Source organism: Lolium rigidum, chromosome 4, assembly GCF_022539505.1.
Source record: "Lolium rigidum isolate FL_2022 chromosome 4, APGP_CSIRO_Lrig_0.1, whole genome shotgun sequence".
Taxonomy (NCBI): domain Eukaryota; kingdom Viridiplantae; phylum Streptophyta; class Magnoliopsida; order Poales; family Poaceae; genus Lolium; species Lolium rigidum.
In genome coordinates this window covers 102,184,035-102,252,955 of record NC_061511.1, presented here as the reverse complement: position 1 = coordinate 102,252,955, position 68,921 = coordinate 102,184,035, and the positions used below count along the sequence as shown (strand labels likewise).

Here is a 68,921-nt window from a genome sequence, read left to right as displayed (position 1 = left end):
AGCTCCAAGTAGGTTGTTGGTTCTCCCATAACAGCAGTTTTTAATTTTTTTGTTTTTCAAATTTTTATGGATTTTTGGGTATATGAGACAAATAAAACAAGACAAAAATAAACTAGACAAAAGTAAACTAAGCAAACTAATACTAGACAGAAATAAACTAAGCACAAATAAACTAGACAAAAGTAAACTAAGCAAAACAAAACAAAATAAAACAGAGAGAGATGTAGAGTGTACTCCCCAGGTGAACTTATGAGTAGAGCTATGCCTCCCGGCAACGGCGCCGGAAAATAGTCTTGATGACCCACAAGTATAGGGGATCGCAACGAGTCTTCGAGGGAAGTAAAACCCAAATTTATTGATTCGACACAAGGGAAGGTAAGGAATACTTATAAGCCTTAACAAGCTGAGTTGTCAATTCAGCTGCACACTGGAAAAGCACTAGCAACGGGGGTGATGTGAAAGTAGCGAGTGGTATGAGAGCAATAGTAACGAGTAACACGACAGACAGTAATAGTAATATTAGAGCAATGGCACCGTGAAAACGAGTTGACATGTAGAACGAGTATATGATGATGAAAGATGGACCGGGGTTCCCGACTATCTACACTAGTGGCAACTCTCCAATAACAAGTGTTGGGTGAACAAATTACAGTCGGGCAATTGATAGGATTGAAATAGCATTAAGACGGAATATCAAGATCATTAATCATGTAGGCATGTTTTCCAATAATAGTCGTACGTGCTCGCAATGAGAAACTTGCACAACATCTTTTGTCCTACCAGCCGGTGGCAGCCGGGCCTCAAGGGAAACTACTCGGATATTAAGGTACTCCTTTTAATAGAGCACCGGAGCAAAGCATTAACACTCCGTGAAAACATGTGTCCCTCACATCACCGCCATCCCCTCCGGTTGTCCCGATTTCGTCACTTCGGGGCCTTTGGTTCCGGACAGATGACATGTGCATACAACTTGTAGATACAATCTAAGCAATAATATAAAGCTCAAATCTAACATCATGCCACTCGGGCCCTAGTGACAAGCATTAAGCATAACAAGATTGCAGCAACAATAACTTCATAAACTTTGTAGATAGACAATCATAATGTAACAATCCATCGGATCCCGACAAACACAACACCGATTACATCGAGATGAATCTCAATCATGTAAGGCAGCTCATGAGATCATTGTATTGAAGTACATAGGGGAGAGAATACCAACTAGCTACGGCTAGAACCCGTAGTCCATGGGGGAACTACTCACGGAGCATGATGGAGGCGATGGCGTTGATGGAGATGGCTTCCGGGGGCACTTCCCCGTCCCGGCGAGGTGCCGGGACAGAGACTTCGTCCCCCGAGTTGGAGTTTCGCGATGGTGGCGGCGCCCCGGAGTCTTTCTCGGAGTTTCGTCAAGTGGTACGGTGTTTTTAGGTCGAAAGGGATTTTATAGGCGAAGAGGCGGCGCGCAGGGGGCACTCGGGGCGCCACACCACGAGCCGGCGCGGGCCCGGGTCGGGCCGCGCCGCCTTATGGTGTGGTGGCCCTCCGGCCCCTCTCCGACTCTTCTTCGGTGTTCCGGACGCTTCGGGAAAAATAGGAGGTTTGGTCTTCGTTTCGTCGAATTCCGAGAATATTGCCCGAACAGCCTTTCCGGAACCAAAAACGGTAGAAAACAGGAACCGGCACCGTGGCATCTTGTTAATAGGTTAGTTCCGGAAAATGCATGAAATCATCATAAAGTGCAAGCAAAACATGTAAGTATTGTCATAAAACAAGCATGGAACGACAGAAATTATGGATACGTCGGGGACGTATCAGGTATAAATACCCCCCTTCTTCTACCTTGGTTGCTTGCTCAATCATTACACAAGAAATCTGCCAAGCCACCTCCATTAGAGCCACCTCAAGAAACTCAAGATTTGCAAGATCTCCTCCCTCCCCCAACCAAAGCTCTTGATCTTTGGAGATTCGAAGGAGAAGACACCGATCTACATCCTCACCGAAGCGTTCTTCATTTCCCCCTATCTTGTTTGAGGGATCTCATGCTAGTGTTCCTATTTGGTTCCCTAGTTGATTTGTTGTTGATGTGTTGTTGTTGATTGTTGTATTGTTACTGATTTGGGAGCCTCCAATTTGGTTGTGGATGTGTGCCCCAAGAACTTTGTAAAGGCCCGGTTTCCGCCTCGAGGAAATCCCTTAGTGGAAGTGGGCTAGGCCTTCGTGGCGTTGCTCACGGGAGATCCGAGTGAAGCCTTCGTGGCTGTTGGTTTGGCTTGCGTAGGAACCACACTCCTCCAAACGTAGACGTACCTTCTTGCAAAGGAAGGGAACTACGTGAATCATCTCCGTGTCATCGCGTGCTCCACTTTCGGTTACCTCTATCCCACTCTATCTCCTATTGCGTAGCTATACCTTGCTTAGTTGATATCCTTGTCATATAGGTAAATTCACTTAGTTGCATATCTAGAGAATTTACCTTTTGTGTCAAGCCTAAATTGAAAAAGAACTAAAAATTGGTTAGCACCTATTCACCCCCCCTCTAGGTGCGGCATACGATCCTTTCACCGCCCCAAAGTGATGGACATAAAGGTACCTCCAGCAGCTGAATCCAATAGGTTCCGCGAAGAAAAATTCAATCCTGCATAAAAGGTTTGGATGATCATCCAAGTAGTTAGTCCATGGGTAGGGAAATTCTTCACCAAAGATTTCATTCTCTCCCATGCTTGAGCAACATGTTCATTATCTAATTGCTTAAAATTCATTATGCTACTTCTCAAAGATATAATTTTAGCGGGAGGATAATATCTACCAATAAAAGCATCCTTACATTTAGTCCATGAATCAATACTATTTCTAGGCGAGAGATAGCAACCAATCTTTAGCTCTTCCTCTTAAGGAGAAAGGAAACAATTTTAATTTTATAATGTCACCATCTACATCCTTATACTTTTGCATTTCACATAGTTCAACAAAATTATTAAGATGAGCAGACAACATCATCGGAACTAACACCGAGAAAATTGCTCTCTCATAACAAGATTCAAGTAAAGCAGGTTTAATTTCAAAGAATTCTCGTCAGTAGCAGAGTGGAGCAATAGGTGTGCATAAGAAATCATTATTATTTGTGCTAGTGAAGTCACACAACTTAGTATTCTCAACAACACCCATTTTAGCAGTAGTAAATAAAGCAAACTAAATAAAGTAAATGCAAGTAACTAATTTTTTTTGTATTTTTAATATGGAGAACAAGACAGTAAATAAAGTAAAGCTAGCAACTAATTTTTTTGTGTTTTTGATATAAGAGCAAACAAAGCAGTAAATAAAATAAAGTAAAGCAAGACAAAAACAAAGTAAAGAGATTGGATGTGGGAGACTCCCCTTGCGGCGTGTCTTGATCTCCCCGGCAACGGCGCCGTGAAAAGAGCTTGATGCGTGCGATTGACACACGTCCGTTGGGAACCCCAAGAGGAAGGTGTGATGCGTACGGTAGCAAGTTTTCCCTCGAAAAGAAACCAAGGTTTATCGAACCGATAGGGAGCCAAGAAGCACGTTGACGGTTGATGGCGGCGGAGTGTAGTGCGGCGCAACACCGGGGATTCGGCGCCAACGTGGAACTCGCACAACACAATCAAAGTACTTTGCCCCAACGTAACGAGTGAGGTTGTCAATCTCACCGGCTTGCTCGTAAACAAAGGATTGAACGTATTGTGTGGAATATGATGATTGTTTGCGAAGAACAAGTAAAGAACAATTGCGAGTACATTGTATTTCAGATGTAAAGAATTGGACCGGGGTCCACGGTTCACTAGTGGTGTCTCTCCCATAAGATAAACGAGATGTTGGGTGAACAAATTACGGTTGGGCAATTGACAAATAAAGAAGGCATAACAATGCACATACATATATCATGATGAGTACTATGAGATTTAATCGGGGCATTACGACAAAGTACATAGACTGCTATCCAGACATGCATCTATGCCTAAAAAGTCCACCTTCGGGTTATCATCCGAACCCCTCCGAGTATTAAGTTGCAAACAACGAGACAATTGCATTAAGTATGGTGCGTAATGTAATCAACACAAATATCCTTAGACAAAGCATCGATGTTTTATCCCTAGTGGCAACATCACATCCACAACCTTAGAACTTTCACATCCTTGTCCTAGATTCAATGGAGGCATGAACCCACTATCGAGCATAAATACTCCCTCTTGGAGTCACAAGTATGAACTTGGCCGGAGCCTCTACTAGCAACGGAGAGCATGCAAGAACATAAACAACATATATGATAGATTGATAATCAACTTGACATAGTATTCAATATTCATCGGATCCCAACAAACACAACATGTAGGATTACAAATAGATGATCTTGATCATGATAGGCAGCTCACAAGATCTAACATGATAGCACAATGAGGAGAAGACAACCATCTAGCTACCGCTATGGACCCATAGTCCAGGGGTGGACTACTCACACATCGATCCGGAGGCGATCATGGCGATGAAGAGCCCTCCGGGAGATGATTCCCCTCTCCGGCAGGGTGCCGGAGGCGATCTCCTGAATCCCCCGAGATGGGATTGGCGGCGGCGGCGTCTCTGGAAGGTTTTCCGTATCGTGGCTCTCGGTACTGGGGGTTTCGCGACGAAGGCTTTAAGTAGGCGGAAGGGCGGAGTCGGGAGAGTCACGAGGGACCCACACGCTAGGGCCACGCGGCCAGGGCCTGGGCCGCGCCGCCCTACTGTGTCGTCGGCTCGTGGCCCCACTTCGTATCTCCCTCGGTCTTCTGGAAGCTTCGTGGAAAAATAGGCCCCTGGGCGTTGATTTCGTCTAATTTCGAGAATATTTCCTTACTAGGATTTCTGAAACCAAAAACAGCAGAAAACATCAACTGGCTCTTCGGCATCTCGTCAATACGTTAGTGCCGGAAAATGCATAATAATTACATATAATGTGTATAAAACATGTGAGTATCATCATAAAAGTAGCATGGAACATAAGAAATTATAGATACGTTTGGGACGTATCAGTCGTGGTGCTCAAAACGCTTTTGGAGCTCCGTCTCTAGGCTGCACAGGATGGCACACTGAACTTGAGAGTACCGAATCACCCGAGTCTCGTAAACATTCTTTTCATCCTCGGATACCGCGGAGGTGGTGGGGAACCTAGCGGTGCTTCGAGCACAAAGTGCAGATTTCCACCATTGAGGAAAATCCTCACATGACGGAACCAGTCGGTGAAGTTGCTACCATTGCTTTTAAGTTTTTCTTTCTCTAGGAACTGGTTAAAATTGATGGAGGGGGGACGCCATGATCTACAACATATTTGCAAAGAGTTTAGACTACGTTTATGATAAATTGAGTTCAATTTTAATTCTTAAATTAACTAGGTGAACTCCCACTCAAAACAACATCCCTCGCATTGTCTTAGTGATCACACGAACCAAATCCACCACACCAATTCCGATCATCACGAGAAAAGATGTAGCTTCAAAGGCGAACACTCAAAGTGTTCATCATATCAATTATATGACTCATGCTCTACCTTTCGGTATCCCGTGTTCCGAGACCATGTCTGTACATGCTAGGCTCGTCAAGGCAACCTTAGTATCCGCGTGTGCAAAGCGGCTTGCACCCGTTGTATGCACATGTAGAATTTATCACACCCGATCATCACGTGATGCTTCGAAACGAAAAGTCTTAGCAACGGTGCATACTAAGGATGAACACTTTATTATCTTGATATTTAGTGAGAGGGATCATCTTATAATGCTACCGTCGCGATCTAAGCAATACAAGATGCATAAAAGGATTAACATCACATGCAATTCATATGTGATATGATATGGCCCTTTTGTCTTTCTGCCTTTGATCTTCATCTCCAAAGCATGGACATGATCTCCATCATCAAAGGGCATGATCTCCATCATCGCCGGCGTAGCGTCAAGGTCAATGGCACCGTCTTCATGGTTGTTCTCCCATGTAGCAACTATTACAACTACTTTGAAATAATACTTCAACATGAAATTTAAATACAACCATAAGGCTTCGCCGGTTGCCACAATACAATAATGATCATCTCATACATATTCATCATCACATCATGGTCATATCACATCACCAAACCCCGCAAAAACAAGTTAGACGCCTCTAATTTGGTTTGCATATTTTACGTGGTTTAGGGTTTTCGAGTAAGATCCAATCTACCTACGAACATGAACCACAACGGTGATACTAGTGTTGTCAATAGAAAGAGTAGATTTAATCTTCACTATGGTGGGAGAGACCAGACACCCGTAAAGCCACTTATGCAATACTAGTTGCATGTCGAGCGTGGAGCAAATCTCATGAACGCGGTCATGTAAAGTTAGCCCGAGCCGCTTCATCCCACCATCCCGCAAGATGCAAAGTACACCAACTAAAGACAACAAAAGCATCAACGCCCACAAACCATTGTGTTCTACTCGTGCAACCAATCTATGCATAGACACGACTCTGATACCACTGATGGGATTCGTAGCATAGAAAACAAAAAATTTCCTACCACAAGAACGAAAACCAAGCCAAGATGCAATCTAGAAGATGGGAGCAACGAGAAGATCATGAGACTAAACCTCGAAGGTTTCCAAAGCCTACGAGATTAGATCTCGTTGTTGCAGAAGATGATCACTTGCCGCTTTCAAAAGCGCGTAGAAGATCTTGTCAGTGGCATGGTCAGCCTCGCTGTTGGAATGTAGCGACGTGCTTCGTCATGATGAGATTCTTCTGCCATGTTGCGTGATTACTAGGATGTGACCTGAGTGTGGAATTTTGGGGCTGACATATGACCGTGGGCCCTATGTCGGACCCCTATGCCGGTTCCGACATGTTATGTCGGTCTTCAATCCTTAGCACCTTTCATGCCAACCGAGTCAGGCCGAGCTCAGATCTACTTGCCCTAGCGTACCGACATAATGCCTAACCCGGTCAACATGACTTCACCTGCAAAACAAAGTTACCCGACCTATCCCTGTAAGTCGGTCCCATAGAGTTAATATGACTGTTTAGGCCACCACCTTAGCCTACCGCGGTCATCCCCCGACAACTGCATTAGATAGTGTGTTAGGTTGGATCAGTGCATGTTAGCAGATATACATGTGAAACATATTCCTAGTAGCTCAGTTGGAAGATGTGCATTGCGAGGTGTTGAACTGACGCGTAAAGCGGACATCTCAGTGTGAGAAGCATGGCCTCTTGCATGCAAGCTGAGTATTGCAAAAGCCTATTAGATGTTGTATGTATTCGAGTCTTCTGCTAGGTTATGTGAAGGTGCTTCCAATGGTGATGGCTAGCAACAAAGCTCTAAAGCCTAGTAGAGCCAAGTAGCGTTGATGTTGGAGCAGAGGCGATGGGCGAGCTTCAACTGGGATCACTCGCTTTAATTTTTAAATTTTTAATTTATTGTCCGTGAGGCATATTCTTCTCTTTCATTGTAATGCACGAATATTTATTTTCTCTATCTTTTGTAAAAGTAACATCTATAATATCTAATAGAATAGTGTTGGAACCACCCTGACGTATGTATAAACACTCAGCTGGCACACAAACAAAACTACGCTCAAATGGAGAGACCGAAGGCACATATGTAGGAGCAGCAGGTTCGTCCACACTCCCACCTGTACAGTATGAAAAACGCATGCAAGCGCATGCATCCATGCCACAAATACCCCTGTTAGCATCGGCCACCCCAACTAGCGCGCCATGTACATCGACCGCGTGTCACCACAACTATCGCCCCCACCGACCAGCTCTCTACGCTAAGCGCTCACCGGTCACCGCACTTCTTCAGTTGTGCACGCAACACAAAAACGTCACACACACAATCGCACGAATGATACTCTGAACACATATACAAAACACAAAGAAGAGGCACGGAAGCACGCCTGGCAGCCAACGCAGCGAAGCGCGCTGTCCATCTAGTATAATTTTAAAATGTATGCATTAGCGTTGATTTGATACATTTTTCATACACGTAGTTAAAAATATTACTTCCTCCGGTTCATATTAATTGACTCTAATATGGATGTATCTAGATACATTTTAGTTTTAGATGCATTCATTTTGAAGTCAATTAATATGAATCGGAGGGAGTACTATAATTTTGATTTTAACAAATAAATATAGGTAAATTATTTTTTAGAATCGAGGGAGCCGAATTGAATTTCCGGGGAGTAAAGGTAGTACTAACATGTTTGCATAACCCCACGACGCTTGCTGTTTTAGAAAAAAAGACTACACTTCATTCTGTCTCTGCGAGATCTGCCGTGCTTCTCCCCTCGCTCCCCGTCCCGACAACCGATCCTTCTCCCCACCGATCCGGCTCCTCGGCGATGGTCGTCTGCAGATGCCGCAAGGTAATTAATTCATCATCTCTCCACCTATCCGGCGATACCCCCCCCCCCCCCTGCCGTGTCTCGCGTGTTCTTTCTGCTGCGTATGGGCGTGTGATGGTGGATTTTGGATCTGGGCGGGGCGAGTACGCGGTGGCGGGTTTGTTGATGGCTAAGTCTGGATCCGACAGGACTCCGCGAATGCCGCGGATTCGAAATCCTAGTTTGGTCTTCTTGGATTTGTTGCTGGTTTGTAGAGATTTGCCGTTGCTGCCTGAATTTTTGTTGATAGGGCGTGCGCTGCTTGCTTTGTATTTTCAGGCGACGAGAGTTTATTGCTTCGTCCACCAGGTTCCCGTCTGCGGCGAGTGCATCTGCTTCCCGGAGCATCAGTTGTGCGTGGTGAGCTTCTCGACTTGATCCTCATCCTAATTGGCTCAGGCAAAGAGCATACTGACAGAAAGTAGAGAACAGTAGTTGATATACTATTACTTTGTGATTGCTCAATGTGATGCATCCTGTTTACTGATTAGTCCATCACAAGTTTGCCTCTACATGTTAGCTTAATTGTATGTTGACATATTGTTTTTGTTATAAGTTGTACAACATTATGCTTACTGGACCTTGGTTAGGTGATACAACATTTATGCTTGCTGGATCTCAGTGTCCATTAATATATGCAAGCTTACTACGGGCCGCCCCAGCTTGTTCTTTGCTCCCTAGAACGCATAATCTGGTAAAGACATTGCTGAAATACATGTACAAAACCGATCTTTTGTGACAAGATGTTGTGGATACAGTGGATTCATTAGTGGTTCTGGGATGAATTCAATATACTGGAGAGGTATTTAATTATATGGGATTAGTTGCGTGCAGAGTAGGGACACAATTAACAGGAGATGAACTAGAATAGTGTTAACGGTGGTAGCCGCTCTGCTGCCAGTACATCATAGTTTCTCCACTCGAAAGGTTCAGTTGTGGAGGCGGCTTGAGTCCTCCCATACCTAAGTACATTGGTGCCACAGGTTCCATGCTTCCCTTCTAGGAGGGAGTGACTCTAGGAGAAGTCACTGCCGTTTAAGTGACTTGCCTGGCTGTAAGCAGCGATTCTATAAGAGTAGCATGGTGATAAAGTAGACTGGGAGGGACTCAACTAGGGATTTTGGTCGTGATTTTTTTATGGGTTGCAGCACGGACGCACCTTCAAAATTGAGGACGTCGTGTGAAGGATACGTCGACAGGCAAGGGGGGGTTGGGTAGCGCTAGGTGTGCAAAATCACGAGGACTCCCTGCTGTACTTCATCGGGCGTACAGTTGGCTACGATTTCTAGGATTGACGCTGATGCTAAAAAGGAACCTCCAATTTGTAAATATAAGATTGTACTACATATGCTTAGAAATGTGCAAGTAATATTGCCTTGGGATGTGAAATGTAGTCGTTCACAGTATCATAGAAGATGGATGCCATTGTGAGTGCTCAGTAACAAATATCTGTTACATTTTTGTATCCTTGGAGCTACATATAGAGTATCATAATTTTTCGTCAGATATGTAGTGGCATCAGCACCTTTAATGACTTCGCTGATGTCCCAGTCTGTTTTTAGGAACCCATTCCCCATATTTTCTTTTATTGTGAGTTCTTCTCAAATGCAATATTTAATATCTATTTATTAAGAATGGGAGAATCTCAGTCTTATCTGGTACTTTCCTGCATGGCCTGGAGCATAACATAGAAATTCTACAAAACTAATTGTAGCCATGCTGAAGCCATCGATATATATGGGACATCCATTTTTCGATCTTATATAGTTTGGCTCAAAAGGGCAGCCCTACAGTTTCCACCTCCATTCTGCTTACTCAAACTTTTGGGATTCCTTACTGTTGCTTAGTCCTATTGTTGTGCCTGCGCTGTAATAAATTTGGACATCAACTATGTGCACAATGATCATATCTCTTCTCTGTTTTGTTTATTTTACATGAAGAGAAAGTTAATAATCAGACGTAACAATTCTGTTGGCTTTTTGTTGACAAATTAGTATCCTTACAAATTTGTTAAAGTAATCATATTGTATTAATTTTACAAAACTGTATCCATACAAATTTGTTAAAGTAATCATATTGTGTTAATTTTTACAAAATTGTTATTCTCATTTTACCTATTTTGTAGGTAAAAAACTATGCTGAATGGGTTGTTAATTCTGATTATGACTGGCCACAACACTGCTCTTTTTGTAATTCGGTTCTTGAAGCTGGAAATGAAGAAACTACACGATTGGGTTGCCTCCGTATGTACTGCTTCCAATAGAATGTTTTGAATCGTTCATCTCCTGGAGCCAACTTTATTAAATATAAATATAATAATGTATATTTTCTTCTTGACATCCTTTAGATGTGATGCACACAAAATGCTTGATATCACATGTCCAAAGTTTTCCAACCCAAACAGCACCAGCAGGATTTGTCTGCCCCTCATGTTCCATACCTGTAAGTTAATCTCTGTCTGGCTCCATATGCTATATCACTCTGAGGCTCCAACAGTTCTTTGACCTAATATTATGATACACATAATTTTCCCGAAAGATATGGCCTCCTTTGAGTATTAAAGATACTGGATCTCGCCTTCACACTAAGCTGAAGGAAGTAGTAGCCAAGGTTAGTCCTTCAAATCTGTTCCTGCTTGCAAGATTAAAAGCACTGATATTCCTTCACCAATCTGCCTCTGTTTGTATTTTCTTTGCTATAAATACTTAATTGGTGCAGTATTACACATTACCTATGTACTACTGCTAATTGTATTTACTGGAAGATTGTTTTTGAACATTTTGACAAAGTTGCACTTGTCCTAACATATTGCAGACTGGATTGGAGAAGAATGTATTTGGAAATCATTTTGTGACTGCATCTAAAGCTGATGTCGGCACCCCCCCTGCATTTGCTTCAGATCCCCTTAAGCGTCTATCTGGTTCTAGTGAATCTAATGGTGCAAACACAGTCAACTCTTCGAAAGATGCTACTTTATCATCAGTGGTACTCTCCAATGAGGATAAGCGTCCTGCTGGGATGTACTCCTCTGGGACTCCTAGTCACGTGGAACCAGAAATAGTTGAGATAGATGGACCTAGTCTCATAACAACCCAGCTCCCAGAACAGGAGTCAAATTTCATCAGAAGTCCAAGCCCGCACGGGGTAAGTACATGGTGGGGCTTGGTTTGTCTTCTCTTCAGCTTTTCTCCACACACAGGTTTAGTAATCCTATTCCTTCATTATGTAGCCTGGTGCCACGACAAGGAAAGGTGCTAACTATGTTGAGAGACAAAGTTCAGAGATGTCCTATTACGCTGATGATGAAGATGCAAACCGCAAAAAGTATACTAAAAGGGGTAAGCCGTAAGCATCAGTTACCAAAGAACTATGTTTCTACATTTATCTTTATGTCAGGTCCATGGTTTCTTGAGTTGCACTGAGCTTTTGTGTTTAGATGATTTGAATTAAAAAGAATCAAGAGCCCATTTCTGTCTCCACAATTTAATTACCAAACAATAGTCATGTTGCCAGTCACCTTCGAAATGATCACAATCATATTTTATTGCATCTTGATGTGTTAACCTGGTTTTCTATCCACCCTTCTTTCAAAATGCACCTCTATTCCTGGGGTTATGATGCATCTAACATAATATATACATGTGAATCCTGGAATGGAATGTGTAAGAGTAATTAGTTTGGTTTATAACTAGTCAAATTCGAGGTGGAACATTTGCTTGAATGGATGGTAGTGCTTGGTTGCTTGCTTCTTACGTAGCTTCAGTTAACAGGTACATTCCGTCACAAATTTGTAAGGATGCTACTACCTTTCTGGTCTAGTGCACTGCCAACATTACCAGTCACAGCACCCTCTAAAAAAGAGAATGATGCTCCAGAAGGCCGCTCACGACATCAGAGATCATCACGAATCGATCCCACAAAGATCTTGCTTGCAATGGCAATCATGTAAGGTTTCTGCCATGCAATTGTTCTTTGCATACTACTGTTCTCCTGGAATGAATACTTTATTTCTTTAGCAGTAACGTTCAAGATGAATATTCATTTGATAATCGCTGAAGGTGTACTAGTGAATTATTTCTGCCTAACATTTGCGCGATAATTCATTTACATCTAACATGAAATGTACATGTGACATATAATGCCAGCTCGGAACAGACTGGTCTTCCAAGTTTTATTAGCTTTCCCCTTTAAAGCCTCCAATTCAGCGTTTGAGTAATTTGGACATGTAGCAGAATTTGTTTTTTGAGTTCTGGACTACTAGCAAGGTAGCTAACTTTGCAATTTGATTTTGTTGCACCTTTAGGAGTGGTCATCAGTGATATCCATTTCAGTACTCTCGACTTGTATAAATAATAAATAGAAACTCTCAGGTTCATTCAATCTATTCAGCTTTGATCTGTAACATACTAATTACTAAACAATTTTGTTTAGAATGAACAAACAATCTCTTAGATGTGAGCTCTGCAAAGCTAATGGTTTTTGTGGAATCTCCTATGTATTTCAACTAGTTTCTGTTAGAAATGAAGTTCTTATTACTCTTGATAAGTGAATAAGAACTTCACCTATGTTAATGCAGGGCATGTATAGCAACCATGGGAATTCTCTACTACCGTTTGTCACAGCGCAGTCTTTCTGATAACTTTGCGGATGATGAGGCTCAGTAGTGCTGTTTGTTTCTGGTACTGCCTTGCTGCTGTTCAAGGGTTTTGCCCTCCCTGTATTATTCTCTTTTTCTTATTTCCGGCTTTCTGGGTGGTTGCCTGGTTGGGGCCTTTGGGGGTGGGAAGCTGGGGGTAGTTGTTAGTCACATAAGAGTTATAGTAGATTCTTTTTTATATGCTGATTCATACTCATGTTTTGTAACTATGATGTTATAGTGTTATCTGTTATCTTACACCTGATGGGAAATCACACCTTTAGAATTGCTAGAGGTGTTACTTTGGTCGACCCAATTTACAGCTATGTAATTTTTCTAGTTTATAATAGATTATATATTATTCATGTGTTGAGGCACGCAGGCTAGCAATAGGAGTTTTTGATCACGATTGGTGAACACAGACGGTGTGTTGATTCATTCCAGCAACTATAAAAGTGCATTACCGCAGCGTTAAATGATAGGACAACAAAATTTAATTTTGCAAACTTATATTACCCGTAACTAGTTCTAAAACATGAATGCATGTTGCAAATCAATATAATAGAATTTGACAGTTCATGTAAATTTACCCCTAACGTATATTTATCATAACACCATCTTCTAATTTTACTCATAAACTAAGTCAATTGAAATGCCTTCTTGGTACTTTAGATGCTATGTGTTCATTTCCTTCTAAAACAAACTCCTATATTTTTCCTGATTTTTATTTGCTTGAGAAGGTTCATAAAATATCAAATCAATAAACAATGATTTTTTTCCTTCCGATGATTATTAGTACTCCCTCCGGTTTAGTTTATAAGACACACACGTAGATTAAGTAAAACTTTGACCATTAATTTAGTCAACAAAATATGAATTATACGTCACAAAAATTATACCGTTAGAAACTTCTCTTGAATATGAATCCAACGGTATAACTTTTGTGTCATATATCTTATATTTTATTGATAAAATATATAGTCAAAAAATTTCTTATACGACGTGCACACCTTATAAACTGAACCAAAGGGAGTAGTTTAGTCTAATAATTAATGAGGTAATAACGCTAGGAGTACATGAACTTGTCCCACCTGTGTAAATTGGTGCATCAACTTGAAAACCGGTTTAGTTAGATACATAAACTTGTTCCGCACTCGGTGGAGAACAGTCAAAATCAACCTACTTGGCAGGCCAGGTCGACAAGTACAATCACACGGAGGATAAGTACAGTCACACGGAGCATGCGTGAGGTTGGATCAGTTCTAAAACTTTGCATTTAGGAACAACAGTTGGATTGAAAGAAATAAAACAATTTGATGGAAAATATAGGACAAACAACATTTGGATGAAATCCCTATGAAATTATGGCAAGCATGAACAATTGACGAGAAATATATTATAGTATCGTATGATAATTGTCAACATTCACCACCATATTCTTACAAAAGGGAATAACAGTTGCATTCCGACACAAAATAAAAAAGTTGCATTGAACTAGTACTCCCTCCGTTCCTTTCTATAATGCCTATTGTTTTTTCACTTTTGTTTCAGAACATAAGAGTAAAGCTATGTTTTTTTTGCAAAGAATCCCTTCCACCGACAGAAAATCTGGAAACGAATCTGTTCCCGTCCAGTAAATCTGGAAACCAATCTGTTCCCTTTCAAAAAATGTGGAAACCAATCTGAGTATGAAAAGAATAGCGGGAGAGAGGGAGTACATGACGTGACGCGATCGGTTATGGAAACAAGATTATTTTGAGATCTGATTTCAGTTTCCTATTTTGTTTCTAAGATCGTTAGGGGGTTTGTGTCAAAAAAATAGCTTGCGCTAATTTCCGTGCCAAAATACAATAGGCACTATAGAAAGGAACGGAAGGAGTATATCTCTAGAACCTAGTAGGTGCATTTTGTGTGGACACAATTTCATGAGGATTTTGATCGTGTGCACCATCCTCACCAAATAGAATGTGATATGCACCCCCATGTCCAATATTGTACCCTTCACGAGATCTTGTTGTTCCCCGCCCATGCTAGTACCAGCACAAGAAGTGCCCCCTTACTCTTGTTGCTCCTCTGCCCTTGCCAGTTGGTTCTTGATCAGTAACAACTCTGATAGAGCAAAGATGTCCGATCTTTCGATGAGGTGAAGATAAATCAATTTGTTGATGAAGTTCGTGCTTGATGATCCGATTACACGTGCAAAGCTCGTGCGACAATGCAATCGCTAGGACAATCTCCGGGAGTTATTAATCTTGCGGGTGCACGATCAACATGTCCAGCGAGGGTCTTAATTCCTACACGAAATCGAGAACAAGTAAGAACTAATAATGCAATCAAGATATTGCGGATGAAGATAAACTTTATTGAAAATGTGGGATTCTGAGTAGTCGGTCTTCTTTCGGGCGTTGGCCTAAAAAAGGTACACAAAGTTGTAGCAGTTGGTTAACTTTTAATCTAATCAAAATCCAAGTCTAAAAGTGACGGCTATGGGGGTATTTAAGGAGGAAAATGTGGGGGTTTCGGCCAGCTATAGGTATGGTGGCCGAACCAAACTCTGGAAAGACCTTTTATCCTCAAATGGAGACTCTAAAAGGTGGTTGACTTAATTCCTACGGAAATGACATGGGCCTGGCCCAAAAATAAAGGTGACTCGCAACACCATATTAAGCTATGGACGAAATTTAGGAAGTATAATCTTGTATATTTTGTCCAAGTCTTCAATCATCATTATGATGGCTTCAAAGTTCTGAAATTTTCACTTGTGGTGTCCTCTTCAATCTTCACATGCTTGCTACCATCACCATGTATGATCATGCTCCAATGCTTGTCCCTCTCGTCCATGTTAGGCACATCATTCCTAAGAGTAACAAACACATCTGATTTAGACAACATCATATTCTCATGTATATATGTGAGGAATATTTTCTAGAAACAAAAGTACCTGATAGTTAAGCTGTTTGGCACGAGCTCGAGTGATAGGTCCTTGTATTTGTGTAGATGTAGGTACATCAATTGTATCAATAAATGGGATGTCATCATCAAACTCATCTTGCTGTTGTTGATCCTCTCGCCCCCACCGGTTACTCTTCCTCTCCCTCCGGTCGGTTTCTTTAGTGCTCCTTTCTCTTCCTATGTTAGCTCGTTGACTTTGCTAGGTGGAATGTGCTCTCTATTCTCGACCACAAAGTGAGATTCTTCTGGTAGTGACCCTTTGGTATCCTAGATGCTCTTTCCTATGCACACACAATTTTGCATGGGTTATTGTGATAGGAAAGTTTGCATAAGAAAATGAGACAACACGGTAGGTGGTTTTCTCACTTCATGCACATGAAAACTCACTGCAAGGATGGTTGGATCATCAAATTCTTCTTGCCCTACACCTTCAGGCTGACTTGTACGTGCAATATGATTTTTGTGTCCATTCTTGTTGTGATCTGCAGATTTGCAGATTGAACAGTGCACTGTCACACCATGCTTCGGTAGTTTTCCACTCACTAGGATCTTTCTTCCTGTTCCTTTTTTGGCCTCCCAATGGCCTTTGTGTACAATGGTGGATGCACAACAATGTCACTCATCTTATCCAAATGCTCTTTGCTTCTCGGAGGCACATCATAAGATCCATAGGCTTTCAAATATGTCTCAACTGTGTAGCAAGAGTGGACAAGATCCTCTAGATCTAGCCTATCATCTCTGCAACAAGCAAGGGCATATGGGACAAGAATATGGAGAAGATGAAGATAGACAGTTCATCTGCATTTGATTGGGTTGAAGAGTTAGCACCAAACACTTGGGTGAAGGCATTCTTTAGTGATTTCCCAAAGTGTGATCTACTCCTAAATAACCATTGTGAGGTGTGCTGGCGTGTAGTTGACGTGGGAGTTAGAAATTTCTGTGGTGTAACTTTTCTTCAGTTCCCCGGCAACGGCGCCAGAAAACAGTCTTGATGCGCGTAGATGACACGTCCGTTGGGAACCCCAAGAGGAAGGTGTGATGCGCACAGCAGCAAGTTTTCCCTCAGTAAGAAACCAAGGTTATCGAACTAGTAGGAGCCAAGAAGCACGTTGAAGGTTGATGGCGGCGGGATGTAGTGCGGCGCAACACCAGGGATTCCGGCGCCAACGTGGAACCTGCACAACACAACCAAATTACTTTGCCCCAACGAAACAGTGGGGTTTTCAATCTCAACGGCTTGCTGTAACAAAGGATTAGATGTATAGTGTGGATGATGATTGTTTGCAGAAAACAGTAGAACAAGTATTGCAGTAGATTGTATTCGATGTAAAAGAATGGACCGGGGTCCACAGTTCACTAGAGGTGTCTCTCCCATAAGATAAATAGCATGTTGGGTGAACAAATTACGGTTGGGCAATTGACAAATAGAGAGGGCATGACCATGCACATACATGATATGATGAGTATAGTGAGATTTAATTGGGCATTACGACAAAGTACATAGACCGCTATCCAGACATGCATCTATGCCTAAAAAGTCCACCTTCGGGATATCATCCGAACCCCTTCCGATATTAAGTTGCAAACAACGGACAATTGCATTAAGTATGGTGCGTAATGTAATCAATAACTACATCCTCGGACATAGCATCAATGTTTTATCCCTAGTGGCAACAGACACATCCACAACCTTAGAACTTTCACGTCACTTGTCCCGCATTTAATGGAGGCATGAACCCACTATCGAGCATAAATACTCCCTCTTGGAGTTAAGAGTAAAAACTTGGCCGAGCCTCTACTAATAACGGAGAGCATGCAAGATCATAAACAACACATAGGTAATAGATTGATAATCAACATAACATAGTATTCTCTATCCGTCGGATCCCAACAAACACAACATATAGCATTACAGATAGATGATCTTGATCATGTTAGGCAGCTCACAAGATCCGACAATGAAGCACAGAGAAGACGACCATCTAGCTACTGCTATGGACCCATAGTCCAGGGGTGAACTACTCACTCATCACTCCGGAGACGACCATGGCGGTGAAGAGTCCTCCGGGAGATGATTCTCCTCTCCGGCAGGGTGCCGGAGGCGATCTCCTGAATCCCCCGAGATGGGATTGGCGGCGGCGGCGTCTGCGGAAGGTTTTCCGTATCGTGGCTCTCGGTGCGGGGGTTTCGCGACGAAGACTATATGTAGGCGGAAGGGCAGGTAAAGGGGCGTCACGAGGGGCCCACACAACAGGCCGGCGCGGCCAAGGCTTGGGCCGCGCCGCCCTAGTGTGGCGCCACCTCGTGGCCCCACTTCGTAAGTCCTCCGGTCTTCTGGAAGCTTCGTGGAAAAATAGGCCCACGGGCGTTGATTTCGTCCAATTCCGAGAATATTTCCTTACTAGGATTTCTGAAACCAAAAACAGCGAGAAAACAGACAAGCGGCTCTTCGGCATCTCGTTAATAGGTTAGTGCCGGAAAATGCATAAATATGACATAAAGTATGCATAAAACATGTAGATATCATCAACAATGTGGCATGAAACATAAGAAATTATCGATACGTCGGAGACGTATCAAGGTGTTCAATAGGTATGTCATATATACACGTCCTAGACCATAAAGGTCATATATGTTCGTCCTCAACCATAAAGGCCATATATGCCCGTTCTTGATCATACATATCAATTTTTTTATAAATGCTTTGTTTACATGATTTGGTAGAACACATTTGTTTACATGAATTGTTTGCCTTTGCAGTTACATACTAGATGCTAGAGAGCTACCTATTATGTCCATGCTTCACAGGATAGTGTGCCAGATTATGGTCAGAATTTCTAGTAACAATAAAAAAGCCACAAAAGAATGGCATGGTAGAATTTGCCCCAAAATTTAAGAATAAGCTTGAAAAGAACATCGAATTTGCTCCTAGATATGGTGTAACATCTGCAGGTGGTGGCATTTATCAGCTTACTGCACCCGATGGCTTGCCGGTCATTGTGGATATGACTACAAATTCATGTGATTGTAGGAGGTGGCAGTTAAGTGGAATACCCTGTGGGCATGCCGGCACATTTGTTGATCTTGCTATAGCCCACAAATTTTATTCTTGAGTGTTTATCCCTTGTGCTTCTTGTGAAAATTCTGGTAAAGATGCCTTCCTAACCTTTGTTGCAAATGACTTCAAGCTCATTTTCTCATCATCTGAATTCATCTAATTTTGTGTGTGTCAGAAAAGGAGCGGTTAGTGCTTTCACATTCCATTGTCTTCTGCATTTGTTCAGTCCACAAAATTTCTTGATCACCATCTGATGCCCTAAAGAACCAATTACATTTTTTGCTTACCTAATTTTCCATCACAACATGCATTTAGAACTGATCCGGTGTTTCTTGTTTTTTACTATCTTCGCTCTGTATCCTGCTAGTGTAAGAAGCAAGAGCATTTCTCATTTCCTTCACATTAGAGAATTTCATCCCTAGCTTGAACACATGATTGTTCATGTCAAAATCCGGTTCAAACGTTTTGAATTTGTAGCCTATTCTATGTCCTGATTCGTTTGGCATGTCTAGCCGAGGATCATCTAGTGCATCAACTTCTTCTACTTCTTCTGCTACTGCTTCTTTCCCACCATCACCAACTTCATCTACATTATCGTTGTAAAGGTCATCATCACTCTTGTCAACCTCATAACCACTGTCATGAAAATCTGAGTCAGATTCTTCTCCATTATGATATTCTCTGTCGTCTGCGTTATATTCATCTTCTTCCTCTATTTTCGCTGCATTATAGCTTGTCCCTTCATCACAAGTGTACTTTCTTTTAGCTGCCCTTTGCCCTTTTCTAGGGCTTATAACTTTGGAGGCTCTATGTGACCATACATTAGTGCATCATCTTCATTCCGCCTGACCAACAAATTCACATGATCAACAAACACCTTCACTGCCTTGTTTGTAGCAGCTGCATTGATCATATCAATTTCTTTTTGCATCTCTCTTTACTGGTTTCAGTCCAACGCCTGTGCTAACCCCTGGAAGGCACCGGTACAATGTAGCACTTGTTCCCACTATATTGATTCCAAGCAAATCAAGGAAATCTGCCATCCACAACATTGACCATGTGTCGGCCACACAATGTCAAAGAAGTCAATTTTTATCATCAATATAAGTCCCGTTCTTCCCAACCACATAAGAAACCTTTGTTATGTAACTCCACAGTGAACAAGCCATCTACATGACCTACACTTTCATAAATGCTGAGTATAAATTCAGTATGAACTAACATATATTAAATTGTAATTGACTAAGATAAGTGACAAAAAATTCAGATAAAAGCAACATAAACTCAAACAACACAATTAAGTGACCTAAATAGGTGCCATGCTTGTTGGCCATCGGCAGGGATAACTAGATGGAAATCAAATAATTAAAATGAAAGTAAGCGACAAATACAGAGAACAAACCATCTCCAGGACCTACTTCTCTACATACTGTGCATTCCTTCTATATAGTGTAAGATGTACTTTAAGCACAATGTACACAATATGACCTCAAACTTCATGTTCTCTAGATGGTGTGCTTATGTTTACAAGATCAGTCCTCCATTAAAATGCCATGACATTTGTATCAATGTGCTTTACCCTGAGGTATTAAGAATATGCATGCGCCGAGAAAAATACTTTACGCACTCAGTTGTTGACTTAATCTACCGGCCACACTGAGAGTTGATATCCACGTTCACTGTCACACCAAACAAATCAGATTGAAGGGGAATAAAGAAAAGCGCCGTACTTCACTGAACGAAAGTTCAGTTATCTATCGGCCACAGCCAGTAAGCATACTACAACGCTAGGATACAAGTTACTGATCATGCAACTCATATAAATTTAGCTCCTTTTTGTCCTTTATCATGATACAAGTGACTAATCATTCCTCTACCAAGATCATATCACAACATTCAGCCCCTCCGATTCCCGTAAAATCCTACCACTATTGGCACTAGCGTAGCTATGCGTAGTTAAGGGGGGGCCACCGCCCCCCAGCTTTGGAAGATTCTCTAAAGAAAAAATTATTTTAGGGACTAAGATGTGAAAAAGTGGTGTCTTTTGCCCCCCAACATTCATCTGCGATATATTCATCTTCTTCCTCTATTTTTGCTGCATTATAGCTTGTCCATTCATCACACGTGTACTTTCTTTTAGCTGCCCTCTGCCCTTTTCTAGGGCTTATAACCTTTGGAGGATCTATGCGACCATACATTAGTGCATCATCTTCATTCTGCATGACCAACAAATTCACATGATCAGCAAACACCTTCACTGCATTGTTTGTAGCAGCTGCATTGACCATATGAAAAAAAATCTGCATCAATCTTTACTGGTTCTAGTCCAACAGTTGTGCTAATCCATGGAAGGCACCCGTACAATGTAGAACTTGTTCCCACTATATTAATTCCAATCAAATCAAGGAAATCTGCCATCCACAACATTGACCATGTGTCTACCACACAATGTCAAAGAAGTCAATTTTTATCATCAATACAAGTCATGTTCTCCCCAACCACATAAGAAACCTTTGTTATGTAACTCCACAGTGAACAAGCCATCTCCATGACCTACACTATCATAATGCAAAGTATAAATTTAGTATGAACTAACATATATTAAATTGTAATTGACTGAGACAAGTGACAATTTTTTTTAGATAAAAGCAACATAAAATCAAACAACACAATTAAGTGATCTAAATAGGTGCCATGCTTGTTGGCCATCGGCAAGGATAACTAGATGGAAATGAAATAATTAAGATGAAAGTAAGCGACAAATACAGAGACCAAACCATCTCCAGGACCTACTTCTCTACATAGTGTGCATTCCTTCTATATAGTGTAAGATGTACTTTAAGCACAATGTACACAATATGACCTCAAACTTCATGTTCTCTAGATGGTGTGCTTATGTTTACAAGATCGGTCGCTCCATTAAAATGCCATGGAATTTGTATCAATGTGCTTTACCCCGAGGTATTAAAAGAATATGTATGAGCCGAGAAAAATACTTTTATGCACTCGAGTTGTTGACTTAATTTACCAGCCACACCGAGAGTTGATATCCACACACCAAATAAATCAGACTAGAGGGGAATAAAGAGGAGCGACGTACTTCACCGAAAAAGTTCAGTTATCCGTCGGCCACACTTAGTAAACAAACTACAACACCAGGATACAAGTTACTGATGATGCAAATCATACAAATTTAGCTCCTTTTTGTGCTTAATCATGATACAAGTGAGTAATCATTCCTCTACCAAGATCATATCGCAACACTCAACCTCTCCGATTCCCGTAAAATCCTACCACTATTGGCTCTACCCAAACAGGACAAATCACACACATTCTTCTCTAAAACACATAGAGTACTACCTGGCATCATACCCAACAAAAAATCGACATCAAATATTTATCCGCACAGAAAATTCCCAAAAAGAGAGGATTGCGCCGTCGGGGACTCGCGTATATGGGGCCAGGGTCACCGGGTCGTCTCCAATTATCCATCAACGAAGTTTTGATCGTCAGCGGCAGCAACGGCGATGGCCGCCACCTCCGCCATCGTCTAGGCAACCGCCTCGAGCTCTTTGCGAAACAGGGCGACTTATAGGAACAGAACGACGAGATGTTGTTGCCGCACAGCCACAATCCAGGGAGCTAAATGCAATAATAAATCAGCACCACTAGAGCCTAGTTGATGCACCAATTAGCACATACCGGACAAGTTCATGCACTCCCAGCGTTATTACCTCAAAAAGAAATATACACTGTTATCTTATGGGCCAGCGGCCAGCGCTCGTCGGCCCACCCTATGGGCGATCCGGCGGTACAAAGTGCGCGCGCGGTACGGAATAGGGTTTGCTTCCTGACGCGCCGCAGGCCGCACAAATGACAGCGATAGACCTTGAACAGAGAAGAAAACTCTGGATAACGAAGACAGCAGAGAGGGAGGAGCAGGAGAAGACGGAAGATGGCGGCGAAGCGGGGGCGAGGACGGGGGCGCGAGTGGGACGGGGACGAGCTCGCCGCATCGCCGCAGCCCCTCGCCGTTCCAGTCCTCTGCCTCGTGCGCTCCGCCGGGGACTTGGCAGCCGGCGCCTTCGTGGGCTCCCTCGTCGGATACGGTCTTCTTCACTCCCTCTCTCTCCCCCCTGTTTCTCTACCTCTCTTGCTTTCTTTGGCGACGATATAGGACTTTCGAACAGCACACCGTCGCTGATAGGAAGTTTTACAGGGTTTCATTTGGTCATGCCGGTGCGGGGGATGACACTGAGGGAGTATTGCTTTGGAGATAGGTCTAGTGTAGACCATTACTTGATCAAGTGACTGAATTACCCGAAAAAAAAGGACCGTGAACAATCATAGAGAATTCTTTTGCAAGAGTGCAAATTATAGATTTAAGAAAATTGTCGGAGAGAGAGAGAGAGGTGTAAGAACAATATCACCAACCTATAAAAGGAGATGTACACAATGTTGCCGTTCAGATTGTAGATGAAGACAGAAGTGTCAGATTTGGAGGCAGTGTCCCAAAATCCCCTGTTAACCACAATGACAACCTATGATCTACTCCAGCTGCGTCCAACAGCCCAGGCTGTGACAGGTGCGCGATGAAATGTAATTTTGTGGTAGAATCTGGAAACTGTGGCGCCATTGCCAGGATAAGGCCCTTTGTTTTTTTTTTTTGAAGTAGGATAAGGCCCTTTGTTGGAACCCGATAATTTGGAAATATGAATAATTATGCAGTAAAATATAAAACTACATGAAGTTTTAATTCCTCGAGGATATCATTATGTGGTAGTCTGTTTGAGTTGTTAGGGAGTGGTGAGCGTCCATAATATCTCTAGCTTGACAAACTGACAGTGGGATATCTTGTAGAAGAGGTTAACACAAGACAGGTGAAGACATATATGACTCCAGAAGTGACAGATCTGCTTTTTCTTTGACATAGCAGAGGATAACAACACCTTTTTAAGGTGAATTAGACTGCGATTGAACCAAATTGTGGAACTAAGTTGCGGGGGCTCTTGTTATCTACCGAACCCTTCACCATTTAACACACTTTACTATCCCCTATGATTATCCAAGGGAAGATGACTTCTCAAGATAGTTCTTTAAAGCTCTGAAGAAGGTATAGCATGCTCAAAGATCATTGTTATGAAAAGTCCAAGTTCCTTAGGTCTTGAAACAAGGTTTTCGATCGATTCGGAATTTCTGACGTTGAGAAATAGCACATTGTTTCTCAGATAGTGCTAGTGGCTGAAACATGTATCCTATCAAAATATCATTTAAGAGGAATCATTCGAAAGTACAAGATGTTTGTGAACACAAACACATTTCGGAAGTCCAACTAAGTTGCATAACCTACATGTTAAGTCTTTTCTTAAACAGAATTTAAGGTCCTGAAAACCGACCGGTAGGCTAGTTTGTGATAAGTGTATGCTAGTGCTATACGTTATTCACGTACATGTATTTTTTAAGGAAGCAGGAGGAGAGAATTCCAAGGCAAGTACTCCCTCCGTCCAAAAAAGGATGTCGAAGATTTGTCTAAATTGGAATTTATCTATACAACAGAGTGTCTAGATACATTTAAATTTAGACAAACTTTCAACATCCTTTTATGGACATAGGTAGTATATTAGTTAATAGTGAGAAATTAAAGCGGCAGTATCTACAAGGCAACTTCTTAGATGCACTAGATATTTACTGTACTAGCTAATGCAGGTTCAGGTTCAGGTTCTATTGTATTCTTTCGCTGCTTATTGAGGAAGATTTTATATATATTCATTCTAGAGAATTGGAAAGAAACTAGCCCGGAATGATAATTAATTAATGAAATCTGCAAAATGGTATCAGAGAAGGGTATTGTGATTGTGCATCTAATTTTGTATTCTTCAAAGGTTAACGACTTCAAAGTAGTTGGTTTTCTGATAATTTTGTTTTGCAGGACAAGGTTTGATCACTAGTAAAGGTATGAAGGGTTCACTCATCAATGCAGGATCTTCTGCGAAGGTTAGTTGATCACAATATTTATGTACTCCGTAATATTTTCAATAGAGAAGCTGTGTATCATTCTACATGATAGCTTGCTCACAGCACTTCGTTTTTAGACTTTTGCAGCATTGTCTGGTGTCCAAAGCTTCATCTTGTGCTTGTTGAGAAGACTGCGAGGGAAAGATGACAGTATGTACATTACTTTCCGTTACTCTTGTAGCATATATAAAGAAGTAAATGTGTATGTAGTCTCAGCTAAAAACTTCTGCTGCAGTGATCAATGCTGGTGTGGCTGGTTGTTGCACGGGACTTGCTTTGAGTTTTCCAGGTAAAATTAGATGAAACAACATTAACTGAGTAGCTTATTTATCATCTAGTGCTGCTTGCAGTAGTGCCACAAAGACACTTAATACCATTAGAGAGTATTTCTTGGTATCTTTTCCAAAAGGAAAAAGGTTCACATGGTACTACATGATGTTATTCCGAAATAAACTAAGTGTGCTATTTCTTTGACGTGGTTTTCTTGGTTTCCTCTGGTGTTGAGTAAAAATTCGAAAAACATAGACCATTTTAGTAAGAAACAGGCCACCATCACGCAGTGAATGTCCTATACTCTTGCAATAGACACCAGGGAAAACTTTATTGTTTAAAAAGGCACCTTGCAAGAAATCCGGCAAGCTGATCTCTGGAAACTTGGACCAGTTATCTTGATTAAGATACAAATTTTAGGCAGAAAAAGAAAACGCTGGTTGCTTTGAGGATTCGAACCCACAATGCCCCCTTCCAAGGTCTGCTGTCGTACACCAGGCACATGTGCATTAGTTATGTCACTAAGGTTGATTGTAAATACCAGTACACAAAATTTGGAAGTTTCAAGAAATGTTTACATGCTATCTTGTCAGAGCACAAAACTTGTGTTTGACCATGTAGTTTTTAGTGTTCAGTGTAATAGGTGTAGTCCTTGAGACAGGATTCCTTATTGCAGAATCAGAAGTATCATCAACATTAGAAGGATGTTTGTAGTTTTGCTTTTCTTCCTCTCTCCCTCTGTTCCAGTCAATTTTATGGTTCTCTGAAGCTAAGACTGTTTAGCAGCTCTGGGTATATTTGTCAGATCAAAAAAAAAAACTCCAATCATGGACTGTAAGATTCATCACACTAACATTTATCCTAAATCAGGTGCACCCCAAGCAATGTTCCACAGCTGCGTCACCTTTGCGGCGTTCTCCTGCATAATGGACGGTCTCAATAAGCAACAGGCTGCCATGGCAGCCACACTTGGCGGACATCCATCCTCGACCATCAAGCTTCAGGAGGGGTGTGGCGTTCTGCCCCCATTTACTCTTCCACCACTTCTGGATGCTTCAGACGCTTTGGCCTCGTGCAGCCAGAGCTTGTTTAAGCCCAAGCAGTAGACTGATCCAAAGACAAATCAACAAGAGAAAGCTAGTTCCGTAGTTTATCTATCTCTTCTCTGTTTGGCCTCCCGAATCCCTGATTAGTTTTGTTGCTCATTTTTGTGATGAACTTGCTCAAATATGGCTGTGGAGCTATAATGGGTTGCATCTAGTGTTGTTTGCCTTGATAATGAAGAGCTAATACCGATGAGATTGGTTATCATCAAAATTTACTAGCTCCATCTGATGTTCTTGTCAAGTCTATTGTATAACATGAGAACAATATTAAATAATAAAGTTTTGTCCTCAGTATGGGCCTATAAAATGAAGCCAGCTGAACTGGATCGCCAATTTACTCTTCTATTTTATCATCAATCGTTGATGTTTAGTCCTCAGTATGGGCCTATAAAATGAAGCCAGCTGAACTGGATCCCGCCAATTTACTCTTGTTCTATTTTATCACATCAATTATTGATGTAAAAAAAATCACACAATGAATTATTGAACAAAATAAGATTGTATCATCCACGATGCATTATTGCACATACTAAATTCTTCCATGCAGATAGCACTAAAACGATCATCATCACCTGTGACTGTCAGTATTGATTGATAACCGTTATCTTTATAAATGTCAACCTCAACTGAGATTGTATTTTCTGTTTCGTATATCTTGAGGCATACTGTTCAAGTTGACCTAGCCGGCTCACACACGAGCGCACGTAGATAGACAGACAGACATCTAGATCAAATAATTGTGGAAGACCAGCATCTGAATCATAATCCTCTCTAGTGGAGGTTGTTTTCTGCCCACTCTGCTGGCAACGCACCGCTTTTCCTCACCACCTCCTCCACCCACTTGAAAATGTTCGGCGCCTTCATTGTGCCATGGATAGACCACAAGGTTCATCCACCCATGAACTCTTTAATAATTAAGCCATTTTAAGAAGCAAAAGCTTAACTCGCCCTTTCCTGCTTTTCTGAATATTCTCTTCCAGTTAAAGAACGACACGTGAAAATGTTCCATCTGTCCAAATATCCTTCCACAACTCCATGGAAAGGTAGCCGGCTAGCGGCCCATGGGATACTATATCTGGAGTAAAAATTAAAGAGCGACCAACAATAACATAGAGATACTTTGGCTTGTATTCTGTCTATGTCTAGGCTTTAAAAGTTTTTTTTTAGGTCTGGACAGGTTCACTATGAGGTGCAAAATATGATACATCATGAAATGTAATTCCTCAACACATCAATCTTTTGCGCGATGCGGGTGTTCCGGGTGGAGGCTTGAGAGGCAACGACGACGGTGGTGACCAAGATTTGGTTGCGGCAAGATCATGTTAGTCGGCTCCGTTCCGGCGTGTTCGAATGTTTTCGTGGTGGTCTCTTCTTGCTGTGAAGTCGAAGCCACCCTCGGGTGGTGTATGATGACCTTCGAGGGGCGGTCCGGTGAAGGTCCTATTCAGCGCTTGTCTTGCGCATCTCCTCTCCGAGGTTCGTCGTCAGAAACGGAGTTGCCGGTCTCTACTCGAAGAGCCATCTGTTTGGCATAGGCCGGCTTGAGCTTCTTAGATTTTGTGGGTAGCCAGGGTGGCTAGGTGTGCCCTTGTGGCGGAGTGTGTGTGGTTATGGGTGTGCTCTTTATATTGGTTTTTGCCCGGTTTTCTCTTAAAACTGGGCACCTTCTGCTTAATGAATGGATGAGGCAAAGATTTTGCCTCCGTTTCAAAAAAAAAAAAATTGCGTGTAAAAGGAAATAAACTGTTAGCAATGTGTTATTTTTCTCTGGAGGAACATAGTTATTTTTATTGTTAACATATACTCCTTCCGTTAAAAGTTTTATGTAGATACAGATGCATCTAGATACATCCATATCTAGAAAAGTTGAGTCACTTATTTTGAAACTAAGGTTGTATTTGCTGCAGAAAGATAATCTCTAGAGTCTACTGCACTTTTGACAACGGCACAGGGTAGGCAGCCGCCTGTCCAGGAACACAAAACCGTATGCTTCTGCCCACAGGTAGTATGGCCACAACCATTTCCTCCGACCCACACACGACTGTGAGTGATTGAAGCCTCCAAAACCTCCCCCTGGTGACACCTACCGCCAAAGGGGATAAGTCCACAGATATATCATCAAGAAACTCGGTGCCCCACCCCCAATAATTCCGACTCTCACCTATAAATACATGGTTGTAGGCACACACAAGCCTCTGTCCGATCCAGTTAACTTACAAGGAAGGTAGCCTGCATCTTTCCACCACCTCCAGTCAACATGGCCTCTATGGGGTTCAGCTATGCGCAAATACATGTGCGACAAGAGATGGTACGGAGGAAGATCAGCGAAGAGGCCGCGAAGATGATCACGGACGACTCGAAGGCTGGAAAAGAAGACAATAGCAAGAACAAAAATGTTGCCGGCGAAAAAGAGAAGAAGACCAAGAAGAAAAACTGCGACTCATGGACCACCGGGAGGGTGCATCCGTGCGCATCTTCCATGGCGGCCGCGGCGGGGCAAGTGACAAAGGGTGGCCGTAGGTGATTGTGAGGTTCCATTTAGGTCATAAGAGGGTTGACTTGAGAAGTTAGTTTGCGTTTTGTCATCAGTAGTAGTACCCTCAAGGCCTCAAATGTATATTGATAGTTATTTTCTCAATTCTGACGTTCTAGCTCCATGGATACTACTAATCCACAAATATAGTCAGCTAAAAATGTTACTGGGACAAAACCAACCTGATTATCCAGTAAACCCCGCTGCTAACAAGTAATTATTTCCAAGAATATCCTAAAAATGGATTTGTATAAGAGACACGATTTCCGGTCATCTTCTACATGCGCTTCATTTCTCATGATAAGATGCTCTCGCGGTAATACCGGTGCCTCTTCGACCAGTAAGAGCTTGTATGGTTCAAAGGATTCTTATAGGATTTTTGGAGGATTCAATTTCTTAAGAAAAAAATTCTAGATAACTTGTTTCGTTTGTAGGATTTGAAAAACTTAGAAATTTTAATCCTACCAGACTAATCCTATAGAAATCGTGTAGTATAAACTGCGAGTAGATAACGCATCTCAATCATATTCCTATAGTTTTCATATCCTATGAATCAAAGTAACCCTCAAGCTGGCTGACATACTTGCTCGGGTTAGAATCCTCCATTTTGGAATACTTCACATCATCTGTATTGTGACAATGTGAATTCATCTTCAGGGTCCAGGGTCAAAGCGTGGAAACCTTCCATTCGTTTCAAGTTTGTAGTCGGAGTATATACTAAATGCTTTCAGTGATTGGAGAACTAAATGCTTACTGTTCAGCGTAAATAATGCTTGCTAATGTTTGTCATACGAGGAGAAGCAAAAATGATGGATTTTAAGTCGGCTCAGGTTGGATTTCTATAATACATGAGCACAGTGATACTGTGAATTTAATTATGTTTCAATCTCTGTTGTTCTCTACCATCTACATCCATCTCCTAGAATCTACTCTCCCTGAACTTCTTCCAAAAGTCTGTCTCCCAATTTTTTTTTGAACTTGAACTTAGAAGTTTAAACAAGTTTAGAAGACAAGACTTCTCAAAGAAGCCATTTAGAATCCGAAAAGAAGCCCCCCTCAGTTTCTTTGATACTTGCCACTAGGTCCTAAAAAATAAAAATTACACCTATGTACACGGAGTAGATGCAAATGGCAAATGGCTACATTTCAACTTCATGGCATAGCAGGTGCGACGGGGGACTTCAGATAACAGTGTCTGAGACTACGAGGACAAAGACAATTCGTGAACCTCATGATATATTAGCAGATCCACCATCAAAGCCCAAACACCAAACTGTCCTCACACAGAAATCAGTGTTAATTTCGAAGAATGTGTCTCTTGGAAATCTAGTGTACGCCTTCGTGCCATCCTTTGTAATTCTTCGAGCTAATCTAATACAAGGAACAAGTTTCTTGCAAAAAAAAGAATATACAATGTACAAAAAACAGCACATGAACGGCCACCCTGTAGAGCATTTTGGGCCCTTTATTAAGAAGAAAATTCGAGGAACTCAGTCTTTCTGAACACAATAGAGCACCTTGTACAGCTCAAGATAAGTCCCTAAAGAAAAGCACCAACATAAATTTAACCACACGGAAGTTTAATCATCACCACGTTTAACAAGATTCGGTAATTTTGCCTTAAGAGATTGTGCTTTCCGATTGAAGAACCAATACACGCACATCCTCAGAGTGGCCAGGATTTCAAGCACTTCAAATCCGAGTTGAACCGGTAAACTTGACCTGGAGAGACGCCGATAGTGGCAGAGTGGCTGCCATAGTGGACCCGCGCAAGCGAATTCTGGCTGCTGCCAGACCACAGCAGAGCTTCATGGAGGCTACCTTCCTTCCAGCAAATGTTAACCGTCAACCCGCCTCGTGCCTTCAGACCTTTAACAAAGCCTTGAGGCCACTTGTCACGGGGTAGAGCTGGGAGCAGGTACAGGTCACTCCCTGTGCTCTGCACCAGCATTTCTGATAATGCAGCTGGGAATCTGCAAGAGGAGGAGACCATTAGGACACATTGAATCGATTGCTACAACTAAGTACGGTGATCACTATTATTTTAAATCCCTTTTAAGGGCATGCTTGGATTGACAATGTTTTTATGTGCTTACAGTTCGCTCGACCTACCGGGGAGCACAAAAAACTACGCTCAATCCAAGCATGGCCTAAATGGTTAACAGTTTGTTTAGGCGCGTGTTTGAGAAAAGAAAACAGTTTTCAGCTTAGATCCATCGCGAGGTAATGCCTAATGGCTGACCCTCACCAAGTTGGTAAATTGGGTGGTTGGTCACACAGAGCTGTAGTTTTACGTCTCAAGATTCAATGAAATCATAGTACGGTAAGCAGCGGATCGAAACGATTGATTCGGCAGAGATGGTCTGGTTTACCCAAAATTTGCATCGATTTGGAATGGTGGATGTGCTGTGAACAAATTGCTGTATAGACCCCCTTCCTTTGAAACCTCATGTTCCGGATCAACCAAAGTGATTAGCTGCAGAATCATTTTGTATGCATGCTCACTGTTGTGAAGATGGGCCCACAGAGCCATCTTCCATGCAGTAGACCACCCAGGGCCTTCATCACCTAAAACAATAGAATAAGAATTCAACGCCAGGCAGCAAAGACAGGGAAAGTGATGGGTTCTTAAAACCATGGCTATATCATGAACTAACCGTAAATGCAACAAATTTGAGATTCATACAGCAGTATGTTGTATCACTCTGTTCCACAATATAAGCCTTCTTAGCTTAGCAATCTATTTTAGCTAGCTAGAAAGGCTTATAACGTGGAACGGAGGGAGTAATTGTGGACAATAATACATACATACTACTTCTTCATCAGACTGAAAAGTAAGAATATAACAGCTCGTCATACAAGCAAACTGTATAAGAAAACTTCAACTTAGTTATACCATCAGATTATTTGAAATAAAATGTCTATGCAGCAACCCTTGGAAGCAGTTCACACAGGAAGCAGTTCACACAAATTCTGGCTAGGAGGTAATTTCAACATTTAAAGTGTATACACAACAAAGCAAAATTCTATTATCATCATCCTGAAACATGGTTACTGCTTATTTCAATTTTACATGAGAACAACAGCAGTTGATCCAATCCAGATATACATTGTTTAGTCTTCTACTATGAAGTGGATCAGCACTCAAGCTGATGCTGGATTACTGACACCTTTCCCAATGCCCATTCCTCTTATCTTCAACAGTTAACCCTCAAATCTCAGAAAAAGGCTGACGTGGCTTATGCAATGAGTACATATTGTGAGGAGGGAGTCTCAAGAGGTCATGATCTAGCTATTAGCTTTGCAAGCTGATATTTTCATTTTGATGGTTTCATTTGAAAGGTACCCAGACTAAAGTCTGAAAGCTTCAAAAAAAAGGAAAAAACTAATACTGCACTTTTCATATAGCAAAAAGGTAGTACCTCTTTTATAGAGACTATTGGCAACAGCTTTGCAGAGGTCAGGCGTTTGCTCCAGTGTCATGGTATGTCCAGGATAAAGACCAAACAGATGGGATACATGTCTGTGCTGAACCTCAGGATCCTTAAAATCTTGCGCCTATGCAAAAAAGATAAGTATTATGAAATTGAACATACGAATGTAATCACCTGAGAGATAAACAAATAGAAATATTAACTGACCCACTCCATGATAGTACCATCTCTGGAAATTTGTACTGGTGGGAGCCTTGGTAGTGCCTTTTTTATTCTCTGAACCACATCAGTGCTGGATTTTCCTAAAATCTGATAAGAAACATATGAATCCATCATGGCTTCAAGCATATACACATACACATACACATACATGTTCAAACGGGCTTCATTATAAGTCCATTATACTTTTGCAAAGCTATATACGTCATCCATATCATAAAGCATCTGCATACTCATGAAAACCGTCTTCTTTAAGAACAAAATGAAAAAGACTTACATCAGCAGATAGGAGAACAGCTGAAAAAACTTCTCTAATAACTGACATGTCCATAGTTGTTGAGTAGCTGACACACGCTTGCTTGCCATTTGGAGCAATAAAATAATGCTCAGGGGAAGTAGAAGGATTGGTTTCCAGATACCCTCTTTGCCCCTCAATCAACCAGGACAGCAGAAAGGAGGCAGATCCTTCCAGAAGGGGATAAGCTGTTTTCTCCAAAAATTGCTGCAAAGAAAGAACAGAATCACACCTGCTGCTTCTCCAATCTCTAGGTGAGATAACAGTTTGCGAAAAAACTGTCAATGTGGAATTCACCATATATATTCATGACATATTGACATTCTCTAAATCAATATCCATCAATCACAACACAGAGCATATTTTTAAGAGGATATTTCAATGCTATCGACCAGTCATAGCTGCTAAACACCATTACCTTTTGGTACAAGTTAACTAGACACAATCCAAGTTCGTTAGTGCTTCCTCTGATTTGGTTTAAGATTTCCTTTTTTACAAACTCTTTACAAATAAGAGGACTAGCATAACCGCAACAGAAAGGGAGATTAAGCTCCAACCTAAGCCAGTGATAACTATAAATTCTTATATCTACCTATGAGGTATGATCGAAATTTGTGGGTGATGCAAGAAAGTAATGCACATAAGTACTCGACGGCATTGTGTCCATGTCATCACTCACTTTGTCCATTGTAAAACTGTAGTGCTCCCACAGGTGTGTAGCCAGCCATGGCCCACCCATTGGCCATAGAGCCCAACTAGGATCACCAGCATCCGGTGATGTTTTCGCCCACAAGTCTGTGACTTGATGACTAACCCAACCATTAGCTCCGTAATTCACCTGTGAAGCAAATTTATCATTACCTTAAAAGGTTCCCTCACATAGGAGGTTCCAAAATATACAACAGGCCAATTTGGAACATCTAAACTGAATATATATGATCTAGTAATAAGTTAAAACACCAACTACATTCTTCAAGAATCTAATACACACAAACCATTTAATAGAGCTGTGTGGATGACTCATTAAGAAGATGTACAATTTTAACAGTTTCTTAAGGTGTAGTTCTTTCACTTTCATACTTAAGTACTAGGTTTAAATGCCTTAAAGTCCGCCACATTCCTGTGAAAAAATCAAGTAGCCAAAGTTTTGCTTAGACCTTATTTGGATGTGCAGCCAAGCAAACATAGCAATCGCTGAAAATTTCGTTTCCTAGGGCATGTTACCAATGTCACTTAAATTCATTTCGTTAGTTGTGCTTCTGGATGGCTCAGTGGGGGTTTCAGGTTGCCCCGGCTTCGCGAGGATATCCCTAAAGTGCAAAGCCAGTCCACAATACTGTTGGCTTGCCATCCTTTGTATTGATCATCAAGTATGTTTGTTTGTGAGACTCTGTACTAAAATACTTGCTTATAATACCATGCTACACAATTCATGGGTAGCTATAAAGGTCACTTTCTTGCTTGTCATGAAGCATGCTTCAATCAAGATGGGATTTCAGCAAGGTATGACCGTTGCCAGCTCTGGTGCTCCTTCCCCTCTTCCTCCCTCTCTATCTAGTCTCTAATGCTACCGACCGTAGCTCACTAGCTCTTAGCCTCTATAGTTTCATCTCGTGTAGCTGTTCAGGAGCGGTCATGGTTCACATTCTTATGACACTTCGAAGTGAGGTTGCAATGGCTAAAAAGGCATTAAGCCGAAAAATTGTATCTTTGCCCTCTAGTGCATTTGTAAGTGTTGCTTCATCAAGTTGAACAACGAGGCAATATACTACGCTGTTCCTAGTTTCCTACTTTGCAACTGCACATATTTATTTGCCAATTAAAAGAAATAGTACTGTAAAACATTGTCACCGTAGGTGGTTTTCGAAAATGCCGAATTTATGTAACTGTATCTGTCCATTACCGATACACGTATCCACAGTCCACATAGGTTCCCGAAACCCAGCCTGCCACTCCTCCCACGCCCAAAGCAGCCCATTCCGATCTTGCAGAACGGCGAGCGACATTAATCCTTCAACGTGTGGATACCTTTGAGACATTGCAACTGTGACACTTGGATGAACCATTCGAGAGAACTGCAAGGAGAAGGTAGTACAACTGCGCTGCACTGCCACGCTATATCGACTCCATTTCCGCTTCACGGGTTAAGGGTGCCTAGTGGTAATTTTTTATCTATTACTGCAGCAGTTCCTGGTTTACACGGTAGAATTTTCAATTTAAGTTAGTGTATCCTACCCATATACCTACAGTTTACCCAACATGGATGGTGATGTAGTTTTCAGACTATGTATGTGTGCATCATGTGACGTACAAGCCTGGTTTGAACTCTCTGGGGTGTTGTATCACCTTGATGTGTTGTTTGGAGTCAACAAAACTCTATGGGGAAATAAGTAATAGGTAAAGACTAAGAGATAGATTAGTGTAACTTCCGTACACATATACATGGCGTCACCGTTTCTTCTTGTTGGGCTGCAACGGTGCTGTAGGATACTAGGATCCAACGCCCGAGGAAATAGTAGTATTCAAAGGAAAACAAAAAGGAATACTCACAGAAATACAGGGTAGAGGACACACAGTTTTCAGAGACATTCTTTCATGAAAGTGGACTTACTTTTGATGTCTTAGCCCCATTGACTGAAAGGGAACCAATAAAGTCAAATAGTGGTTCTTGGCATTCACTAAGGTTACAAGGAAGTGATGGCCAGTAATTCATTTGTAGATTTATATTTGGATGGGGAGCTGCACTGCAAAGTGAAAGGAAAGATATATTGTGACCAAACTTGGATGACCAGAAAAGAGTAAAATAAATAATATCATCAATATGCTCGCACATAACTTACATTATAACACTACTATATTGCAGTAAATTCAACAGCAACTTGCTACAAACAGGGAACCAGCATTACCCGCAACAAAAATTACTTCAATACAAGATGGGTAATACTATTAGTAGATCATTATTCCGAATGCACCAGATATTCTAAAACAATGATTCAATTATCGTTCCCAAAACATTTAGTTACATTGATTTTTACAAAGGTTCCCAAAACCTAAATTTGAGAAAATAATGTAGGAACTAAAGTTTCTGTGGATTTCTTCATATGCATTCAGTTTTGGGTGACAGTGTTAGGAGCACAGCGCCTGTTATAAAATTATATAAATATAATGGGAAAGCATTGGGCGATATGATTATAAGGTAATTGACTGCCCAAATTGTTAAGGGAATGACTGTGCATGTTTGATCACTGCTGCCAACTAACAACACCAACTCTTCACAGTGTCTTCACACTGGAAAGCATGCTTGACTTAGCATGTGATAGCATCATAGTGTGTATACATGAGAATCGTAATAATTAATCTAGAGAAGGAACAAATACAGCTCTAAACCTCAAAACTAAATCAAAACACCAGTTCCTATCTAACTTACAAAAATGTGCAAACAAAAACTTCTACCTGAGTTTTCTGAAACATATCAAGACAAAGGGTCACTTCTCACATTTGCGACCTATATTTTCAACATTTTGATGCAGAAGAGCTACAGATTGTTATGATACCTTTCAATTGTTTACAATTTGTTGCTTGTCATGCAAAAATGGTCATGTAGCACCCAACTGTGTGCAAGGAGAATCCATTTTCGCAGAGTTGGCCATTGTGAGTTGATACCCCATTTTATTAATACTATATGATGTATTCTCTTAATACACAAACTCTAAAAAACGTGACCCAGGTGAGCAGTTCAAGCTGTTTCCAGTTTAAAAGTCTAAAGCATAGTATCCAAAAATATATAAAACTGGAGCAAGGAACAAAGCAAGACAAGATATGTTGTAAGAACGTACTCCCATGGTGGCTCAGTGTCGTTGCTCCATATTCCTTGCAGATTGGCAATCTGAGTTCCAGGTCTCGAACAAGAAATGAGTAGATAGCGACCAAACTGGAACAGAAGTTCTACCAGAGAAGGATCTTCATCATGTATAAAACTTACAATTCTGTCCACCGTAGGCTTCTCTGAATTACTAAGCTCGTTTAACCTTGAGCAGGCAGCCATCTGTATAGCACAATCAGATACCGCGGTATCCTGAGAGATATTGTCTGGTGAGTGAGCTGAAGTGCTACCTCCAAGCATATCATTAGAGCCCCGTGAAAGTTGCAAGGATACACGCTGGAAAAGACTCTGGTAATCATCCGTGTGATAAGCTTTCAGCTGTGAATATGACATGCTCCTAGCCATATTTAATGTTGTGAATGCTGATGTTGTTGGATCCAGTGTTGATTCAGAAGGCTGGACAAATGGTCCTTCAAATGAGGTTGCAGCTGCAAGAAGCAAAACTACTGAGTCGGCACCATCAAGTTTCAGCATCTTATCATTCAATACTTGCACAGTGCCATTGGCACCACTCATCTGCAGGTAGAGAATAGCACAAAATCTAATTCCCTTGGAATGATCAAATGCGTTCTCATCTCCCGCAGGCCTCTCTCCTGGGCAGCTACCCTCCATGATTATTTCATTTGCATCTGTTACACGAATCCGGTGATCTAGTGGTGTAGCTAAAGATACTGTGCATGAGAGTGCTCCTGATTTGTCTGCAGAGATTTTAGTCGCAATTACTTGATGTGGATGCGAGGAGAAGTGTTCCCTTGAGTATGTTACTTCCCCAACATTATATGTGACATTTGCTGTTGCAGATTCCAGATCTAGGTATCTTTCATAATTTGTATACCTGATATCCTCACCAAAGGCAATGTTAATATCACCGAGAGGCTGGTAGACCTACAGTTATAACATAAGCAATGTTTGAATAATGATATAGCAACACAGCTCTTCAATCAACATAAAAAACAAAATATGTACCTGTGTCTGCTCACCAGACAGGTCATAAGCAACAGCTGTAGCTTCAGCATACTGTCCCTTGTCAACAAGGCTCCTAACATTAGAAAGAACAGCAGGAGCTTTGGGGTTTGTATAGTTACCAGGTCCACCCGTCCATAATGTGTCGTCTGCACCAACAGTTTTAAGATGAAGCAATGAAGTTTACAAATATATACATCATTAAAAAGAAAGCCAATATGAGTCTGCACATGTGAAAGGTGTACATAATTAGGCAAACAAGACAAAAAAGACATTCGCTCACAGGAAAACTGTAACAGAAGCAAGAAAAAAAAGACTTCCATTCCCACATCATCTTTTCAGAAAAGTTGTACAAAATCATCGCATTATACTTTTGGAGAACACATGCAAGATCAAGAAATATGGTCCATACCATGGTCATGGAAAAGTGTAAGATGAATGCTGGCATGAAGCATCTACAGAACAATGTACACATTCATGCAGTGTTCTCAGAACTTCAAATCCATACAACTTCCAGTAAAAGTGCCAACTTTGATGATGGATTCAATAATAAAATACCAGGTATGGCTTCACTTTTTATTTTTCTATGCATATCAGAGCCTCCCCGATCCACCCATTACGTAATGTGAAAAGGATTAGTATTTATCAAGAAGCCTTCCATTGAACACAGCACGGAAGACAAATATGTGGCCAACTGTTGTCTACATCTACCGGTTGATCCAATGCTTGGACACTATCAACAACGATTTCACCACATCTAACAACACCCAAAAACAAGCATGCTCCAGCACCCATCTCCTTCGATAAACTGCCTCTCTCCGCTCGTTTGCTATTTGTCCATCGGTCTCTCCATTAAACTCCAACACAGAGGCTCGTCAGTGGGCAAGGGTGGGGGTGAGGACCTTGCTGAATTGCTTCCAGCGGTGAGGGTTAGTTTCTAGAGGTGTGGAATTGCAAACATGGGTGTAAAGTTACTCTTAGGACTTGTACGTAACTTTCTCTACCAATGCATCGAGATACAAAAGCTTTTGTGTTTTCTGGAGAGAGAAAATCCAACTCCAACACACTCACTTTCTACCTCCAGTGTGCTCACCGACCGCATGAGCATGAACATCTGCGGCAGAAGGTAATACGAGTAGGAAAGTTGTGCAGGTTGCCACATATGTCATTTCAAATTCCAACTTTCAGCATGTGTTTCCAAAAAGTTTTAATTATATGTTTAGTGCATTTTGTTTGTTGTAGTAACACCGTCAGAACAAAAACCGACTTGTATGTATCACTACTAGAAGCCAACCCACATGTCGAATGCTTGTCCAGTCGCAGATTCACTACACCATCAGTTCAGGTAACATCACAATGTTGTGGGCATAATTTGACCAAAATTTTCCAGCAACAAAGTAGTATGATTATCCTGTCTGATAACTCCATAGATGTTAACTGTTATATACTTCCTCTGTTCCAATGAATAAGGCTTATATTTTTTGAAAAGTCAAATCAAGTAAAGTTTGACCAAACTTTTGGAAAAATCTATCGACAAATATGATATTCTATAGATATCATATGAATATATTTATTGATATTGATTTTGTATTTTGCATGTTAATGATTTTTTGTAAAAACTTGGTCAAACTCTACATTGTTTGACTTTTCAAAAATAATATAAGCCTTATTCATTGGAACGGAGGTAGTAAAATGCATCTAATTACCACTGGGGTCTACCCTACAAGGCTACAACGCAAAACAAAACAATAACTTCACATACTGGTCAGTAGAGTAGTTATGTACTATTGTATTGTCCAACATGAAACCATCTTAGCATCTACTACAAAAAAAACGCTTTGAAGTTTAAAGATCTCAAAGTAACTTAAAAAAGGGTAGATTCATTCACCGGTTATGTAAAGCTAACCAAGAGTAAGTGCCAAGTTAGAACCTACTCCAGCAATGTTGCCTTTGCGGCCTTGGGATTGCTGCTTGTAAGCACCTGATCAAAGAAAATGAATGCTTCACAACTCTTTTGCGTTTTCTTGAAAAAAAATGCTTCAAAAGGCATGCACTGGAAGAAGCAAGGATGCTTAATTTCTGCGTGATTTTGATACTTGTGATTCCAAATCCAACCAGGTCCTCTGTACTAAAACATAATCAATAAAAAGAAAGATGGTACATCCATCATCATAAGTGGGTTACTGCCTTACTGGTACAGGTCCAGAAGTTGATTGATCACTACTCAGATTATTAGATAGACGTGCGGGCAGAATAGGTTATGAGAGATATTGCAGCAGTTTTCGACAGAAACAAAACTGGCGAGCTCCTGTAAAATAGACTATACTACTGAAAACTGTTTGTAGCTCCCGAGCTCACTGGAGCTCCTTTAAAAAAATCGAAAACGGGACACCTCCAAAAATTCTGAAAATATTTATACAAGTACATATACTCATCTAGTATGTAAGAATCAAGTTTTGACGAAATATATGTTTAACCATAAGAAGGGCCAGGTAGAGCACCATGTGCAACAGTGAGTATGCATGTGGAACAGGAAGAGTATGATGGAATTTAAAATATCGTGGGGATGTAAACATATGGTGAGAATAATTGTGCAATTAGTTGTGAGTGATTATAAGGTGCAGTGTTCCAACTTACTTTCTCGTCCATTAGATTAGTTCATTTTTGGATGGCCTAGACTGATTGGATCAAACCAAACTCGTGCTTTGTGTATTGTTTACTAATGAGATTACCAGGTCAAATATTGGGATGTGATATTCAGAGGTTTGGTCATCTAATTTCAGCGAACTGTTGGCTCCATAATTTTCAATATTCCAAAAGAATAACTAGAAAAAATAATTTCTGGTAAAATCTTGATATTAACATTGATGAGTAATAAATTTCTAATATTGAGTTATAAAAGCGTATCTTTGCTTCAAACGTTTTGCAAAGGATTATTGGAGGATTTTTAATCCTCAGGCCCTGCTTGGGGGATATGAACTAGCTAAGTATGGTAGTAGAGTGAGGTGTGGGTGTGTGTGTGTGTGTTACAAGGATCAGTCCCTCCCTGCGATGAGTAAATGGTCATGATTGATTGTAGTCCGGTTGTAACCTGAACACTATGCCATAAGCAATACACATCCATTTTCAAAATATAAAGCGTAAAATGTTGACTAAAGAGTGGGACTACAGCAGATTAAATTAAGCCTTGAGAAGATGGAAGGGGGTCGGATAATTACGGTTGAGTTGGAGCCTCTCGGAGGCAACGCCGCCCCAGACCAGGGCGCCAAGACGGCCGTTACCGATCGGCGCTGCGTCTGTGAAGTACCTTGCCGGGGACGCGAATACCACCTTCAGAGGCCGCGCATCCTCCACCGGCCACCCCGCCGCCGCAGAGGCCGCTTCCGCTTCCTGCGGTGGACGCACCCAGATCCAGTCGCCGCCTGCGTCGTTGCCGTCATCTCCATCCATGGGGAAACAGCTCGTCCAGGAGGAGTGACGGGCGTAGCTACACTACAAGGAAGCGGTATCAGGACTGACAGACAGGACAGGTGAAGCGGGGAGCGCGGATCTAGGATGTGTTTGTCCGGTAAGAGCTAAGAGCAGGTCTAACAGACCCCGTAAAAGAGGCAACCCGTATAATAACCGCCGGTTTGAGGGTTTCGGCTCTACCCGGCCGTCTAGCACGCCCCGTAAAAACGCCCCCCGAATCGTTTTTTGCTGTTTTCGAGTACGGGGCGGGTCCTCGCCCCCTACTTGTGCGGGGTGGGAGCGGGGATAGTGGGCGAAGCCGACATCCCAATTCCAAAAGCGCGCGCGACATTTCCGAGCTTCCCCACCCGTTTTCCCCGCTTTCCCACGCGCGCGCCGCCGCCACCCGCGCGCCGCCGCCGCAATCCGTCGGATCCGTGCCCCTCCGCCGTCCGCCCAGCCTCGTCGAGGTTCTTCGACGCCCGCCGCACCTCCGCCGCGCCCCGCCGAGTTCCGCGCCCTCCGCGCGCGCGCGCCCGCCCTCCCGCCGTGGTCTTCTCCGCCGGTGAGTATTCCGCCGCGTTCTTCTTCGTTGCCGCCAGTAAATTGGTCGGATTTGGGGCTGATGTATGGTACACCGTGGTAGATGGCTTCGGAGGATGTGCACATGGCGGATTTGGACGCGACGACCACCGATTGGTCGTCGTCGGATTCCGGCGATTCGGATATCGACGAGCCGCTCAACGACGATGAGACGGAGATGATGCTCGCTCCTGTTCGGCTTGAAGCAAATGGAGGACCGCATGAAGCTCGCTGGATCGGCGGAAAGGATCCGTGATGGGGCGTATGTGCATTCCGCGGAACCGCGCGCTCGGCCATGAGCAGCTGATGCAAGATTATTTCGCCGAGGTACCGACCTATCCTCCCCGCCTCTTCCGTAGACCGGTACCGAATGCGTAGGACTTTGTTCGAGAAAATCGTCAAAGATTGCGAGGCAAATTGCGATTATTTCAAGCAAAAAAGAAATGCCTGCCCAAGTCATGGGATTTAGCCCATACCAAAAATTTCCGCCACCATGAGGGTTATTGCATACGGTATACCGGCAGATTATACCGATGAGTACCTTCGCATTGGTGTGCAAACAACCACGGATTGCGTGCGTATGTTTGCCAAGATGGTGATCAAGTTGTATGGAGAGAAGTATCTCCGAGCTCCAAATGAGGATGATACAAAAAGGCTCATGGAGATCAATGAAAAGAGGGGTGGCCGGGATGCTTGGTAGTTTGGATTGCATGCATTGGACATGGAAAAATTGTCCAAAAGCATGGCATGGCATGTATTGTGGCAAAAGCCGTGATGCTACCATTGTTCTTGAAGCCGTGGCCTCTCAAGACTTATGGATTTGGCATGCTTTTTTTGGATTGCCGGGACACTCAACGACATCAACATCTTGAATAGATCCCCTTTGTTTGCAAGACTAGTTAAGGGTGATGCTCCACCTTGTAACTACAAAGTTATGAACAATGAGTACACCATGGGGTACTATCTCACGGATGGTATTTACCCTAACTATGCAACCCTTGTCAAGTCCATAAAAGAGAAAAAGGACAGGCCTTTGACAAGAAAGGAAGCTTGCTTCACCGTAAATCAAGAGGCATGCCGCAAGGATATTGAGAGAGCTTTTGGTGTCCTTCAAGCAAGGTTTGCAATTGTCAGGGGTCCTGCTAGGTTTTGGGACAAGGAAACTCTTGTTGATGTCATGACATGTTGTGTGATTCTTCACAACATGATCATTGAAGGTGAAAGAGGTTTAAACTTGCCATGTTTCTATGACAATGTTGGCACCCGAGTGCAGCCCGAGAGGAACCCTGATCGGCTTGAAGCTTTTCTTGCAGCTCATCGAGGCATTGAAAATGCCGAGACTCATCACCAGCTCACCCAAGATCCGATTGATCACCATTGGCAGCTTGCATGGCCAATGAGTTTTTACATTCATTTCCCATTGTTGTATGTGTGGAACATTCATTTCCTATTTGTTGTATGTGTGAAACATTTGTTATTTGTTTAATTCTTCCATTAGAACATTTGTTGACATTTCCGAGAAACATTATTGTAATAATTAAGACGATTATTGTGTGATGTAAAACATTTATTTTATGTGAATGGTGTGTTGGTTCTAATATGCAATTTGTCAAAAAACCCTGTTTTGAGGGGTCGAAAACTCGGACGAGCTAGCAGGCCCCGTTTCCCACCCCGTAAAACAGTTCTGTTTTACGGGGTGGGAAACGGGGTCTGCTAGCTCGTCCGAGTTTTCGGCCGGCGAAAAGTGAATACAGGGCCCTCTACTCGCGTTTTAAGGGGCGAAAAAATACGGGGCCTGTTAGACATGCTCTAAGGGCATCTCCAACCGCGCCACCCAAACCGCGCCCGCGCGTCCGTTTGGGTCGAGCCGGACAAAAACGCGGCCCGCGCTAACAAAAACGCGGCCCAGCGCGGGGACGCACCGCAAAAACGGACGGCCGCGGCGTCCGGAACGACGCAAACCCGGCCCAAATCTGGGCTAGGTTTGCGTGGCCGCGGATGGCACGCGCCATCCGCTCGCGTCCGCGCGCTGGTCGCCTCGTCTCCCTTGGGCCCACCTGTCGGTGACCGGGAGACTATTAAATGGGGACCGGAGGGGATCCGGCCCTCCACTCCGGTCCCCACTCCACTCCCCGCGGTGGAAACCGCCGCCATGGCAAAGCGACGGTTCGCCAACGACGACGAGGCGAGCGGCAGCCGCCGTCGCCCGCCGGCGCCGCGGGCCGCGGGAAGAAACCCGGGCGGCCTCCACATCGGAGAGGCCGCCCGCGGCGGTGCGGCATTGCCGCAACCGCCGCCTCTCCTCCTCGAGCCGAGCCGGAGTCCTCGGAGGAGGACCCGGACCTCCGCGCCGCCCTCATGATCTCGGCGGCGGAGGAGGAGGCGCAATGGCCGCAACTCCATGCGGCCATTCGCACCTCCGAGATGGAGGAGGCGGCGCGGCGGGAGGTAGAGGAGGCGGAGGGCTGGGCGCTCTACGCCCAGGCCAGCCAGGCGGTGCGGGAGGAGGAGGAGGCGGCGCGGCGGGAGGAGGCCAGGCGCCGCGCCGACGAGGACCGCCGCCAGGAGCATCGGCGGCAGGAGGACAGGCGGCGGCGCCGGAGGCCGGGCGCCGCGCCCGGCAGGAGAGACGAGCAGCGCCGAGGGAGGAGGCGCGTCGCTCCGTGCGCCGCCGCAGCGTCGGGTGGCTCCGGACCCCCACTCGCCGTGGGAGGAGGCTCTCGTGGTCTCCGTGGCCGGAGTCCCCGGCGCGCTCCAGCCACAACGGCGCGTCGCCGCCGGGGTGGACGACGACGACGTCGCCGACGACGCCCACAGGGGCTAGGCGGCGCACCGGCGGCCACCGCGCCGCCGACCAAACCCTAATAGAGGGTTTTTACTTAGTTTAAATTTAAAAGCCCATATAGGGGCTTCTTTTGTTAGTTATTTGCCCAAAATAGGGCTATGTATAAATTTGCCCAAAATAGGGCATATGTTTTAATCAAATTTCGTTTAAATTTGCTTTTTTTCTTTTATTTTCGTGTTTCCGGATTATGCGATGCGTCCGCGCGTTGGGCGCAGCGCGCGACCCAAACGGACACGCGGACGCGGGCCGCTGTCCACGTGTCCGGCCGGCGACCCAAACGGCCCAAAACGGACGGCCCAGCGCGTCCGTTTGGGTCGCGCGGTTGGAGATGCCCTAAGAGCATCCCCAGCCGTTGGGGCTCCCCAGGCCGAAATTCGGCGTTATTTAGCGCCGGATGGATGTAGTTTTTGGCCTGGGGAGGCCCATTTTTCCAGCCGCGAGCCCATGGACGCGCACCCACCGCGTGCGTAGCGACGGCGCAGTCACCGGGAAGGGCAATCGTCGGAGTTCCCTCGACGCATTGAACCGTCGCGAAGTGGTCCGGAGAGCCGAAACGACTCGTCGGGAACGGTCGAAGTGGCCTCGATGCGAGAACCGCCGTAATGGAGCACGAACTCCGCGGAAGAGCAACCGCCGCTCTCTTCGTCGAGAGACCTACATATACGGTTTCCGACGGCCGACGACATTCATCTGTTCTCTCGTCACCATCCTCCGTCAACCACGAGCGATCTCTCTTGGCCATCGGACACCGACAGCGAGGGGAAGCCGCCTGGATGGCGCCATTGGTGGGATCCAGCCTGCATCGTCCGGCGAGCGACGATTCACCCCCGCCGGCCGGCGAGGACGAATGGGATGACTACGAGGAGGAGGACGAAGAGGCCGAGGAGCAGAGCCGAGGAGCAGGCCGAGGAAGAGGCCGAGGAAAAGGAGGAGGAAGAGGCCGAGGAGAAGGAGGAGGACGACGAAGAGGCCGAGGACACCGACGAGGAGGAGGACTCAACTTCCTCCGACGAGGAGGTGACGAGCCGGAAGCGTCGCCGCGACGACGATGAGGCGGGGCCACGTAGGAAGAAGAAGTAGTTTAAGTTTGTTTTAAAGTTTTTATATGTAATTTTTATGTTTATTCGAATTATATTCGAAATATATATAATCTATCTATGTTGCACCACTTGAGATTTCAAAGCTTTCGTTCGACGAGGGTATTGCGGTAGATCGGAGGCCATTGTCGCCGACAAGTTGGGGCCACGCGCGCTTTCGTTTCGTCCGGAGTCCCCGAGCGCTCCCCGGGGGGCCGGGGATGGCGTGGGATCGCCGTATGAATTTAGGCCCAAATCCGGACGAAAACGAGGAACCGGGGGCGCGACTGAGCCGAATTACGCCGTCTGGATGGAAAAAACGCTCGCCGGGACCTGTTCGGGGGGACGAGTGGAGATGCTCTAAGCTAAGTAGCAGTCTTGAGAAAACAGTAGCGACAAATAGATTATTGCCATTGGTTTCATCTCTCTATTCATGCACTCTCCCTGTCCCTAAAATAATACTAAGCGCAAGCGTTTAACTTTGACCAAGACTTTGTTTAACAGTACACAGTTTATGTCATACAAATTTGACATACTAGTTAGATTCATATTCGAAATAAGCTTCAAATGGCATCATTTCCTTGCACATAATACACATTTTATTGCTGAAATGATTGATGATTGTTTGATAGTATCGTACTATCTCTCCCAAGATTAATAGCAAATCCACTCTACATAACTGTATCGTCGCAGTGTTGACAATGAGTATCCACTCACAAAGAGATGGAGAACAATAGGTGGACAGAGCCTGTGACAAACGAGGCGCCCCAGCCCTAAACGCCCCAGCCTCCCGTAACTCCCCAGCCCTAAACGCCGCCGCCGCCGCCGCCTTTAGCGCCGCCGGGGCAAAGACCCTCGGGGCGTGGCGGCGGCGGGGGCCCTTCCTCGTCGACGCCTGGTGGACGGCGGCCGGATCCCCTTCCTCGACGCATGGCGGGCGCGCGGATGGGTTGGGCGGCGGCGGCCTGCGCTGCGCCCCTTCTCCCGTCGGCTCTCCCTCGGCCGGCGCGGTTGGGATGGGCGGCGGCAGCCAGCGCTGCGGCCTCCTCCTCCCGTCGGCTCTCCGCAGCACTCCGACGGGGGCTGGTGGTGGGCGGCGGCCGGGCTCATGGCCTGCGCCAATTTCCCCCCGCCTCTCGCCGGTGAGTGGAGGCGATCTTGGGCTTCACCCGCGACACGAGGTCGCCGGGGCAGCAGCCTTGGGTAAGACGGTGGAGGTGGCCCTCTTCTTCGCCGGAGAGGGTTGGCCTGCGGTTGGTGGTGGTGGATCTATCGATCTATCACCGCGTTCCGGCGGCGAGATGGAGATGCTTGGAAGCCGGCGACGGAGTCACCGGTGGAGGGTTGGAGTGGCCAGCCCGGGATGGTCGCCGACGTGGGGGTCCGACCTGAATAAAGGCGGTGGTCCTAGGGTCTCTCTTGCGTGAAGAGGAAGACCAACCGGAGGCCTGGACTCGTGATCTAGCCGGAGTGTTGAGTTCCGGAAGGCTCCGCCGGCGAATGTAACAGTGCTTTTTGCCTGGAGTTTGCTGGATCGGTGGTATTCGGTTGTGCGCACCCATGCTTTTATTCCGACCGATTGGTTCTGGAGGGAGCGGCGCGAAGCTCTTTTTCTGTGTTGACATCAAGTGACTATGGATCCATGATGAAAGTCGGAAGAAGAGAAGTTCATGAAGGCCGGAGGGGAGGACTAGCTAAGGGAGGTTCAAGTCTCCGCGTTGTTTAGGGACTTGCTTGGTGTTCCGGGCTTCACAGCAGCGGTATGAAAGTGGGGGCGACAACACGGGTGAAGTTCGAGTCCTACCTTTCGGGGTGAAAACCCAAGGTCCGGCCTTAACTGGTTGTGCCCGACAATGACCTTGTTGGAGGCATTGTTTTGAGAGCGGGGACTATCTTCGGGGTGAAAACCTAAGATCGTTGATCGGGCGACGATGGTGTTCGCGCACTTGTTCCCTTCTTGGAGGCGTCGTTTTTGGAGATTCTGTATTTCAGGTGTTGTCTTGGCGGTGGATGTATTGCTGTTGTTAGGCCCGAGATACTGTAGCGGGACTTTTGTTTCTTAGTTTTTTTTTTAGCTGTGTGCATCCGTAGTGCCATTAGGGTGGTGCGTTGTTGCAGAGACTGGGTGTAATTGGTATCGTTTTGATATTAATATATTCCCTTTATCGAAAAAAATCCACTCACAAATTGGAGATAAGAATAATTAGATGAATGTAGGAGCTAAAATTACTTCATTGTCAGGCATGTGTACTGCAGGTTTTTGTACGCTTAAACATTGCAGCTTATGTTCACATGTCGCTGGTTTACTACTATTGGTCTACTCAATAACGCCTGCCAATATGATTCTTTGGTTGCTCCAAGTTTATTTGTGGATTAAGAAATGCCAATCACCGTAGATTTTTTGCTTTGTAGAATCAAAACCGATAACTGAGTTTACAATTTTTTTTCAGTTTGGTTCATTGACAGGAAACAATGTACTTCCTCCATCTCACTGAATCTATCTATTATATATTAAAAGCAAAATACAGATATTTAAAATAGAGACATGAGGTTAATCCACATCACTAAAATTATCTTGATTGTTCAATCTAATATGTGTGGCCAGGATTTAAAAGAAAGTCATTAGTTACGTAAGAAGAAAACGTTTCGGAGTTGTACTGTTGTAATTAAGCAATGATGAGTCAAAACCGAATTCATAGGTACGCCGCTCAATCCAAATAAAGTTGCATGGTAGTTGAAAAAAACAGGTTAAAACGTGCTGGTAATTAAGCTCCTACGTCTGTTATGTCCAAAAGGAACTACGTCACGTTGTGAAAAAAATCCATGCACTTGCCCAAGCTATCTTGCTAAAACGTGTTAGTTGCTAAAAAACATCTGGCTGAAACGTGCTTCTAAGGCAAATATTTCTTCCATTCTAAAATAAGTGTTCTTCAATCTTTCCTAGATACAGATGTATTTGAAGTAAAATAGGTGTAGGTATACATATCCGTATTTGGATAAAACTAAGATGCTTATTAGTACAGAGAGAAGAGAGAGTAGTTCTTAGAAAATGTAGTGAAGCAGATTAAAGGTCTCACGATAATTAATGTGAAATCCAAAAATAAGGATAGACCTAGACTACACCAATTAATCAACGATTGGTAAGTTTTCTATAAGTCTCGTCAGCGTCTTGCCTTACTTAGTAGATAAAATGGATGGTTCAGTATAAGAGCACAAATATTGTATCTGAAGTTAACCTGCTACGAAGAGCATACAAGCCTATTTGTATGGGTTTATTAAGTCAGGTTTGCTTCAGAGTATACACGCCTACTTGCACGTGCTTAAAGATATGGACATGATGTGTTGTTTGGGCACGCAAAGCCAAACACCACACATGGTGCCACCAAAATTAATTCGTTTTGATAATAAAAATATCACCAATTCGGTTTATGCATCTAACATGAACATGATCATATTTTAACCATGGATAATTAAGGTGTTGACGCTGAAAATATCATGCAATTACCAAAACATGTAGAGTCGATAGAACGGGGTCAACTTAAAAACCTCATTAGATTAGAAAATAATTATATGACTAGAACCACTAAAGCCATTACACCACTACTCTTAAACACATAAAAATCGATGGAGCTTATTTTTGTGGGAAATATAAATTAATAAATATTTTTACATTAATTTCAAGATAATTGTAATAAAACTGTAGTTTTTTTGTAATCCATATTTCGGCCATAATTAAAAAGAAACATCAAAAAATAAATAAAATAATAATAGAAATTGGTTTTCATATAAATTTCAAATAATCCCATAAATACATGAATCTGAGAGTAAGTTTTATACTGGAAATAAGGAGTTAAATTCATAGATGGTCTTTGACATATAAATAAAACCTACTTTTTTCCATTTAACATAGAAAAAATTTACGTCTACATGCATCAATTGCATACAAAAAATACTTGACTTAGTTCATTATACATTTTTACATGACTCAATACAGTTAGTGATAGAACACCCACGGAGTGATCTGTAGGGATTCGTAGCATAGAAAATAAAAAATTTCCTACCGCGAGAACGCAATTCAAGCCAAGATGCAATCTAGAAGACGGTAGCAACGAGGGGATGAACGAGACTAACCCTTGAAGATTTCCAAAGCCTACGAGATTAGATCTCGTTGTTGCAGAAGATGATCACTTGCCGCTTTCAAAAGCGCGTAGAATATCTTGATGGTGCCACAATCGGGCAGCACCTCCGTACTCGGTCACACGTTCGGTGTTGATGAAGACGACGTCCTTCTCCCCGTTCCAGCGGGCAGCGGAAGTACTAGATCCTCCTTGAATCCCGGCAGCACGACGGCGTGGTGGCGGTGTCGATGGAGATCTCCGGCGGAGCTTCGCTAAGTGTTTGCGGGAGAGGTGTAGGAGGAGGGGCGGCTAGGGTTTGGGGAGAGGGGTGGCCGGCCACTATGGGGTGGCCAAGGCTATGGCTTGAGGTGGCCGGCCCCCTCCCCTTGTCCCTCTTTTTATAGGTGGAACCCCCAAGAGTTGGTCTACAAGTCTTCGAATAAGACCTCAAACCAAAACCTTCCATATGACATGAAACCTACCCAAGGTGGGATTCCCACTTGAGGTGGGACTCCCACCTTTCCATGAGGGGGGGTGGCCGGCCCCTTTGGTGGAGTCCACCTGGGACTCCACCCCCTAGGGTTGGCCGGCCATGCTAGGTGGAGTCCCTCCGAGACTTCGCCTTCCATAGTGATTTCTTTCGGACTTTTCTAGAACCTTCTATAACTTTCCATAAATGCACCGGATCATTTTCAAACTTATAAAATGATTTCCTATAAATGAATCTTATTCTCCGGACCATTCCGGAACTCCTCGTGATGTCCTGGATCCCATCCGAGACTCCGATCAAAACTTCGAACTCCATTCCATATTCAATATCTACTAATACGACATCAAACCTTAAGTGTGTCACCCTACGATTCGCGAACTATGTAGACATGGTTGAGACCTCTCTCCAACCAATAACCAATAGCAGGATCTGGAGATCCATAATGGCTCCCACATATTCAATGATGACTTAGTGATCGAATGAACCATTCACATACGATACCGATTCCTTTTGTCACGCGATATTTTACTTGTCCGAGGTTTGATCATCGGTATCTCTATACCTTTTTCAACCTCGTCTCCTGACAAGTACTATTTACTCGTACCGTGGTATGTGGTCTCTTATGAACCATTCATATGCTCGCAAGCTAATATAGACGACATTTCACCGAGAGGGCCCAGAGTATATCTATCCGTCATCGGGATGGACAAATCCCACTGTTGATCCATATGCCTCAACTCATACTTTCCGGATACTTAATCCCACCTTTATAACCACCCATTTACGCAGATGGCGTTTGATGTAATCAAAGTACCTTTCCGGTATAAGTGATTTACATGATCTCATGGTCAAAAGGACTAGGTAACTATGTATCGAAAGCTTATAACAAATAACTTAATGACGTGATCTTATGCTACGCTTAATTGGGTGTGTCCATTACATCATTCATATAATGACATAACCTTGTTATTAATAACATCCAATGTTCATGATCATGAAACTATGATCATCTATTAATCAACAAGCTAGTTATACAAGAGGCTTACTAGGGACTCATTGTTGTTTACATAACACACATGTATCAATGTTTCGGTTAATACAATTATAGCATGGTATATAAACATTTATCATAAACTCAAAGATATATAATAACCACTTTTATTATTGCCTCTTGGGCATATCTCCAACAGTCTCCCACTTGCACTAGAGTCAATAATCTAGATTACATTGTAAGGTACCTAACACCCATGGCATTCTGGTGTTGGTCATGCTTTGCCCTAGGGAGGGGTTTAGTCAACGGATCTGCTACATTCAAATCAGTGTGTACTTTGCAAATCTTTACTTCTCCATCTTCGATGTACTCGCGAATCGAATGATAACGCAACTTGATATGCTTCAGCCTCTTGTGTGACCTTGGTTCTTGTGCATTGGCGATGGCACCCATGTTGTCACAATAGATGACTAGTGGGTCCAATGCACTAGGAACCACACCGAGCTCTACAATGAACCTCTTCATCCATACCGCTTCGATGAAGCCTCCGAAGCCGCTATGTACTCCGATTCCGTTGAAGACTTCGCCACCGTGCACTCGCTTCGAGCTTGACCAGCCTATCGCAAAGCACCATTCAATATAAACACGTACCCGCATTGAGACTTAGAGTCATCGGGATCGTTGTTCCAACTTGCATCGGTGTAACCGGTTACAACGAGCTCTTGGTCACCTCCATAACAAAGAAACATATCCTTAGTTCTTTTCAAGTACTTCAGGATATTCTTGACCGCTGTCCAGTGTTCCATTCCCGGATCACTTTGATATCTCGCTAGTCAAACTAACCGCATGTGCTATATCCGGTCTAGTACATAGCATGGCATACATGATAGAGCCTATCGCCGAGGCATAGGGAATCCGATTCATCCTCTCTCTTTCTTGTGCCGTAGCCGGTCCTTGAGTCTTACTCAAGACCTTACCTGGTAACATAGGTAAGAACCCTTTCTTACTTTCGTCCATTCTAAACTTCTTTAGAATCTTGTCCAGGTATGTACTCTGTGAAATCCCTATTAGGCGTCTTGATCTATCTCTATAAATCTTGATGCCTAAAATGTACGATGCTTCACCAAGGTCTTTCATTGAAAAACTCTTATTCAAATAACCTTTTTACACTGCTTAATAGTTCTATATCATTCCCAATCAATAATATGTCATCTACATATAATATCAGGAACGCTACAGAGCTCCCACTCACTTTCTTGTAAATACAGGCCTCTCCATGACACTGTATAAACCCGAAGTCTTTGATCACCTTATCAAAGCGTCGGCTCCAACTTCTGGATGCTTGCTTCGAGTCCATAAATTGAACGCTGAAGTTTGCACACCTTGTCAGCATTTTTAGGATCGACAAAACCTTTGGGTTGTACCATATACAACTCTTCCTCAATGTCTCCATTAAGGAACGCCGTTTTGACATCCATCTCGCCAAATCTCATAATCGAAAAATGCAGCTATTGCTAACAAAATCCTCACGGATTTTAGCTTCGCTACGTGTGAGAAAGTCTCATCGTAGTCAACACCTTGAATTTGTCGGAAACCCTTTGCGACAAGTCGAGCTTTATAGACAAGTAATATTACCATCAGCATCTCGTTTTTCTTTTGAAGATCCATTTATTCTCGACAGCCTTGCGGCTATCGTGTAAGTCTACCAAAGTCCATACTTTGTTATCATACATGGATCCCATTTCGGATTTCATGGCTTCTTGCCATTTGTTGGAATCTGGGCTCATCATCGCTTCTTCATACGTCGCAGTGGTCTTCATCATTGTTGTCCACAATCATGACATTTAGACAAGGATCATACCAATCAGGAGTGGCACGTTCCCTTGTCGATCCGCGAGGTTCAAGTAGCTATCTCGTTCGAAGTTTCATGATCTTTATCATTAGCTTCCTCTGTTACCGGTGCAGGTGGCACAGGAACAACTTCCGGTACTGCGCTACTCTGATCAACGAGAGAAGATTCAGTGATCTCGTCGAGTTCTACTTTTCTTCCAGTCACTTCTTGTAATGTCCCAGGTTTAGAGACGATCGAGGGGTAGAATTTAGAAAGGGATGTGCACTGCATCGTAAATTCTGGGGAAATTTCGCGCTTTTAAAAGAAAACTGCATCGAAGGGGGAGAAGTTTCTCTCTCGACACCTTACAGGGTTAGGGTTTCGAGAGTGCGATAAACTTGCATCTCACTTAGCTCAATTAGGGTTTTGAGAAGAGGGGAGAGTTAATACATTACAACTTTAAGTTGCATGATTGAATTCAAACAAACTTGTGTTTGAATTTCAAATTCAAACATCATATGAATATTTCATAATTCAAATTGAGGTAATTCATTAAACAAATACAAATAATCAAGTATATAAATAGTACAACTAATATATAAAGCTCATTAAGGAAAATTGGAGCTTTATTGATATTCACACAAGATACAAAGTCAATTACAATATCCAGAATTGAATTATGAATTTACAACACATTACAAGAATTGAATAAATAGAAAAAGAAAAAGGAAAAGTACAATTAAATGTTATGTCCTAAACTACATAAGTGATCTTCATGAAATTCTTGCTCAAGATGATCTTGAACATCTTCTTGATCAATTCTTGAGTCCTGCACACACATAAACAAGAAAATGGGGTCATGCCAAGTGGCATTGCCACTTGGCAGGTTAGCAAAAGAATGAAAGTTTGAGAGGATATGACCAGGAATCAGCCGAGCTTATCCACTCACATGCACAAGTCCCACACACACACACACACACACACAGGCAGCTCACACTGCTTGTGTGCATGCTCAACAGCAAGCCACAGGGAGTGCTGCATGCATTCCACACACACATAGCCAGGGGAGGGTCACCAAAGTGACCAGGCAAGTGCTGTCGACCAAGAGAGGCATGGAGATGGCCAGTATAAAAGTTATTCACCAACAAACCCTAGCCATTTCATCGACAACAGCTGCACCAGGGTAAGAACACCAAGAACAGCTAGAACAGGAAGAACAGCCACAGCTGTTCAGCCTATTCCAGTAACCACAGTAACCAACCAAGCATCAGAAGCTTGCAAGGAGGAGCAGGGCAAGCACAAGCACATCACAGAAGCAATCCTCTACACCAACAATTAATTATAGGAGCTGGAGTGAGGTATACACAAGAAATCATGGGCAAACATCTGTTTTACTCATAACACAAGCATGTGCATAACACATACACAAGCCAGAGGGTTGAGTACCCCGTTTGTGTCATCATCCGGCTACCAAGCCGCTTGGTGCAAGCAAATAAGGGTGAAACAAATAGGAAATCACCAAGGGAACACTGGTTAACCAGAACAGTGGCTTAACCAAGGAAATCCATCAAGGAAATGATCCTATCCAATCAACCAAAGTCACCTAGCACCTAAGGCTTAGCACACCATCAGACATATAGACAACTTGTGTCTATTCTGGTTTGTCAACAGCAAAGATCACTGGAAATCCAACAAGGAATTAACCAGTGAGGTATTCACTAAGCCACAGCAAGCCAACAAGGGTGGGAGCTTCCCGAACAAAGAAGAGTTGCCGTTGAGGCCACCTCAACCACAAACCAGCCAACAAAGCCACCCATCATCACCCGGAGGGTTAGAGTGAGCTAGGGTCCCCAACAAATAGTTGGCATCCCTCTAGCTCAAGAAAATTAAAGAAAAGAATCATCATCGCAAGCAGTTCATCTCATTTATCCAATAAACAATGACAAGCTATACAGATAAATGAAATACATAAGTCACCAGTAACTGGAACACTTGCACATGATCCAGAGGATCACTGCAAGCATCAACTGATGCTTGAGCAAGCACCAACTGATGCTTGAGCAAGCACCAACACATGTCTGTGACACACACACATCAAAGATTGAGCAGCAGTAAGGCACAGACAGAAGCACAGCAGTTAACCATCAAGCAACTGATGATCATATGATCATCAGAGTTTGCTAGAACTTGCTACGTGATCGCTAGAGCCAAGCATGGCATCGATAATTAGCCGTTATCGAAGAAATACATCCAAGCCATAACTGAATAAACAGAAACTGAATTAATGACTTTATAATTGTATCCAGAAGCACACCAAAGGCATGAGGTACCACTGGATCAAATTACACAAGGATAGCACACATCACACATCACTGGTCCCTGCTCAAGCAAGGATTACTTAAAGTAATCAAGCCAGGGATGAGCCATATAATTACACAAGATCAGGCAGTAGCCTAGCAACATCTAGAGCAACATGGCAATGCCATGAGCATCACAACATGCTCATGAGCAAGGGTAGAAGCTTCACAGCAACATAGCAAGCATAGCTGGCACTTGCAAATGCAAGTATTGCAAGCAGCAGTAAGCCAGAGATGCTTAAACAGATGACCTACACATATATCCAAACCACTGCCACAACTAGAGTGATCAAGCAAACAATGAAGCAGGCAGTAGCATAGACAGTAGCAAGGAAGGAACAGAACAGTAGCTAGGAACCATGGCAGCAGCACATCAGCAGCATACACATAGCAGTAGAGCAAGCACAACAGCTAGGAGCCATGGCGCTTGTAGGCAGCAGCAGCTAGCGCATCAAGACAGCACCAGGGCAAGCATGGCGCAGAGCACATTGGCATGGCCAGCATCTCCATGAAGGGAAGCAGGCCAGTAGCCAGAGCTAGACGAAGAGGAGGAGGAGAGAAAGTAGGAGAACGGGGGCACTAACCTGGAGAAGCACCACGGCGTCACCGTGGCCGCACGGCGGCACAGCCTGGCCACGGCAGCGCCAAGCCATGGCCAAGCCAGGCGGTCGCCGAGGCGCAGAGGCTCCAGCGCAACCACGGCGAGGCACACGGCCACTCCACGGCGCCAGGATCGTCGGCGACGACGAGATCGCCGCGGATCACCACAACCATGTCGCAGAGGCGTTGGGGGAGAGCAGTGGCGGCGAGGAAACACAGATCGGCGCGGACCGATCGGTGCGCCGTCGTGCGGCCGTTCGATTGCGACCGATCTCGCCGGCGGGGATGGCCGGTGGCGGCCGGAGTAATTCGGCGACGGCACAGGCGACCACGGCGTCGCGGGAGAGAGGAGAGCTAGGGTTCGCGAGAGAGAAGGGGAAGGGGACGGGTGCGTCCGACCGAGCCGGACGCGCGGCTCGGGTTAGGGTGAACCCGCTGGTCCACCCTGACAGGTGGGCCCAGGGGCATTTTGGACTTTTCACAAATCCAATTAATCATGAAACTTTGAAAATACATAGAAAATGATAAATAGCTCTAAATAAATAATTAAAAATATGAAACTACTCAGGATAAAATTCTCTATCAAAATAAAATATGAAAAGGAATTTTTGAAGACAAACAAGATTAAGTCCAAATTTGATGATTAAAATAATCATTTAAATCACACCTTATATTTTCAATAATGAAAATAAGTCCATAAATGTTTTTTGGACTTTAAAAACACCTTGACAACATTTCAAGGTTGTATTTTACCCTAAACAGAGTATCCTAAATCATTCTTAGTATTAACCTCTGATGACCCACAAGTATAGGGGGTGTATCGTAGTACTTTCGATAAATAAGAGTGTCGAACCCAACGAGGAGCAGAAGGTGTTGACAAGCAGTTTCGATGAAGGATTCACTGTAAATGCTCACGTACAAGTATTCAGTGGGGTTTTGATGTAACGTATGAATAAAGTACAAGTAAGTAAAATGCGAGAGAAATAATTGCAGCGAGTGGCCCAATCCTTTTTAGCACAAAGGACAAGCCGGTTTGTTTACTTATAATGACCAAACGTTCTCGAGGACACATGGGAATTTAGTCTAGTGCTTTCGCTACATGCAGCTGATTAATCTTCATTGTTTTGATAAGTGTTGTGTGGGTGAACCTATGCTAATGTACCGCCCTTCCTAGGACTAATACATACTTGTGATTATACCCCTTGCAAGCATCCGCAACTACAAGAAAGTAATTAAGATAAATCTAACCACAGACCTTTAAACTCGAGATCCTCGCGATCCCTCCCGCATCGATATACCAACGGGGCTTAGGTTTCGTCACTCCAGCAACCCCGCGATTGGCAAACGAGTACAAGATGCATTCCCCTAGGCCCATAAAGGTGAAGTGTCGTGTAGTCGACGTTCACACGACACCACTAGAAGAATAACACCACAACTTAAATATCATAACATTGAATATTACTCAACCATAATTCACTACTAACATTTAGACTTCACCCATGTCCTCAAGAACTAAACGAACTACTCACGAGACATCATATGGAACATGATCGGAGGTGATATGATGATGAATAACAATCTGAACATAAACCTTTGTTCAATGGTTTCACTCAATAGCATCAATAACAAGTATAAATCAAGCACGGGAGAGTTTCCCTATCAAACAATCAAGATCAAACCCAAATTGCTACGGCGGTGACGATGTCCAGCGGTGGAGACGGCGGTGATGATGGTGGAGATGATGATGATGGTGATGGAGATGATGTCCAGCTCGATGGCGGTGACGATGGCGTCGATTTCCCCCTCCGGGAGGGAATTTCCCCGCGGATTCCCCGTCCGCCGGAGAGCTCTTTTCTCTCCGGTGTTCTCCGCCCCGCGAGGCGGCTGTAACCCTTCGTGAGGATCCCTCTGTGGCTTAGGTTTTCGGGACGAAGGGTTTCGCGAAGAAAAGGAGGCGAAAGGGGCTGTGGGGCCCCCACACCACAAGGTGGCGCGGCCAGGCCATGGGCCACGCCGCCCTATGGTCTGGGCCCACCTTGGGTCCAGCTGGCTCCCCCTTCCGGCTTCCTTCGTCATCTGGAAAAATAGGATTTTTGGTGAAATTTCCTTCCACAGCTTGATCTTCCGAAATATTGCATCCCGACGGTGCTTTTTCCAGCAGTAATCCCGGCTCCGGTGCGCGATCTCCAAATAATCATGAAACATGCAAAATAGATGAAATAACATAAGTATTGTGTCCCAATATGAAATATATCAATGAATAACAAGCAAATTATGATATAAAATAGTGATGCAAATTGGACGTATCAACTCCCCCAAGCTTAGACTTCGCTTGTCCCCAAGCGAAACTGAACTCGGTAAACAGGACCACATGTTTATGGAGTGAAGAGTCGATAAATAAAATACGGACAAGAAGCATCATATTCATTCACACAAGACATTATAGTAAACAACTTCCTCATATAACTCAACTTGAAACAAGTATAGGGTAATCACAAATAAAGGTGCATAAGAAATCATAATTGGTGATGGCAAACTTTGTTCTTGGTCAGAGAACAGTTAACAGTTTATACTTATCTATTGAGCAGCGCTCTCATATTAAAAACTTATGGTAAACTTGCATACTCAATCATATTAATCATTGATGACTTTCAAAGCTATATTCATTCAGGTAAAACTTGTACTAAACAAGAAAGAGTAAAGACATGATGAAGCAAATCACAATATAATAGTTTGATCACAACAACTCAAATGCTTGCTTAAGATGGAGGGAAATAGGTTTACTGACTCAACATAAAGTAAAAGACAGGCCCTTCGCAGAGGGAAGCAGGGATTAAATCATGTGCTAGAGCTTTTTCAGTTTTGAAATCATATAAAGAGAATAAAAGTAAAGTTTTGAGAGGTGTTTGTCGTTGTCAACGACCGGTAGCTGAGTACTCTAACCCCCTTGCCAAACGAGACCTCCAAAGAGCGGCTCCCATGAAGGATGTTATCTCTACCAAGCAAGGTAGATCATCCCTCTTCTCTTTTGTTTACACATGTACTTTAGTTTATTTAAGGATGACACTCCCCCAACCTTTGCTTACACAAACCATGGCTAACCGAATCCTCGGGTGCCTTCCAACAATCTCATACCATGGAGGAGTGTCTATTGCAAAATTAAGTTGCTTATCGATGAATCAGAGGCAAAACATGTGAAGAGAATTATTAATGAAAGTTGATTAATTGGGGTCTGGGAACCCCGTTGCCGGCTCTTATTGCAAAATTATAGGATAAGTGGATGAAGCCACTAGTCCATTAGTGGAGGCTGCCTAACAAGACCGAAAGATAAAACACCACATACTTCCTCATGAGCTATAAAACATTGACACAAATAAAGAGTAATAAGTTTTGAATTGTTTAAAGGTAGCACATGAAGTATTTACTTGGAATGGCATGAAATACCATGCAGTGGGTAGATATGATGGACACAAATGGCATAGGTTTGGGTTCAGAGTTTGGATGCACGAGAAGTATCCCCTCTCGAGTACGGGTCTTTGGCTAGCAAGGTTAAATAGCAAGCATAGGAGTTGAGGGAAACAAACAAATATACATGTGATAGAAACAATCATGCATCTTACTTGTAAGCACAAACAGTTTTAACTTTAGAATACTAAGCTAAGAACCGATAAGAAAGATAATAACATCTTCTACATGTATTTCCTCTATTCTTCTTAAACTCAAAGTGTTGTTGCTATTGACCATTGCTAAGTTTGCCAAAACCAAATAGATTTACTCAATGCTCCCAAAGTGGTACCAATACTAAAATCAAGATCAATCATATAGTGGAAATTGCAAACTAAAGTAAGGTGTGCAATATGTAAATGATAAGACTTCTCATTAATATTCCATAACGATAACTCACACCAAGGGATACATAGACAAACTAAAGGAGAGATACTTCCACACTGCAACCCATCTTATACGATAACTTCCCTACTCATGATATGACACTACTTGATAGTAAAAAGTAAAAGGTAGTGATAATGTGATACCGCGGCAGTCCCCCAAGCTTGGAACAAACCAAGGGGATGCCAATACCGATGATGAATTACTCCTTTGGCGATGGTGGTGATGAATTCCTCATGCGCTTCTTACAGATCTCCTTCAGCTTCAGCTTCTCAGCTTGGCAAATCAGCACTAGGTCTCGAAGAGATTCATTGTTATCTGAAGTCGGCGATGGCGAACCTGTGACGGGCATCAAGTAATATCCCAGCATTCTACGGAGTCGGTAATTCTCCTCCCCGAGTATCTCCACTTCTCTTCTTAGAGCCCGGTATTGACCACAAAACTCATCGGTAGTCCGTAGAGCTTCTTCCGAGCACGGGGAAAGAGTCGAGGCCAAGAGCAGGTGGTAAGGGTCCCTGCAAGTTATGAGAGAAAGAACGTCGAGTATCAACAGATCCCACCAAGACTTGCTTACTCCCAACAGCTTGTTTCTCTTGTTTTGACGACACCCTTTTCACTTCTTCCTTCGAAGGCCCTTTACCCTTGTTGTCGGAGGCCATGGTGCTCCTAGATTGAAAATAGATCCTGGCAGAAACAGTTCCGAAACAAAACACGTCGAGAAAACGATATACGGACCTCCGGGGTCCGGGGATTATATAATAAAAAAATTCAGAACAAACGGAAAGTACCAGGTCGAACCAGAGTCGGAAAGGGGCGACGAGGCGGTGCCCTCATAGGTCGGCGCGGGCCCAGGCCAGGCCGCGCCGGCCTATGGTGGCACGCCCTCGTGCGTCTTTTCCTCTCCGTTTCGATCTCGTAATTTTTCATATTTTCCAAAAACAGCAAAAATATTGTTTGGAAAGTAAATTGCGAACTTTTCATTACCGATCGTATTACCTATTCAAAGTCGAGTTCAGCGTGATCGTCAATTTGTCCTTTGATGAAAGCCTCCGGTGTTTCCACTTGAATAATATCAACATCAACATTATAAGAATCACCCGAGATATAATGCTTGAGTCTTTGTCCATTCACCACTTGCGTAGCATTGCCTTGGAGAGAGCTAATTTTAATTGCTCCCGAACGATACACCTCCTCAACAACATATGGTCCTTCCCATTTCGAGAGTAATTTCCCTGCAAAGAGTCTGAGACGAGACCGATACAATAGGACTTTATCCCCAATATTAAACTCTCTTTTGATAATCCTTCTATCATGCCATTTCTTAACTTTTTCTTTAAAGAGTTTAGCATTTTCATAAGCTTCACTTCTCCATTCATCTAGAGAACTTAATTGTAGCAACCTCTTATTACCGGCAAGTTTAGGATCTTTATTTAGTTCTCTAACAGCCCAATAAGCTTTGTGTTCTAGTTCTAAAGGTAAATGACAAGCTTTTCCGTAAATCATTTTATAAGGTGACATTCCCATGGGGTTTTTATAAGCAGTTCTATAAGCCCATAGTGCTTCTTTCAATTTACTAGCCCAATTCTTTCTAGATTTATTAACGGTCTTTCCCAAAATAGATTTAATCTCTCTATTTGATAATTCTACTTGACCACTAGTTTGAGGATGATAAGCGGAAGCAATTCTATGATTAATACCGTACCTAGCAAGAGTTTTTCTAAAACCTCCATGAATAAAATGAGAACCTCCATCAGTCATAATATATCTAGGTACTCCAAATCTAGGAAAAATAATATCTAAAAGCATTTCTAAAGAGGTCTCACCGTCAGCACTTTTTGTAGGTATGGCTTCCACCCATTTAGTAACATAATCAACGAGCAACAAGTATATGAGTGTTACCTTCCGAAGAGGGAAAAGGTCCCATGAAGTCAAATCCCCAACAATCAAACGGTTCAATAACAAGAGTATAATTCATAGGCATTTCATTGCGTCCGGAGATATTACCAACCCTTTGACATTCATCACAAGATAAAATAAACTTCCCTGCATCTTTGAAGAGAGTTGGCCAATAAAAACCTGATTGTAGAACCTTTTGCGCGGTTCTATCTCCGGCGTGATGTCCTCCATAAACACTACCATGACATTTACTCAATATCTCTTGTTGTTCATATTCGGGAACACACCTTCGCAGAATACCATCCACTCCTTCTTTATATAAGTGTGGGTCATCCCAGAAATAGTGCCTCAAGTCATAAAAGAATTTCCTCCTCTGCTGAGCTGAAAAGGTTGGAGGCAAGTACTTGGAAACAATAAAGTTAGCATAATCAACATACCAAGGACTGTCTCGCGAGCTCACCTTTATTACAGCCAATTGTTCATTTGGAAAGCTATCATTAACGAGAACAGGATCATAAGCAATATTTTCCAATCTAGACAAATTATCAACAACGAGGATTGTCGGCACCTTTCCTATCTACAATATGTAAATCAAATTCTTGCAAAAGAAGTACCCATCTAATAAGCCTCGGCTTAGCATCTTTCTTTGTCATAAGGTATCTAATTGCAGCATGATCAGTATGAATCGTAACTTTTGAATCAACAATATAAGATCTAAATTTATCACAAGCAAAGACTACAACTAACAATTCTTTTTCAGTTGTAGCATAATTTCTTTGAGCAGCATCAAGAGTTTTACTAGCATAATGAATAACATTTAATTTTTTATCTACTCGCTGTCCAAGAACAGCGCCTACAGCAAAATCACTAGCATCACACATAATTTCAAAAGGCAAATTCCAATCGGGAGGTTCAACTACGAGAGCAGTTGTTAAGGCTTTCTTTAGAGTTTCAAAAGCTTCCTTACAATCATCATCAAAAACAAAAGGTACATATTTTTGAAGAAGATTAGTAAGAGGCTTTGAAATCTTGGAGAAATCTTTAATAAATCTCCTATAAAACCCAGCATGACCAAGAACACTACGAATACCTTTAACATCCCTCGGATAGGGCATCTTCTCAATGGCTTCAACTTTAGCTCTATCAACTTCAATACCTCTCTCGAAATTTTATGTCCCAATACAATTCCTTCATTAACCATAAAGTGGCATTTCTCCCAATTAAGAACAAGGTTAGTTTCTTCACATCTCTCGCAAAACTTTATCAAGGTTTCGCAAGCAACTATCAAAAGAATTCCCATAGACGGAAAAATCATCCATGAATACTTCCACAATACTCTCACAAAAGCCATGAAAAATCGCAGACATGCATCTTTGAAAAGTAGCAGGAGCATTACATAAACCAAAAGGCATACGCCTATAAGCATAAGTTCCATAGGGACAAGTAAAAGTGGTTTTCTCTTGATCTTTAGTTTTAACAGCAATTTTTGAAAACCCAGAATAACCATCAAGAAAACAAAAATGAGTATTTTTAGACAACCTTTCTAACATTTGATCAATAAAAGGCAAAGGGTAATGATCTTTTTTAGTAACCTTATTAACTTTTCGGTAATCAATGCACATTCTATACCCTACAACTACTCTTTGAGGGATGAGCTCATCATTATCATTAGGCACAACAGTCATTCCTCCTTTCTTAGGAACGCAATGCACAGGACTAATGTAATATCCCAGGTAATGGGGTTACAAAAATATAGGAAACAGATGTGTGCATTGCATTCATGCATAGAAAATCTGGGGAATTTTCGCGCTTTAAAGTAAAACAGTCACAAGAATCGAAGTTTCACTTGACCTTGGTGGAATTGAAGTAGCTCATCAAGTCAAGCGCTATAAACCTCAATGTGACTTTGATAAAACCTTGTTTTGGGTAGAGATGATTTGATCTAAGGGGTTAGATCAAATGGAACTAATAATCAACACAACAACACTTTACTCAATGATCAATTGCTTGATCTTATAAAAGATCATAATATGGAATTCCCTGCCATAACATATGAACCTACAATTAATTGGAAATCAAGTAACAATAATTAGGAAACCATTCTTCACTCATCTTTTCCATGTCCTAAGACTAATCTATGATCCTACCATGAAACCTCCTGGTATTCATTCCACTTCCACATAGGAATTATAATAAGGAGATCCACTCAAGAAGTATATATTCCTCTCCATTACAAATAGCTTTACATCAAACCTAGAGAGGTGAGAGTTCTATTTTAATTATTAGAGAAGCATTAACAAACCTTGAGTTAAACCTTGGATATACATTCAAGTATTCAAATCATCATCTTTAAGAGGAACCCTAGGAACTTATTCAAGATATTTCCTAGAGAGAGAATCCATTAATGTTAACCATAGATATTGGTGACCACATCATTCTCTATGGAGCCTAACCTTAGGTTAGTATTAAAGTCCTTCCCTAAATGAGAGAGAGACCACTCATACCAATATCTTAGCTTTACCTATTTAAGAATAAAGGACAACCTTTGAACTAAAGTATTAGGAGAATAACCATTTCATCTTGGAGTGGTGAGACAACCTAATATCACATGGAATAAGATTATATCCAAGGATTGATAAGGAAAAGAGGAGATTAATTCAACCAAGATAGCCAAGTGGAGTCTTAGCCTAGATACCTAATAAGATACTAGGAATACACCATAAATCCTAGAATAACTATTTCTATGGGAGAGAACTATCCATATGTCCTGATGATTAAATCATAATTGTTTAAGTAGAACCCTAACAGAATATCTCAGGCGTTCTCCTGGGATATAATCCATTGAGACAACCATAGCCATGTCCATCCTAGAAATTAAAATAGGAGTGTTATACTCTAGTTGATCAAGACCATGCTTGAGCCTAGAAATAAGAAACCATTCCATGAGAGATAACCTAGGAATCCAAACCTTGATCATTATAAAATTGAGTAATGATCATAAGCCTAAGAACTTGAGATAGAAGACATAGAACAAGTTGATCATGTCCAATCCATGATCTTACCTTGGACATAAATATTTATCAGTTAAACCCTAGGGGGTTAAACAGATTTTATCCAACACATACAATTATAGGGGAACTAGTAACCCTAAAACCATTTCTCATATGATAATTAGAGAGACAACTGAATAGTAACAAACCTTTGTCTAGTCCAGCCCTAACTCAACCCAAATGATCTTTGATTGAATCATCCTATATGTGGTTAGGAAGAGCAATTCTAGCCAAGGTAAGGTGGTGTTGAATCCCACATAGAACCTATCTCCATGTCACAAATTAACTTGTGAATTACTTGATGATCACAAGTAAAACCCTAATCTATATCCCAACATTAGTTTGTGCATCACTTGGGTGATCACCACTATAAACCTAATTGACATTTGAGTTCCAAACCATTTTCCAGTAGGTGAATATAATTATAACCCTAGAATTTCTCACTAGCTGAAACCATATGATTAAACCATGGTGGTGATCAACCACTTAGCTTTATAATTAAGACCAAACCATAATGAGAGTAGTATCTATGTTAGGTATTTCATGGTGTTATTAAAATATAACACTAGTGCTAACTTTGAAATAGGATTATAATAATGCTTACAAGGCCTTAACAAAAAGATGCTCACATAAAATATTATGCAAGTAATCAAATTATCAAATAAGAGGACAAATCCTAATGATTCTTTCTAATACACTTGGAGTAGAAAATATCAACTCAAATAATTCAAAACAGATTTGATTCCACAAGAAGAAGAAATTAAAAGAGTACATAAAATCATGACTAATTGAAATTTCAATAACGCTCACATATAATTAATAAATGTTTAGAACAACAAAACAATGCAGTGATTTTTGTTATTGAGTCCTAATTGAAATATAAAGAAACATCTGCAAACAGAATTGAAATTCAAATTAGAATAAAAACATAAAATTGAAAACAGAAATTACAAAAGGAGAAATAAAAATAGACAAAAAAAATGAGGGAAATACTCACCTGGCCATGTAGCCCATGAAGAAGCCCAGCAGTAGCCTGCCGAGCCAATCCAACCCAACCCAGCAGGAGCCCACCAGCACCAGCCCAAATATCACCCAGGAGAGCCATACCCCTTCGCTCCAGATATTTTGGAGGAGGGACGAGGTCGTCGTTGACACGTCCTTCGCCGCCGTTGTGAACCGTGTTGGACGACGTTGACTAGCCCATCGACTCTCCCTTATCCCTACGAGTCCGAAAGTGCCCTCATGCGCCACGATTCGTGCCCGAACCATACTCGCCGACGTCGCCATGCATCCCGGCCGTCTCCGACGATGAATCATCGCTGCCGACTTCGCCTCGTCGTATAAAATCACGCGGAGCTTCGTCGGTAAACCCTAGACGCTCGCCGCCCCTCCATAATCCCTCTCAAACCTCTAATCCCTCTATATCCTCTCCACAGGCCGGGAGTTGCTGGCGGAAGAAACTCCGGCTAGCCGGCGTTTGAGACCACCCCAAGGTAAACTAAGTCGCCTCCGAGCTCCGTAGTGACTTGATGATCCACCTGGAGGAAGGAATCGAGAAGGGGCACTCTCAGTTGAGGGAATTTTATCAATGTCTTCTGCCGGCCATCACCGGAATCCACGACCGTGTGCTCACCTCTGAGCTCCCGCGGCCTCACCGAGCAGCTCCTCGTCATCAGGGTGAGTCTGCGCATCTTTTGCCTCCCCTATTGCCCTAAATCGACGTCCCTAGCGTCCGATTGGAGTCCGCCGGACTCGCGCCGCCGCAGCAATGTTCGCCGGAGCTCATCCCGGTGACCTTCTCGCGGGGGAGCCAACACCGTTAGGTTCGGAATCGAGTGGCGGTTCGTTGGGTATAATCTGCGCCTCTGCGGGAAGGCCAGAGCGTCGCCGCAGCAGCTCGCCGGCGTGTCTTCCGGCGACATAGCGTGGCTGGTCCACCTCAGGGTCAAAGTGACCAGTCTGTGTCCGCGTGGCGTTCCACGTGGACCAGGTCCCACTGGTCAGTGACCACGGGTAGAACCAGCCGGGTGCATTTAGTCGTTTTCGTTTTATTTTTCAATTCAATGATTACTGCAACTTAAAAAAATTGTAGAAAAATCATATTAACTCAGAAAAATAAGAATAAGACATCAAAATTCTTATAAAAGTAAATACTATCCAATAAAAATATAAAATGAAATTTTTATTTTTAATAAAAATTTAGTTATTTAATACTTATTGTTTAAGCCTTTTCTTTTAATTCCAAATTCAAGTAAAATTCAATAAATAGTAAAAACTTTTCAAATTAAATAAAAACCAGTACATGAATAAAGAAAACATTAAAAGTAATTTTCTTTATTTATTATTTTGTTAAATCCTTATTAGAGGGATTTAAACCCTAATTAATAATTACCTAATTATTAATTCTTGAAAATTAATAAAATACCAAGTCCCATATTAATATTTCAAAGTTATTAATAACTTCAATTTTATTAATGAAGTTATTAACTTATGAATTAGTAGTAATTATGCAATCCTAGTTCCATAAAGAAGAAAACTAGGAACTCATCAACTCATGTGTACTCCTAAAACCCTAATCCAAAATAGAACCCTAGCTCCACTATTTCTTTTGAACCTTAATTTGCTTCTAACCTAAACCCTAGGTTAGATCATGTGATCATGGTATCTTATTACAAATCATAGAACCATAGTAGCAACTAAATACTTGTCTTGAACACATAAAATATAGAAGACCTATCACTAATATATGGGTATCCCATGTGTTCATCCTCATCAGACCTAAATGATCAAATAAGGGCAACCAAATGCAAACCCTAGCTCCTATCCTTAGAGATATCAATTTTAAATAACCATGCTTAGCATCACACCATTGTGATGAACTCCAATAGCACCTATACCCAATAATTATCACTACATAACCATAGTCCGCTAAACCCTACAAGTACTTCATAATTATGAACCATCCTATTTAGGATCCAATAATTCTTTACTTAGGAAATGAAATAGAAAACCTAAACAACCTCAACCTAATTGATATACTTCTTATTACCTAAGAAGTATGTTCTTCAAAAGTTATTCTTTTGAAGTAAAGAAAGAATCATCATCAACCCTGCTTATAAGGACCTATAAACCCTAGCTGGCTATCACCAATAAGATGAACCAGTCCTGATAGCAACCTTGTATGAATAATTGCTTTGGATGCCTAGGCTTAACTCAACCTTACAAGCCCTAGGTGTTGATGAATCCAACTAGGTTGTGAGCCATCCACTACTTACTCCAGAAACCAATTAGAACCATAGAACACCATAGAACTCCACAAACCTAATTACCATACTTGTTCTTTATCAAAGAACATGTTCTTCAAAAGTTATTCTTTTAAAGTATATGATAAACAATCATTAACCATGCCATAAAGTACTAAAACTGACAATTGTTCTTTACATGTTAACATTATACCAATTACCATTCTTTGTGTGCTCAATTGATTATTGTACTTTATTATCTAACTGTTCATGATACCATGTAACCACACCTGAATAAGAACCTTGTATGAGAATCATTCTAAAAGTGCAACACACCCTGAACTAAGTAATACCACTCACTAATCCTAAATCATCGGGGTTAGGTCACGCTTAGAGCGATTGCATCTCATTCTCATGCATTATTGCATCCTTGCCAATCTTTTAAACATCGTCCTTACCGGACGATGATGCTATTTCAGAATTTGGAGTTATTGCGTATCGAAGACCTTGCCCGCATAATCTTGCGAGTCAAGAAAGGCAAGTTCATCGCTTGCTCATGTCATTTGAGTATCTTTATCAAATTACTTGCAAAGTACTATGATTATCACTATTGCATAAAAACCAAAACCACTATTTTCATAACTACGAATATGACTATGTGGTGGGCAATGGAACCATGGATTGTGTTGATATGGTGGAGGTTCCATTGCACGGGTTTATATCCATC

At 42.6% G+C, this 68,921-nt stretch overlaps 4 protein-coding genes across 4 annotated transcripts; 3 read left to right on the top strand and 1 right to left on the bottom strand.

Moving 5' to 3' along the window:
• The first annotated feature begins 8,270 nt into the window (after nucleotides 1-8,270).
• On the top strand, nucleotides 8,271-13,415 carry LOC124650083 (zinc finger protein-like 1 homolog). The gene is made up of 9 exons (XM_047189644.1): nucleotides 8,271-8,396; nucleotides 8,694-8,774; nucleotides 10,540-10,657; nucleotides 10,762-10,856; nucleotides 10,953-11,024; nucleotides 11,229-11,558; nucleotides 11,644-11,752; nucleotides 12,185-12,359; nucleotides 12,991-13,415. Exons 1-9 carry the CDS (start codon nucleotides 8,373-8,375, stop codon nucleotides 13,076-13,078), a joined length of 1,092 nt encoding a protein of 363 aa, XP_047045600.1. The 5' UTR covers nucleotides 8,271-8,372; the 3' UTR covers nucleotides 13,079-13,415.
• Nucleotides 13,416-22,976: 9,561 nt separating this feature from the next.
• On the top strand, nucleotides 22,977-26,762 carry LOC124650082 (mitochondrial import inner membrane translocase subunit TIM22-3-like). The gene is made up of 5 exons (XM_047189643.1): nucleotides 22,977-23,169; nucleotides 24,990-25,054; nucleotides 25,153-25,225; nucleotides 25,311-25,364; nucleotides 26,216-26,762. The coding sequence occupies exons 1-5, from the start codon at nucleotides 23,016-23,018 to the stop codon at nucleotides 26,449-26,451; spliced, it is 582 nt and encodes a 193-aa protein (XP_047045599.1). The 5' UTR covers nucleotides 22,977-23,015; the 3' UTR covers nucleotides 26,452-26,762.
• A 1,875-nt stretch (nucleotides 26,763-28,637) lies between these two features.
• Nucleotides 28,638-29,108, top strand: LOC124708448. The gene has a single exon (XM_047240128.1). The coding sequence runs from the start codon at nucleotides 28,709-28,711 to the stop codon at nucleotides 28,973-28,975; it is 267 nt and encodes an 88-aa protein (XP_047096084.1). The 5' UTR covers nucleotides 28,638-28,708; the 3' UTR covers nucleotides 28,976-29,108.
• Nucleotides 29,109-30,429: 1,321 nt separating this feature from the next.
• LOC124650078 (alpha-L-fucosidase 2-like) lies at nucleotides 30,430-41,297 on the bottom strand. The gene is made up of 10 exons (XM_047189640.1): nucleotides 40,997-41,297; nucleotides 37,782-37,927; nucleotides 36,769-37,700; nucleotides 35,544-35,676; nucleotides 33,612-33,770; nucleotides 32,915-33,139; nucleotides 32,626-32,727; nucleotides 32,407-32,542; nucleotides 31,357-31,552; nucleotides 30,430-30,957 (listed from the first exon to the last, which is right to left on the bottom strand). Exons 1-10 carry the CDS (start codon nucleotides 41,226-41,228, stop codon nucleotides 30,651-30,653), a joined length of 2,568 nt encoding a protein of 855 aa, XP_047045596.1. The 5' UTR covers nucleotides 41,229-41,297; the 3' UTR covers nucleotides 30,430-30,650.
• Nucleotides 41,298-68,921: the final 27,624 nt, after the last annotated feature.

Coding starts and splice junctions, on each gene's coding strand:
- LOC124650082 (XM_047189643.1), top strand. CDS start 23,016: ATGGCGGCGAAGCGGGGGCGAGGACGGGGGCGCGAGTGGGACGGGGAC. Junction 23,170..24,989: donor GGGCTCCCTCGTCGGATACG/GTCTTCTTCACT, acceptor TTTGTTTTGCAG/GACAAGGTTTGATCACTAGT. Junction 25,365..26,215: donor ACTTGCTTTGAGTTTTCCAG/GTAAAATTAGAT, acceptor ATCCTAAATCAG/GTGCACCCCAAGCAATGTTC.
- LOC124708448 (XM_047240128.1), top strand. CDS start 28,709: ATGGCCTCTATGGGGTTCAGCTATGCGCAAATACATGTGCGACAAGAG.
- LOC124650078 (XM_047189640.1), bottom strand. CDS start 41,228: ATGGATGGAGATGACGGCAACGACGCAGGCGGCGACTGGATCTGGGTG. Junction 37,928..40,996: donor CGAGAGGCTCCAACTCAACC/GTAATTATCCGA, acceptor CTGTTGGTGCAG/ACGACACATTATGGACGGGT. Junction 33,140..33,611: donor ACAGTTTTACAATGGACAAA/GTGAGTGATGAC, acceptor CTTTCTTTGCAG/CAATTTTTGGAGAAAACAGC.
- LOC124650083 (XM_047189644.1), top strand. CDS start 8,373: ATGGTCGTCTGCAGATGCCGCAAG. Junction 8,397..8,693: donor TCGTCTGCAGATGCCGCAAG/GTAATTAATTCA, acceptor TTGTATTTTCAG/GCGACGAGAGTTTATTGCTT. Junction 10,857..10,952: donor GCCCCTCATGTTCCATACCT/GTAAGTTAATCT, acceptor TTTTCCCGAAAG/ATATGGCCTCCTTTGAGTAT.